This window comes from Prionailurus bengalensis, chromosome C1, assembly GCF_016509475.1.
Source record: "Prionailurus bengalensis isolate Pbe53 chromosome C1, Fcat_Pben_1.1_paternal_pri, whole genome shotgun sequence".
Classification (NCBI taxonomy): Eukaryota; Metazoa; Chordata; class Mammalia; order Carnivora; family Felidae; genus Prionailurus; species Prionailurus bengalensis.
In genome coordinates this window covers 190612114-190684202 of record NC_057345.1, presented here as the reverse complement: position 1 = coordinate 190684202, position 72089 = coordinate 190612114, and the positions used below count along the sequence as shown (strand labels likewise).

The 72089-nt window shown below is 39.4% G+C and overlaps 1 pseudogene; it reads left to right on the top strand.

The window, feature by feature from the left end:
• Positions 1-28004: 28004 nt before the first annotated feature.
• On the top strand, positions 28005-28597 carry LOC122479516 (annotated as a pseudogene).
• Positions 28598-72089: the final 43492 nt, after the last annotated feature.

Genomic DNA, 72089 nt, shown 5'->3' with positions numbered 1-72089 from the left:
TCATTGTAAAAGACATGTAGTTATATCTCATTGTTATTTAGGTTTTTATAACGTTTATAAATGAAGTAATTCTATTAAAGTTGGGCGGGGGGGGGGGGGCGGGTATTGAGCAGAATACGTGGTCCCATAGCTAGTTTTAATCTTATTTTCCAATATCCCAAGTGTATAATGTAGTAGCTACCTTACAAAATATTTCAAGATTGAGCTTAGAACTGTATTATCATTTTCTGAAAATATTTTTGAAGTTTAACTGACAGTGTATAGTAGTAAAGCAACTGGATGATCCAGCTGAACCTAAGCAGAAATCATGACTGGACATAACAGAAAATGCAATAACTCCAGCACAGGGTAAAGGCAAAGTGATACAGAGTGTAGAAGCGGGAAGTCACCTTTTTGCCATAATCTCTGGGTTGGGTTCTTCTTCCCAGGCCTCCCACTCCCTACACTGTATGCATGCTGAGCCATATTCATTCCCACATGAGGGTTTTAGCACATTCTGTCCCCTCTGCCTGAAGGACTCTTCCCCCATATCTTGGTAAGATTGGTTCCTTCTTATCATTCAGATTTCCTCTTAAGTATTGGTGTCATCAATGATATCAACGGCACCTATCTTAATGAAGGGCCACAAATCACTCTATTTTCAGCATGGTTCTCATCATTACCTGACATTATCTTATTTATTTATGATCTTCTCTCCTTATCAACTCAATAGTTTCTGTGCCCAAAACAATGCCTCATACATAGTAAACACTCAGTAAATGGGTGTTGAATGAGTGGATGACTGAATGGATAAATGTGCTTGTAAGAAACTTTCTTTCTGCAGAGACTGTGGGGGGATGTGTTACTCATGGTACTTTAAACCTAAGCCCTGACCGTAACTTAGTCTTCACATCTTTGAGGCATTGATGGGAAGGGTAAACAAACTGGAACCACCATTTCAAGGTTGTAAGCACTTTTCTGTCTTGCGAGGTGGAGACTCAAATCTTTGATACAGACCATAAAATTGTTCAAGTAGGCTTTTCATTTATAGAACAAAGACCCTAATCATAAATACACATATCTGAGATAATGTCATACCAGATAATGTCACACACTGCTCTTCTGAGAATGTGAAAGGTTGTCTGTAGGGTAAGCAGACCATGTTTCCTTTGAAGAAATGTTTCTTTTCTAAGAATGAACTTGGATGATGCTGGGTCTGCACACTTGCTCTTATTCTCATGGAGCAGTGTTTTTTATGAAGAGAGGCATGCAGAAAATCTGTTGCTGGGACCTTGAAAATGAAGGGTATACAGACCCAGTTTCATTTCATGTTAAAGTAAACTGCCCTGGGCCTGGTGGCATGCAATCAGAACTCTAAGATTACAATCCAACTTGTGTGTTACTAAAGCCTGAGTGACCTGAACTCTGAGAAAGATTTAAATTAACTAAATAAACAAGCAAGCAAGCAATCTGCCCTTTAATTTTGGGATTCAGAAAGGAATAATAAATACACAAACACACACTTACCCACATACATATACCACTGTATGTGCATTATCTATAACAATACTGGCCTATTATGTTATGTTGTCTGTAATCAATCCTGTGGATAAAGGTGACCTCATTTAGAAATAGGCCAATCTAGGAAATAAAAAAGCCCTGGGAAACTGGACCTTGGAATGAGCTGCAAAAGAAAAGTCTTCCACTATTTGGGACTCACTGCCTTGAACCTGGACCCTGAAAAACCAACATGTTTTCAGAGTGCTCCTTACCAACAGTTTTTCTTTATAATAAAATGACAGTAACTATGACAATGGCATCCTCAAGTGTGAACATAAATCCTTCATCTTCACAAAAGAATTTCATTCAGCCACTCAGTCATGCGATAAATATTTGTCGAATACCTACTATATGCCAGACACCTTGTAGACACTGAGAAAATAGTGGTCAGCAAAACAGACATTATCCCTAACTTGTGTTGCTCACAATATAGTAAGGAAACAAACATTAGTTAAATACAACAATGCCATTTAAAATCATGAAAAAGCAAGGAAGCCCTGGAAGCATTTAACAGAAAAGCATCATCTAGTTTAGGGAGCAAAGGAGTCTCTCCTAAAGAGAGTAATTATTCCTGAGCTGAGATCTCAACACTGAACAGGACTAAACTCCACAAAGAGGAAGGGAGGAACATTCCAGGTACAGGGAGTAGTATGGACAAAAGCCCAGGAGGGGGAAAGAACATGGCACATTCTAGGACTGGAAGGGAGACCAACAAGGCAACAAAGAGGTCTAGGAGTCAACTGATGCAGAGTTTATGGGTCATAGTAGAAATCTTTGCCTTTATTTTGGGATGGTAAGAAACTTTGAAGAGCTTTGGAAAGATCACACTCCAGTGCAGGACAGAGCTCCCATTGGAAAAAGCAAGAGGTGATTCAAGAGAAGCATTTAAGAGGCGTGCTGGCCATTAAGTTATGGTCTCTCATCTCACATCGACTCTTCTATACTACTCAATGTGATGCTGAGGCTGAGAGTCTGCAAACATTTCTACATTCAACAATGGGATCCATGCTAGGCTCTGTCAATAGAGGTGTTAAAGGAGACTGCAAGGCTGAAGCAGGAAGAAGGGACTTGGTTTTTCCTGTCTGCTCCATGTTTGTGTGAACATCACCCAAGATTCACTTTGCTTTTGCAGCTGCAGTTTCTTCCATTAGCATCAGCTGGATCCACTTTGAATTTTTTTCCAACACTTGCAGAGCCAGCTCCACTGCTCTCACCCCTACTCCTCAGAGACACCAGCACTAACCAACTGGAGACCCCTCCTCAGAGGTCTGGGTCCCAGACAAATAAGGGTCCTTCTGTAAGTACCTAAGCTTTAGTGATTCTAACCTCTTCATCTTGTTCACCCTGCCCTGGGTGGTAGTTGCAGTTGCTATCTCCTTGGCACATTGGAGTTCTCTTTTTGCTTCTCATTTACCTAGTTCACATCACTAGGCCTGGTAAACTCCTTATGTTAAATTCTCTCTGCTCAAATAGTGTGGTTTTTTCAGAGTGGCCAAAATGAACAAATCAGGAGACTATAGATGCTGGAGAGGATGTGGAGAAATGGGAACCCTCTTGCACTGTTGGTGGGAATGCAAACTGGTGCAGCCTCTCTGGAAAACAGTGTGGAGGTTCCTCAAAAAATTAAAAATAGACCTACCCTATGACCCAGCAATAGCACTGCTAGGAATTGACCCAAGGGATACGGGAGTACTGATGCACAGGGGCACTCGTACCCCAATGTTTATAGCAGCACTCTCAACAATAGCCAAATGATGACTGAGGGTTGATGGGGGGTGGGAGGGAGGGGAGGGGTAGGTGATGGGTATTGAGGAGGGCACCTTTTGGGATGAGCCCTGGGTGTTGTATGGAAACCAATTTGACAATAAATTTCATATATTGAAAAAAAAAACAATAGCCAAATGATGGAAAGAGCCTAAATGTCCATCCACTGATGAATGGATAAAGAAACTGTGGTTTATATACACAATGAAGTACTACATGGCAATGAGAAAGAATGAAATATGGCCCTTTGTAGCAACATGGATGGAACTGGAGAGTGTGATGCTAAGTGAAATAAGCCATACAGAGAAAGACAGATACCATATGTTTTCACTCTTATGTGGACCCTGAGAAACTTAACAGGAACCCATGGGGGAGGGGAAGGAAGAAAAAAAAAGAGGGAGAGAGAGAGAGGTTAGAGTGGGAGAGAGCCAAAGCATAATAGACTCTTAAAAACTGAAAACAAACTGAGGGCTGATGGGGAGTGGGAGTTAGGGGAGGGTGGGTGATGGGTAATGAAGAGGGCATATTTTGGGATGAGCGCTGGGTGTTGTATGGAAACCAATTTGACAATAAATTTCATATATTAAAAAAAAAAAATAGTGTGGTTTCTGTCCCCTAACTGGACCCTGGCAGGTACAGATGGCTACTGCAGCACCACAGCAGACAGGGGTAGGGGTAACAGAAAAAAGAGAAACAAGGCTTTTTTTCTGAAGCTTCTGTTCCAAGTTAGTTACTCCAGAATTTATTTGTTCTTTAAGACAAAGAGGATCTGTCTTCCTCATAATTGGTAGAAACTAAGTCCACAAAAGGTACCCAATAAATATTTATTGAAAAATGTCAGTGGACTTTACAAGAGTGTAAAGGGTCTCAAGGGACATCTTTATAATTTCTGATTTATTCTGCCATCTTGAAATAGGATATATGCCTATTTATGTTTAATAATTATATCTAGAAATTGAAGGCTTAAAATATATAATGGCCCAGTTTGCTGTGCTAAAATAACATGAGAATATTGTTTAATAGTTTTGATGTAGGATTTTGTAAAACACCCTTTAATCCTACTGGTGGATATGAGACACAAGTTATTTTGCCCAGCTTGATAACAGATTCATTTCAAAGGCTCAGCAGAAATGAAACACACAGCTGTTGTTTGATTTAGGGTACAACTTTAAATGCCTTGGGAGAATAAGATCCATGAGCTTTCATTTATCTGGGTTATGAAAAAGCAGACTTATATCCCCAATGCTATTAATAAAATATTTAAACTGTGTGACACATCTACGAAAATGTTAATTATTCTTCAAAGACTATATAACTTTTATTAAATTTTTAATTCAACTTAATTTAAAGTTGCAATAATGTCTTTTAATGTTTGTGTCACTGTACTAATCAAGGCTATCAATTTGCAGAATCACTATTCTATGTCCAGTTGGCCAATTTTCTTTCCTTAAAATATCTGAATACTCTATAAGAAAATTAGTCTTTTGGATCCTGGCTCATCTTACCACATTATAGTTTTGCAAGCCACATCAATCTTTCCTTTCCAGTTCTTTCACATCCATACCCTTCTATCAGCTTCTTTTTGCACTGCCCAAGTTAGCCTTTGTTACTTCTTACTTGGACTATTATAATAGCCTCCTAAATAGGGTTCCCAGATTTAGCAAACAAAAAATATAGGGTACCCAATTAAGTATGAATTTCAGGTAAAGTACATACACTTTTTTAGTATTTCCCAAACATTGCCTGGGACATACCTATGCTTAAAAAATATTCATTGCTCCTCTGAAATTTAAATTTAACTGGGCTTCCTGTACTTTTTCTGATCATCCCAGTTCTAAATCATGTTTTTATCCTCCCTTTGTCCCAATACCCCCTTTATATATTTCCATATATATCTACAAAATATACTTCTGATCATATCACACCATCATTACCTTTAATTTTTCAGGCAAAATAAATTCATTGATGATTTTAAAATACAAGCAGCCTACTCTAGCATTCAAGGCTATAACCATATCCTCATAAAATCACATTTTGGCATTTTAACTTAATTTTTCTCAGTTGAATTTATACTATTCATTGACCTCATAACTCCATGTTTTCCTGTTTCCAGATCTTGTCAGCACAGGCCAACATCTAGAATGCCTTGTTATCCTTAAAGTTTCATAACAGAAATAAAAAGTAATAATATCTATACAGAAAGCACTCAATAAATGTTTGCCCTCATGTTGTAATTGTATAATACTTCAAAAAAAGAAAGTGGGTGAAATATTTTTAAATAGAGCAAAATATTGATCCGGTTCTTACCACACATTTGCTATATTGAACCCAAACGCTGCAACCTGGAAGAAGATATTTTATTCTATAATAAATGTAAAAGTTCTTCTGGAAACTAACAATGCTAATTCCTCGACACATGAGTAATCAATTAGAGTCGTCTAGAATGGAAAAACTTAAAAATGAGCCACCTGGCACCTATGCGTTAGTGAAATGAAAGCACCCCCACCCATACCCGTGCTGCTCCAAAAATAAACTGTCGTTGTTTTTGTCCTTTGTACCATCTTTGAGTCTTACTTTGTTCTTTTTATTTATATTGTAGAGACATTCTGAAATTCTGACAGTTTGTCCTTTACTCTAAAACTTGGGTATTTAGCATGAATACATATTTCAATTTTCCAGGTCTGCTAAAAACAATGAATAAATAAAATCTCAAGTATCCCAAGTACACTTTGTGGTAAGTTGATACACACACCAAAGAAAACCATCATGATCTCAGCTTTTATATTACCTTTCAGTTGGTTGTAGTATTAAGCAGGGCAGATGTTAACCTTATTTTTAATGGCCCCCTTTAAAACACTAGTAACAACAGTGCTTGCATTGTGCTCCCCCCACCCCAATATCATCACCTTACATGGAAACTTAACCTGAGAAAAGAGATTGGCTTCTGAGAAATGGTATAATGCAACTTACAGTATATGAGTTCAGTGACTCAAGATGGTGAGGTAGAGACAACCTACTTCTCCTTGGTCTCTCGTTTTACCAGTTTACACATTTCCAAGTACTCCACATAGACATTTTTCAAACTGTTTCCTTCTACAACCTTCAGAAAATATCTTTCCCACTTTGAAACAGTTACATTGCTTTCCTATTAAGACTACCAGATGTTAATCATAATGGAATTCCTGGCATCCTTGAAGTGCCCCAGGAGAATGAAGCATGGGCATGGCTAGGGGGTATGACACCATACAACTGGGAAATGACTCCAGTTCTCACAGGGGCATTCAGTCCCCACAACAATGAATGGATGAGCCAGCACCTTCCCCTCCTAGTGTTGCTGAGTGGGCCTCCAGGAAATGAAACGTCTCCACCAAACCCCAAACCCCAAACCAATGAGAGGAGCAGCATTTCTGGCCTTAATCATACCCCACTCAGCTCTATGGAAACAAGACTGATGGCTTGCAAAGAAGCCAGAAATAACACTTCCTCTACTGGTTCAGCCAAGAACTGAGAGACACCTTGAGAGGTTACTGGGTTCATGCTTCTCTACCTAGAACTACTTATTTACAAAGTATTTTGGAGGACTGTACTTTTGGTTGGGAAAGGGGAAGAGAACAAAGAAGAAAACTATGAGCTCCATCATTTCCATCACTGACTGTCTCCAGCATGAACACTGTGCCTGACACACGATAAGAGCTCAACCGGTGGGTGCTAGAGCTGGCTCCCACGTTCCCAGGCGACTCAACTATTAGCATCACTTCACAACTCCCTGATGAGTGACACCATGTTGGTAGTGCAAAATTAGCCATCGTGGGAGTATGTGCACCATGGAAATTGACAAATGTTTCAAGTCCTCCTCCTCTCCTCCCCCAGAGAGCCAGTTGTTAAACATTTGTCAGCCTACCACTAGGCTCAGTTAATGTTTGTTGTTGAAAGTTATGGAATGCTTATTGTATTCCAAGTGTTTTTACAAATGCCATCTCCCTTGATCATCACAGTGTTAGTGGTGGAAATAAGCAGATAGGAGTGTAAAGCAGCTATGATATCTGTCATTCCTTTGTGTGCCAATGTTCACTATAATTGCCTTCATGTTACTATACAGGTGAAAAGACTGTGACTCATGGGATTAAGTATCTTGTCCAAGGTCATCCAGCCAATATGGAGTATATCTGGACTTTGAACCAAGGCTGGCTGAAATGAAACCTCTGTGCTGTCACATGCCACTGCCTAATCAGGGAAAACCCTAACAGGGCATTGAACTACACTCTACTGAGATATTATATAAAGGCTAAGAAAGCTAAGCTTTGGTCAGGTTAGTTGCTGGAAGCAGTGCTGCCTTGCCCTTCAAACCTGACCCATCTCAAGGGATCCCTATATTTTGGAATGCCTCCTTTGAGTTCCCTTCCAATGTCTGGGAACAACCAGAATCAAGTACCATCCAGGCAGGAGCCCAAACAGGGAACTTTGTTGGTCCTCGTTTCTGTTGCATCCCCTTTGGGAATGTTCACCAACATACTAACTCTCTACCCCAATCCCCCTACCCATGTGGGAAGTGGACCACGTGACACAAAGAGCTCTTGGCCCCATGGCCAGGCCTCATTCCAAGAGGGTAGCCTGACAAATGGATTGCTCCTGCTGGTGGAGTATTTCTTTCATGGGTTCATGCAACACTGGGCCCCCCAGAATGGTGCTAAGATGCTGATTTGGGGTGAAGCTCACTCATATCAGATACAGGATGAGCTCAGTGTTTTAGGACTACCAGCAATCCTTATGGTAAGGCAGAATGATGGCCTGCAGAGATATTCACACTCCAGTCCTTGGATCCTCTGAATTTGTTGTGTTACATGGCAGAAGGGACTTTGCAGATAGAATTAAAGTACAGACCTTAAATAGGGAGATTAGCCTGTATTATCTAGCCACATAAGCCCTTAAAGGCAGAGAACTTTCTCCATCTGAAAGTAGAAGAGAATGAGGCAGAAGGTGAAAATCAGAGAGATTAAAAGCATGAGAAGGACTCAACCTGATGCGATCAGCTTTGAAAATGGATGAAAGGAGCCCTTGAGCCAAGGAATGTGGGTAGCCTCTAGAGGCGAAGCATGATACCTGGCCAACAGCCAGCAAGCAAATAGAACTTCATTCCTATAGTCACATGGAATGAATTTTGTCAACAACCTAAATGAGCTTATAAGCAGATTCATCCCCAAAGCCTCCAGAAAGAAATACCAGCCTCCCCACACCTTGATTTTGGCCTCGTGAAATCTAGAACACAACCAGCTGAGCCATGTGTGCCTGGACCCCTGACCCATAGGATTGTAAAATAATAGATGAGTATTAATTTGCTAAATATGTGTTAATTTGTTATGGCAGCAATAGAAAAAGACTATAGACCACCAACAATTGACTCTAGGGTTTGAGCCACATATGCAGGCCTACACACAGGCTTTAACCTGTCGATGTTCTGACCAAAGGCCTGCCTCTAGTTACAGCACTGAAGGAAGTGGGAGTGGAGGCAGTTGTGTGCTTTGTTTGTACAACCCTCTCCCCCGCCACTGATGCTCCCACCACCAAGGGGTCCTTCCAAGCAATATCTTCCCCTGCCTCCAATTTTATTTATTTACTCATTTATTTTTTTCTTAGAGAGACTCTTAAGCAGACTCCATGCTCAGCACAGAGCCCAATGCAGGGCTCAACCCCCCAGCCCTGGGATCATGACCTGAGTCCAGAGTTGATGCTTAGCCCACTGAGCCACCAAGGTGCCCCTACCCTGCTTCCAATTTGTGTGGCGATGTCATTCTTTCCCAGGGCAGTGTTTAGCTGTGCCTGACATGGGACACAAATTCCTTACATGAATGAGACCACTTTTCTCAATCTGCCCATGAGAACTTTCCCTCGCCTCCCAGTTTGTGCAGTGTATGAGACAGAGATACACTCACCATGAAAGAAGATCTCATTCTAGGAATGCAGTGATGATGACCTAAAAAGTTCAAAAGTTCAAAAGAATGCATGACTGGAAGATGTGCTGTTCTGCCTTATTCTATAAAATTCTGACCAAATTCAAAAGCCTTTTAAGCTCTTTGAGCCTCAATTTTCTTATCTCTCAAATAGGGGAAGGAATTAGATCTACTTTATAAAACAGGGTTGTCACAGGGACTATTAAATGAAGTAATAAATGTAAATCAGTTAGTACAGCACTTAGTATGTAATAAGGTCTTAGTAAATGGTTACAGAGTGAATTAACTAATTGGCTAATTAAACAATGATGTAAGTTAAGTACATGCATAATTTTCTTCTACCTCATTGACCTACTCTCTATTTGCCCTTGATCAAGACTTGCTATTGCCAATGGGAAGGTGGAAATCATATTAGAACAATTCCCGATTCATTTGTTGTAGCAATGCTGACTATTTTGAACTGTCTGAAATAACTGGACCAAGGTCATCCGGGTCTGGGCGGAGAGGGTGCTCTCTGGAAAATAAAATGGCTTGTCCAACACGATTCAGGAAACTCCATTGCCTGGCTTCTCACTCTTCCCACCACATCACTCTCTCCTTTTCTCACCATTATGCCACATGCCCTGTACTCTGAGACTGTACCTCTATGTAAGAGTGACTGTAAATGAACTGGAAACCTTCAATGCCAAAGTGACACAGTACAAATTAAATGAGATATGACAGCTTGTGTTTTGTTTTGTTTTCTAAGTAGAAGTGGCCCATTTGGCTCTAATTCCGATTTCTTACAAAATCCGAGAAGATGTTGGCTAAATTGAGTTGCAGAAAACCCAATTATTCCCACAGGGGTTTTAAGGACTGAAGCTCTCTGGTTTGGAAGTTTCTAGAAACATAACTCCTACGTACAAATTAGAGGTCTCCATGAACGGAAAATATTTGTAACCCACTCCAATCCAATATCACAGCATACCAAAAATGTAGAGTTCTAAAAAGAGAAAAAGAAAAACAAAACTCCCTTAAAGAAAATATTTAGATGAAACTAAAAGTTCCCAGTGAACTTTAAACAATTACATTTGAAATAATTTTCACTGTAGTGAAGATTTTCAAAGGTAAGGACAAACCACTCTCTCCTTGCTATCATGGTCACTTTGGGCAGGTTTTGTCTTGGATTGTTTTTTAAGAATCTGTGTATAGCAAGGTTTTTATCTTCCCTGGGGCGGGGTGGGGGGGGGGGTGGGTAGTGTATTTTAATTTAGTTCATATCACGGACAGTTGTCACTTCTTCTGGCTGCCTACCATTTGAATGCCCCTCTGTATTTGAGGACTTTCTTACGAGTTTTTCAGGGGAGGCAGAGCCCGCTTGCTACTATAAAAACGGACACACCAGATACTGCCTTGCCAGGCATCTCTTCCAGCATCCCTTGCAGGTAGTTAGGGGCGCAGGATCAGCATCCACCAATCAGAAGCACCCACTCCAGAGTGTGAATCAGGTGCTAGTGATACAGAGAAGCAGCCACGCCCCCGAGACCCTCTCTGGAGGTGGCCCAGCAGCAGCAAGATGGTGTTTCCATGGCAGCAGTGGTCGCATGGGCCTGGAGCAGAAGTGCTATCGCGTCTGCGACAGAGTTCAGCACCTGGCAGGGGCAGGGGCAGGGGCGATGGCATTCCCTCCCCCCCCCCCCCCCACCCCTCCCCGCCCAGCGCACTGTGTGGCGTGATGGCAGGTATTGCGCTCTGCTACTACAGCTCCATGCCTGGCTAGTTCTCCAACTCCGCCAGGAACCCTCCCAGCCACCCAATGTCGTTTTAATAAATGGGGTAAAATCGGCTGGAGTCTGTGCTGCCTACAGCTGAGACAGAATCTCCGACAGATTCTGAGCACCGAAGGGGAAAATAAAAAGGTTCAGAAAGCTGGAGCGGGGCTGTTCCCACCTCTAGGGAGTCTTAGGCCAGTAATAATATCTCCTTCTCTTCAGACCCACCACCAGAGAGCTGGCCACCTGCGGGGGGCTTTTAATACCTCAGCTCACATAGCTGCGTGTTTAGTGGAGTGTGAAAGAAAACAGATCAAAGCAATGAACTGCACTGTACTGAATGCGGAACTGTCGAGAGAGAGGAAGCAATAGGCACCCAGGAACTGTGAATACTTAAAACCACAAATTAAAAATCTGTGCTCCCTTCGGTCGTCTTGGGTCTGTTTTAAATAAGCCTCCCAATTCTGTTAGGGTAATTCCAGGGATATTCAAATAAATGGTTCAGCCTACTTTCTTTTAAAGAAACATATCCAACAAAATTTTAGCAAGGATGTATCCTGTATAGAGTACCAATAATGTAGGATTCTAAAAAGGGAAAAAGAAAAACAAAACTCTCTTAAAGAAAACATTTAGATGGGGAACCTGGGTGGCTCAGTCAGTTAAGCATCCAGCTCGGGTCATGATCTCACAGTTCGTGGCTTCAAGCCTCGCATCGGGCTCTGTGCTGGCAGCTCAGAACCTGGAACCTGCTTCAGATTCTGTGTCTTCCTCTCTCTCTGCCCTTCCTCCGTTCCCACTCCCTCTCTCTCTCTCCCTCCCTCAAAAATAAGTGAACATTAAAAAATAAAGTAAATTATTTGGATGAAGTGAGATATGTCAAGGATTCAGAAATTAATTAGATTGCAGGTTTCAACATCTCTACGTTTATAGAAATATCATGTTAGATGATCATACAGTACTCCAATTAATTCCAAGTGTTACATTCTTTTAATACTTCCTATAATATGTTTCATTAGCAAAATAATCTTGTTTTTAAAAAATTCTTATAAAGTGCATAAAAAGAGCTTATTCTCTTACATGGATGAAATATATTTATGCACTCCTGTATGTACTCATATAATAAAATTTAGATGTTCTGAAAAATCACGTATTCTGGATATAGAAAAATCTCCATCTGGCCCATAGATTATGAACTTTCAAGAACAGAAAACGTTAAGATGTACCTACTCTTTTTTTTTTAATGTTTTATTTATTGCTGAGAGAGAGAGAGGGCATGAATGGGGGAGGGAGAGAGGGGAGAGAGAGAGGGAGACAGAACCTGAAGCAGGCTCCAGGCTCTAGGCTATCAGCATAGAGCCCGACGCAGGGCTCAAACTCAAGAATACGAGATCATGACCTGAGCAGAGTCGGACACTAAACCGACTGAGCCACACAGGTGCCCCAATATGTATCTACTCTTTAAAAATATTTATTTCTATAAGGGTTCAGAAAGATCCTTTACCTCCAAGATTCTCAGCAAATGCCTTTGGAATGACATTATGAACTCTAGTGTAGATATGTCAATGACGGACAAAAGAGAAGGAAATCATTTTGCTTCACCCGCTGCTTTGAGAGGACAATATGAAGTCAGATTTCAGTGTGGTCATTTTCCAAATTAAACATACTTCCAATACCAAGAATGAGAATAAATAACATTTCACCACAGGCCCTGGGAGTATGTCTGGCTGGGCATATCTGGGGCTATCCAAGCACACATGCATAATGCTCACAGCAGGACCAGGCACAGTGTGGTCACAGGAACCTACAGCTGTCCCTTGGCCCTGCATTCTCCATCCCACTGAGTAATGTCAACATCTTGTCACACCAAGAAAGCCTGAACAAGATCTGCTGCTGACCCACAGAAATCTCAGGGTCCAGATCAAGTCCACCATGGACACTGACATAGCTGTTACTCTGGGTCTTCAGATCCCTCAGACTCTTCACAAGGACTCCCCTTCTCTATATTTGCTGCCCTGTTTTGTTTTTGTTTGTTTTGTTTTTTTGTTTCTTTGGGTTTTTTTTGCTGCTTGCCTGCTCCTGTTTCTCCTCTGTGGGTCCTTGAAACAGGTGGTCCTGAGAGATGACTCACTGTCCACCTGCTGCCAAGCCCCAAATAGGGAACACCCAAGGAAGAGAAGACCTACCAGCCCAACTCTCCACACCTCCGTGTTCTTTGTCTTGTGATCTAGGTCTTTGGGATCACAGTATAGACCTTCCTTTCTGGAAATCCTGCAGTCCACTTGCCCCCACAGCTGCCCACTCTATCCACTGCTGTACAACCAAGATATTTTGGCAGAGGTTGCAGACAAAACCTTGAGTCAAGTTACATCTTTTTCAGATTTCCATGCTCAATTTTAGCTCAGAAAGTAGCTCCACAGGCTCAACAACAACTACAAGGGGATCTCCCAAGATTATATGAGTTTCATGCTGGATTTGTAGTATAATAAGAAATGTATTTGGTCTTTATCCCTGGTTCCTGGCATGGAGCTTCTAAAAACCTTGGAATTTCCTGATAGAAGTGTCATAATGAGCCCCTTTCAGTCACACCTGAGTTTATTCTAATAAGGTGACTTAAGGTAAGACCCTTAGATAGCCTCAGCTTGGAGCTCATCATCACAAAGAACAAAGGATCAGTGGACTGAAACATTCAGTCCCACCCACTGACCTTGGGGAAGAAGAGGGAGGGACTGGAAATTGGGTTATAAAAACTCTTGAACAATGAGGTTGGGAGAGCCTCAGTGTTGGTAAATACACTCAAATGCTGAGAAAATTGAGTGCCTGAAGAGGGCGTGGAATCTGTGCCACACCCCCTCAATACCTGCCCTGTATCACTTCCATTTTGCTGTTCCTTGGTTGTAGCCTTTATAATAATAAACCAGTAAACCTAAGTAAAGTTTTCCTAAGTTCTGTGAGCCATTCTTGCAAACTTCCATACCTCAGAAGGGGGTCCTAAGAACCCCAGATCTATAGCTAGTTGATCAGAAGTACAGGGGGCCTGGGACTTGCCACTGGCATCTGATGAGAGGCCAGTCCTTTAAGTTGGGGGATATGATGCTAACTCCAGGTAGATAATGTCATAATTGAGTTGAACTGCTGGATATCCAGGTCGGTGTCAGAGAAAATACCCCAGAGACATCCATGACTCTACCATGAGAAAGACTTGATCACTAGGGCCTTAATAGACATGGCCTATAAGTGTTCCAGCAGAGGAATGCCTTCTTTTCCAGCATCAAGTTTATTTTGCTCTTCCTTTGTCGATGGAAAAAGTTAAATGCAGCCTCACCCAGAAGCCACAGACCAATAAATCATAATCTAGCTCTTGAGGGGTAAGGAAATAGTTTAGTCTGCTTGAGCCACCATAACAGAATGCCATAGGCTGGGAAGCTTACAACAGAAAATAATTTTCTCACCGTCCCAGAGACTGGAAGATCAACGGCCCTGCAGGGTTGGTATCTGGGAAGAGCTATCTTCTTGGGTTGCAGATAGCCACCTTCTCACCATGTCTTCACATGGCCTTTCCTCTGGTGTCTTTCTCTTCTTATAAGAACAGTAGTCCTATTGGATTAGGACCCAACACTTTTGACCTCATTTAACCTTAAATAACTCCCTAAAGGCTGTGTCTCCAATAAAATCACACTGTGGTTTAATGCTTCAACATATGAATTTTGGGAGGATAGAGTCAGTGTGTTACAGGAAGGATGCCTCTATTTGTTTTCTAGAACCAAGCTGCATCACTCCATCCAGTTACTAGAACACAGAATTACAGAATGTTAGACATGAAAGGAACATTAGCTCCTTCATCATATGGTGAGGAAATTGGGCTCCAGAAGGGTGAAGTGGCTTGCTCATGGAGACAGCTCATGGTGAGGCTAAGAGTGGAACCCAGACTCTCCTGACAGGTCAGCATTCTTTTACTACTTCCTCAGGGATTCCCCCAAAGGATGGTTCTTCAGAAGAAAATTTGAAGGATCAGATCTTGATTTATTAGCAAAGGAGGGCTTTAGAACAATGAAAGGAGCCATGAAATGTTGTATTGACAGTAGAAACTCAATACATATTCCTAAATCCAACACTTGGGGTTTTCCCTTTTCAAAATCAGGATAATGGGGTTGGTCAGACTGGATTCAAAAGATCTTAGTCAACTCTGTGGGTATAGCACAAGCAACTCCTTCTGAGCCTATGTGGATTTTCTAAAACTTAAAGGGGTATCAGTGAGCCTCCTTATGCCTTGACCTCATTACTCAGGAAACACACTATTGCCAAGGTACAACCATCAAGATGTAGTTTCCTGCCCTCCCCCTCGGTATTCTATATCTCTTCGGCCAACCAGAAGTCAAATGACCAGGACTGCATGTAAACTCCAACTCCTATTTTTGTCCCACTTTTGCAAAACCAGGTATTTCCCACTGGCAATGCAAAGCCATTCCCTCATGAGCCTCAAATTATGCTGACAGGATAGTCACATGGCTTCAGGACAGGTGAGGCAACAGTTGCTTGCAAAACTGGAAACAGTTTTCAAGGACCATCTTGACACTAACTGCTGAGCCAGGTGCCCCTGACATCTGGGCAACCCCACTGGGGACCCTGAATACCCCACAGTCTATAAGCCCCAGGTCATCTAGACACTGCTTCATGTATTTGGTTCTAATCCTACCCGTCACCCCTTTTACCTGGACTGACCTCTCCAATTCACCATAAATACTGCAGCCAAAATCACCTCATAGGACACCATTTCTCTGTCTCACCTTCAAAGGCATGTATGTATGTATGCATGTATATATATATATATATATATATATATATATACATAGATATAGATACACACACATATATATATAATTTTGAATATAACAAGATTTTATTCATTTGCATTCATAACATATTTGTATTCATAACAAAACAAAAAAAGCATAGAGCTGGATCACTTGGCCCCTTCTCTTCTTATTTCTCTCCAGTTCAAGATGCTTGGCTCTACAGTTGGGCTCAATACATTCAAGCCCCAGCACAGTCCTCTTTGTAATTGATTTACAGTTTATTACATATTTTTAGTACATATTTCAAAGGATTGCATTATGGACATAATTTTTCCAATTCTTCTCTGAACTCTGGGAAATGGCTTTTCTCAATTCATTGAAGGAGAAAAGTTCTCTCCCTTCCTGAATCTGGTGGTCTTATCATGCTCCAATTAGAGGCCTCTCTGCATGATCATTATGCTACATCTATCCTCAAGGACAGGAATAAAAACAACTTCTACCCTAGAGTGTTTCCCCTTCTCCCCACAGGACCAGAGGGGAGTCAGAAAACAGGGGCGTGCCCCATTGCTGTGCTGAGAAAATGGCACGCACAACATGCTCACCCCCAACCCTACAATGAATTGGTGATTGGGCACTTTATTACCTTTTGCTTGTTTTCTAAAATAAACTTCCCGGTTCAGTCAGTTGAACACCCGACTCTTGATTTCAGCTCAGGTCACAATCCCAGGGTCATAGGATTGAGCCCCGCATCAGGCTCCATGCCAAGCATGGAGCCTGCTTGAGATTCTCTCTCTCCCTTTGTCCCTCTCCCCTGCTTGTATGTACTCTATTTCTCTAAAAATAATAAAAATTAAAAAATAAAATAAAAATAAAACAAAAACTTTTTAAAATAATAAATTAGACCGCCAAAGAAAACTTAATAATGGAACATGTACAATTTTGCTATTTCTCCCTCCTGATCCCTCCATGTGTCCTCTTATTGGCCAATGAGGATATAGACAGGATCTCCTGATTGCAATACAGAAGACAACTGTTGGACCTGTAGCCCTACAAGAGTGATGTTAGTTCCAAAGGAGAGGTCAGAATGCAGTCAGTATGTGGCATGCATGTCCAAGGGGATCAGGCAAGGCCTCCTTCAGGAAGTGACTGTGAAGCTAAAGTCTATAGGATGAAGAGGACTTACCAGGATACAGAGGGTTTCAAGTAGAGGCAACAGCAGATGCAAAAGCCCCTAGTGATGGAGAGCATGACGTTTTCCAGAAACTAAGAGAGAGCACCGGCGTGGTTGGACCAGGGAGAGGACAAGGGAACTCAGCACAGAAACAGGCAGGTGCCATAGAAATGGAGACTTAAGGGGGGGAAAAGCTTGATATGAGGCAACTTCATGAGAAACTAGTTTTTCTTTCTACGTGAGGCTCTCTTGAACTGCAGACACAGGGGACAGGTGGTCTCCTCCTTTCCTGTGGCTCTCGTTTCCTCTAAAATCCAGAACCTACTTCATCTCCAAAGAGTCCTCCCTGATTTCCCTTGCCTTCCTTCCTTTCACAACGCTTGAACTTTCCTTTGTTCCATCAGTGGCCTTCCCTATACCAACTGGCGCGAAGAAAAAAACGCTGGGACAATAGAAAGTAGAAATAACTCCAATGTCTGGCCCATCCCCTTTCCCAGAAAACTGTGGGAAAATGCAAGGCTCACAGGTTTTTGGTTTTTTGTTTTTTTTTTTTTAATGACGTCCTGGTCATTTAACGTAGAGGAGAGGATTTCCTGGCTATTCGAAACACATTACCAAATGAAATCCAGACGTTCAGGTCCTTCTTCATGCATGTCTACATCTCAAGGCCAAATTTCTCCCTTGTTCCAGAGAGAGGATTCCTGATAGTCACAGAAAGTGTTAAATCTATCCAAAACAAAAACAAGGAAACCAAAAAATGAAACAAGGCTTTCACAAAAATGAAATCACGTTGTATCTGAAGGTGCCACAAGGGCTTACAGTCAAAGTTGCAAGGAAACATCCCGACCCATAGATGGCGCAAGGTGACTGCTAAATAAACACCTAGTTGCAGATTACATCACAGAATCTTTCAGACCTGATAACCAAGCTGCCTCAAGGCTAGAGAGCCTCCGATCCGTCCCCCATCTTTGCTACAACCACACACTGGGTGTGCAGCTTCTTTCTCCAGTACATTGGATATTCATGGGCGGGGGCTCAGATTTCACCATTTTCTTCAAGAACTCCTTCTGGTATTTTCAAATCACCTGTGTATAAAAATGAGCCCCAATTCCTCAGACTCTGGTGCAGTTCATCCTCTCCACATCCTCAGTGGGCAGATACTAATCCGGTCCAGTGCACCACATAGAAGCTCCGCCTTTTACTCATGTCTGACCTTGGCCTCTGAACCTACTCCATATTTTCCACAACCTCCCTGGTCACAAAAGCATTTGGACAATGGGAGTTGTAGCTGAACGGCTACTTCACATTGTTAATTTAAGTGTTTATATTTGTTTACTGATAATAACTTATAAAGCCCTATCTTTGCCTCAGTAAATCTTCCCAATGATGCAATTATCTCCAATTTGGAAGTGAGAAACAAATTTAAGAGACCAAGTGGTTAGCATTTTCCAGGCTTGTAACATCAGACCAAACACGGTGAAGAGTGACTTTTTCAACCCATCTAGCTGTGACTCTCTATGCTTTGTTCATGTGTGTCCTCCTAATTTTGCTCTTTTTTTTTTCTTCATGACCAGTGATACAGTGGTGATCTATAGTTAGTTTGCTAATAACTATTATGGTTTATAGAACTTATACTTCCTGGGTATAATCATGTCAATACTGCTAAAGTTTCTGCCACTCACAGAGCCTTTCCAGAGTTCAGGCATCTTTCTAAAATACTTCTTAACTGTGTTAACTCAGGTGACCCTCACAACAACCATATGCAAAAGCAAAGCACTATTATTAATCCTCAGTTTACATATGAGGAAGCTGAGGCACAGAGAAGTTAAATAACTATAGTGAAGATCACACAACCAATGGATTGTAGAACTGGGATCTGAACATAAGCCATCTAGCCTTGAGGCCATATCCTTACCCACTATACTAGTGCATGTTTAGAACTATTACTGGATCATGCAATGAACTAAGTTCATCTTCCCTCTCCTTGATAAATTTGTGACAGGTTGGCTTGAGGTCAAGCATCGGGGTGGAAATAGTTCCCGCCTGGAACTCCACTGTGTGGTGTTCGCAAGTTCATCCTGGATCAAGGGAATCTAGTATAAACCCATTAAGGCTGCCCACAAGCACTTGGTGAAGCTTCCTAGGGGCAGAGCTAGGGAAAGTTAGTGGAGCTCTCATTACCAAGAGAAGAGTGACTTAGCCTTTCTTATTTGTTTCCCATTTCCAAAATGGAGATTATTCCATCCAGCTCACTTTAGCGTAAGTTACTCAGAAGTACCCTGCTCAGTGGGCAGCATTAACTGGCTGGATCCAGAGTATGAGGCTCCTCTCTATCAGAATTTCAATGTGTGGTTTCAACAACTGCAAGTTTATAAAAACTAAATAAAATACAAAATGCAAGATGCATTTGTGGGCTCCTCATTTTAAAAGTTAAACATAGGGGCGCCTGGGTGGCTCAGTCGGTTAAGCATCCAACTTCAGCTCAGGTCATGATCTCACGGTCCGTGAGTTCGAGCCCCGTGTTGGGCTCTGTGCTGACAGCTCAGAGCCTGGAGCCCGTTTCAGATTCTGTGTCTCCCTCTCTCTCTGCCCCTCCCCTGTTCATGCTCTGTCTCTGTCTCAAAAATAAGTAAACGTTAAAAAAATTTTTTTAAGTTAAACATAGAATTACCACATGATCCAGCAAGTCCTAGGTGCCTACCTAGAAGAATTGAAAGCAGGAACTCAAACAGATATCCATATACCAATGTTCATAACAGCATTATTTAAAACAGCCATATGCGGGGCACCTGGGTGGCGCAGTCGGTTAAGCGTCCGACTTCAGCCAGGTCACGATCTCGCGGTCCGTGAGTTCGAGCCCCGCGTCAGGCTCTGGGCTGATGGCTCGGAGCCTGGAGCCTGTTTCCGATTCTGTGTCTCCCTCTCTCTCTGCCCCTCCCCCTCATGCTCTGTCTCTCTCTGTCCCCCCCCCCCAAAAAAATAAATAAACGTTGAAAAAAAAATAAATAAAATAAAACAGTCACATGCTAGAAGCAGCCTCAATGATCTCAATGCCTGTGTCTCCCTAACCATATGTTGAAATCCCAATGCCCAATGTGATAGTATTAAGACATGGGACCTTTGGGAAGTGATTAGGTCATGAGGGTGGAGTCTTCATGAATAGGATTAGTGTCCCTCTAAAAAGAGGCCCCACAGAGATCCCTCACCCCTCCCATAATATGAGGGCAGAGCAAGAAGTTTCCTTCTACAGCCCAGAAGAAGGCTTCTAGCAGAACTAGACTATCCTGGCATTTCCAGTCACTAAAATTGGTGTTTTGTTATAGCAACCCTACCAGACTAAGACACAACCCACAATCAATAGACAAATAGATAAAGTGTGGTATACCCATTCTACAGAATATCATTCCGCCATAAAAAGGAATGAAATACTGACACATGCTATAATATGGATGAACCTTGAAAACATTATGCTAAGTTGAGTGAGCATGTCACAAAAGGACAAATATTGTATGATCACTTATATGAAGCACCTAAAATATGCAAATTCATACAGACAGAAAATAAAAAAGAAGTTAATGGTGGCTGAGGGGAGATGGGAATGGAGAGGTCATTGTTTAGTGGATTTATAGTTTCTATTTCAGATGATGATATTCTGGAAATGGATGATGGCGATGGTTACACAACCCTGGAAATGTACTTAAATGCCAATGGATTATGATGACCACAACTGAGATAAGGGCGACCATGTGACTACTCTGTGCAATGAGATTTAAGTTCCATCACTAAGTGGGGCTTGTGGGAAAGTTCATTAAAAGATAAGGGTGGAGAATGCTGATTCATCTGGCATGCTCCCTTGTACCTTTGACCCTTTCTTCCTTCTTCCAGCATGGGACATGGGCACGATGGCTAGAATTCCAGCAGGCATCTAGAAACTATGAGATAGAAGTCAGCACTGAAGAGGCAGAGAGGAAAGAAGTCTGACACAACACTGGCATTGTAGAATTGCCACTCCTTTTGTGGAATGCTTATCCCTGGATTCTGTTATCTGAGAGAAAGGAGGATTCTGTTATCTGAGAGAAAAAAGGTTTGGTTTAAACCAGTGTTTAAACTACAAATCCTAACTGATTCAGCACATTAATCTCTATTGTTGTTATTGTTGCTATTGGTTATATTACCAAGAAAGGGGTGCCAGGCCATGGTTGGTCTGGCAATTTCAGCAACACTTGGAAGACCGGTGATGTTGGAAAATGAGTTATCCACAGGCCTAACAGATATTCATGTGAAGTTGGAGGATTCAGGAAAACAACCCTGCCAGTCCCACTGCCTCAGATGCCATTATAAAAAATAGAGACATCACTGCCTGTCCCCTGGGGCAGCCATGTTGATTGATATACTTCTCCCTTAGCTCAAGTGGGAAGAGTTTTCTGCTCCACAGAGTAGAAAGGACTGTTAGGCATCTGGCATCTTTTCCTTGCTAGATTTAAAGGGAAGGGGAAGGTTTCTGTAACTGTATTTCACAATTTCATATCATGACAAACACCAGGATAGACTGACTGGCTTGTCATCTGGGTGAGTTGTTCCAACACCTCGTATTTCGTTGACTTCTGCTTCATTGACCCTCACCTGCACAGCACTCCACACCAACAACTTCCTGCTATGGCTACACCCTGGACCTTGGCAGGAGAGGGAACTACTACACCAGAATCTTGATATCTGACATTTCATTATCCAACTGCCCCTCCCTTTTCTCCTTCCTATTCCTGTGCTTCTGCTCTTTGGCCTGATTATGACAGTCAATCCCATGGGTGTGTACATTGGTTCTAGGAAATTCAGCCCTATCCGTCAATATTTTAGATGCACATGTCCTTTGACCAAGCAGTGCTGTTCCTAGATATTTATCCTATAGATTACTAGAGTGTGCTAAATAACACACATGTATAAGAATAATTATTTCAGAAAAAGACTCATTAAGTGTGATGCATCCATTAAATTGAATGCCATGCAGTTATTTAAAAAATTGAGGCAAATCTATATGCAACAATATGAAAAGTTCCCAGTTGGTTAAACATCCAATGCTTGATTATGACTCAGATCATGATCTCATGGTTCATGAATTTGATTCCTGCATTGGGCTCCATGCTAATGGCATAGAGCCTGCTTGGGATTCTCTGTCTTCTTCTCTATCTGCCCCTCACCCTCTCTCTCTCAATAAATAAATAAATACATATTAAATATATATAATATGAAAAATTGCCCAAGATATACTTGTGAAAGAGGCCAAGTGTATTATATGCTACCACTTGTGTGGGGTAGTTTACATAAAAATAAATGATACATATATTAACTGTACCCAGCTTATGTATAGTATAGCTATAATATAAATATATGTGTATAATATATATACCTGTAATGCATACACACACGTAGTACCCTACTATCTCTAAAAGGATATACAGAACACCAGCAATGGTAGGAGACAGAAATGGATGGCGAAAAGATTTACTTTTCACTGCATATTCTTTTCATACTTTTGGCCTGTGTGCCAATATTACCTATTTAAAATAATTTTCAAAAAGATGTTCGTCCCAGAACTGTTCTTCTAGGCTCCTTGTAGGTTTGCTACCTCCCTGACCAACTGCAAATCCATGGCCCATCTGTAGCAGACACTCTTGATGCCTGGTCATTATCCCCTCGGGCCTTATTTTCCCAGACTTTCAACAGCCAACATCTCTTTGACTGAAGCCTTTCTCTGGCCATCAGAGTCTTCTGTATCTCCACGTGTGGAAGCTCTCAGCTCATGCATGATTACCCCTGGAGCAGTCCTAACCAATGGCTAGTGGGAATCCCCTCAGGGGAGATAACTCTAAGATGTATTTCCACACTGGCTCCCAGAGTCCCCCAGCAGAATGAAGCTCCTGTTGATTGCAGAGCACACCCTTTATTGGTGTCTTTCCCTCCCCTGTCACGCTCCCTGCCCTCCCCTATTAGCATCTTTCCTACAATTGTCTCCCCGTAAACTCCCTGCTTCCGAATATCTGTCCCAAGGTCTGCCTTCAAGGAGCCAAAAGATCCAATTCTTTTAACCACACTCTCTTCGAGACCGTCAATTTCTCTTGGCCTTCTGTGGACCTCCCATGGAAAAATCTACCCCAACCACCAGTCCAATGCCCCTGAGGAAAATCTCTGAACCATGCTGATTTACCTTCCCCCAGTTTAGTATTTATAATCTCAAGCTGACTCTTTAGTGCTGTTCAAATTTCCTCATCAGTTCCTTTCTCCTTTTCCAGAAGAAACATCTTCAAACTGTTACTATTATTGAGTTCTACTTACTTCCACCTCCCTGCTTCAGAGTCCCCACCCACTTCCTTGAGAAAAGAGAAGCAAATGACAATAAACTCCTGGGGATTTCTATATCTAAGTTTCATACATTTTTATTTATTTTCTCTGATGGATAAGTTTTCCTTCTGGGCTTTTCTTTGCATTTGGTACAGGATGACTGTGGAACTAAACAAGGTAGGTTCACATCCTGGTCTGCTAGTTACCAGTCTTGTGACCTTGGGCAATTGATTCAATCTCTCTCCTCTATAATGTAGAGATAGAAACAGTACCTGCTTCATATGATAGATTGCTAACACTTGTAAAGCCCATAGACCATCGCCTGAAAATATTGTAAGTACTTAATATATGTTATTGTTCTAAATGTTCTGTGATGAACACCTGTCACTTTTGAAATCGGGGAGAAAAAAATATATTACTGTATATTTGTATGGATGTTGATATCTCTGTTTACCAGTTCTTACCTACTTTTCTTGGAAGACCAGAGGCCTCTGTGTGCGCATTCCCACTCCTCCACCTGTACACACTAACTCAGCCTCTAATTTATCACCTACAATTCTGACCCTTCAGTGTCCCCCTTCTCACTTCTGTCATCATTCTCTCCTTTTCCATTGAATCAGCCTCAAATATGCTCAAATTATTGTCACCCAAAAAAAATAAAAAACAAACTGTCTCCCACCCCGCTGTTGTATGAAGTTGACTGTTTCCTGTCAGCTGCCCCTACCTTTCTCACCTCATATTACCCACCAAAATCAGACTTGCTCCCTACTACTGTTCTAATAAGCTCTTCTAGCATGGCTCCAGGATCACAATTACCAAATGGACATTTTTTTTTTAAGTTCTCTTCTTCAGGACTTCTTTCAATAGCATTTTATGCTGTCTATTACCACCACCCTCTATTGATTAATTCATCATGACTTATTGAGCATTAACCATAAATGTTGTATTATATAGAGTTTAGGTGCCAGGGATACAGTGATAAAGTCTGCCTTAGGTTGTGTTTCCCCGGGAAGCAGACCCAGAGACAGAAGTTCAGTGTAAGTTGTTTATTTGGAAAGAGATTCTGGAAACACTGGTGGGGGAGTGAGGAAGTAAACAGAGGAGAAAAAGCCAATATAGGTACATTCATGAGCAGGAAGGATAATTTGGCTCAGTCCTGCTTTGGACCTCTCAGAGACAGCAGAATGGAAACTTCATCACTGTCCCTGACACGGGGCAGAGGAAAGGAAATATTCTGTCACCTCCCATCTGTCAGTAACTTCTCAGCTCCTCCAGCCTGCCTCACAAGAGGACCAGCATGCTTGAGGAAAAGCCTCAGACAGAACGTTGTGGAAGCTTGCAGTGAGAAGCTGTTGGTATCTATGGCAACAGGGGATATGTCAGGGGCACCAGCAGAGTCTGCTGCAAAGACAGGCAAGATTCATGTTCTGTGGAGCTTTCAGAGACAAATAACACAATGTGAGCAAAAAAAAATGAATAATGTAGGGGTGCCTGGGTGGCTTAGTCAGTTAAGCATCCAACTCTGGCTTAGGTAATGATCTCACAGCTCGTGAGTTCGAGCCCTGCGTCAGGCTGTGCTGACAGCTCAGAGACTGGAGCTTGCTTCAGATTCTGTCTCCCTCTCTCTCTGCCCCTCCCCCTGCTCATGCTCTGTCTCTCTCTCCTTCAAAAATAAACATTAAAAAAATTTTAATGAATAATGTAATTTCAGATACAGACAAATATCGTGAAGGAAATGAAACGGTGCGATGTGATGACCACTGGTGTTGGCAATGTGGGTTGAATTGTGTCCTTTCAGATGTTGGAGTCCTAACCCCCAGTACCTCAGAGTGTGACTATTTAGAAATTGTCCTTATGGAGGTAATCAAGTTGGATATCATTAGGGTGGTAATCCAATATGATGGGGTTCTTATGTAAAGGGGACGTTTGGACACAGAGATTCACAAACAGGGAGATGGTGCGATGAGACACAAGAAGACAGCCCCACAAAAGCCAAGGAAAGAAGGCTGGATCAGATTCTCCTTCACAGCCCTCAGGAGGAACCAACCATGACAGTACCTTCATTTTAGACTTCTAACCTCCAGAGGGTGAAACAATAAATGTCTGTCATGTAAGCCACCTGGTCTGTGACAACTTTGTTAATGCAGCCCTCACAAACTAATACAGTAGGTGTCTACTAATTAGATGGGGTGGTCAGGGAAGACCTCTCTTTGGAGGTAATATTTAAGCTGAGGCCTAACTAAAGGCAAGAGCCAGCCTTGCATAGGTCTGGGGCAGAGCACTTTAGACAAAGGGATAAGTAAATGCAATGGCCCAGAGGGAGAATGGAGTTGGTATGTTTTTTGTTTTTTGTTTTTTTTTTAATTTTTTTTTTCAACGTTTATTTATTTTTGGGACAGAGAGAGACAGAGCATGAATGGGGGAGGGGCAGAGAGAGAGGGAGACAAAGAATCGGAAACAGGCTCCAGGCTCCGAGCCATCAGCCCAGAGCCCGACGCGGGGCTCGAACTCACGGACCGCGAGATCGTGACCTGGCTGAAGTCGGACGCTCAACCGACTGCGCCACCCAGGCGCCCCATGGAGTTGGTATGTTTAAAGAACAGAGAAAAGACTTTGGTGTGGCTGGATTTAGTGAGCTGCAGTGGCAGAATGTGCAGATGGGGTCAGAGAACTGGACAGGGTTCAAATGTGGGTCCACTTAGGTCATGATAAAGTTTGGATCATAGTCAAAGTACAATGAGAAACCATTGGAGGGCTTTAATCAGAGGAATGACATGATCTTATTCATGCTTTTGTAAAAGCGTTCTGTCTGCTACATGGAGAATGGTCTAGGTAGAAGGAGAATAAGATCAGAACCAGAGAGGCCACTCAGAAATCTGTTGCAGTTGTCTAGGGGAGAGGTGTTAGCATCTAGGAGTCCGTGGGGTGCCTGTGGATGAAAAAGAAGTGCAGACATTCATATGTAATTAGGAGCTGAATTGATAAGACTTTCTGGTGGGAGGAGGTTGGGGGGGGGAGGTAATCAGAAAGGTATCTGTTTGCTTACTTGAGCAGCTGGGTGAATGGTGAGCTATTTACTGAGATGGGAAAGCCTGGGAGAAGAAAAGGTTGGGGTGAGAAGGGAGGAGAATCTCTCTTTCCTTGGCTTTCAGGATACTGCCCACTCCTGTTTTTCTCCAACTCTGACTCTTCTTCTTCTTTTTTTTAAGTTTATTTATTTTGAGAGAGAGAGCATGCATGTGCGCAGGGGTGCACATGCACAGGGTTGGCTCTTGCCTTTAGTTAGACCTCAGCTTAAATATTACCTCCAAAGAGAGGTCTTCCCTGACCACCCCATCTAATTAGTAGACACCTACTGTATTAGTTTGTGAGGGTTACCATAACAAAGTTGTCACAGACCAGGTGGCTTACATGACAGACATTTATTGTTTCACCCTCTGGAGGTTAGAAGTCTAAAATGAAGGTACTGTCATGGTTGGTTCCTCCTGAGGGCTGTGAAGGAGAATCTGACAGAAAGAGAGAATCCCAAGTAGGCTTCACGCTGTCAGTGCAGAGCCCGACGTGGGGCTCCATCCCACGAACCGCGAGATCATGACCTGAGCAGAAATCAAGGGTCAGACACAACTGACTGAGCCACCGAGGAGCCCCTGTGACCCTTCTTTCTGTTTTTCTTCTTGGTTCCTCTTTCTCTATTCACAGAAATGTTGGCCTTCCATTTTCCTTTCTCCTTTCTCCTCATACTCTCCTTGGGTGATTTCATCCTTTCCCAAAACTCTGGTACCACCTCTATGCCAATCACTACCAATTGTACATAACCAGCCCAACCTCTCTTCAGAGTTTTCAGAACTACATTTTCAACTGCCTTGTAGATTTCATACCTGGAAATTCAAACTAATGTGTCCAAGCCTCTCTAAACCCATCCATTCAGGCTTACCCTCAAATCTACTCATCTAGGTGGGTTCTCTAACTCAGCCAGTGGCTCAACCATACACCTTTCCTCTCTTGTTCTCATCTCCTCCCACATCTACCCCACATTCTTCCCTAAGCCCCATGATTGTTAAATGTAGTTATAAGAACTGTTACTGTGGAGCAGAAGAAAAAGCATTAAGAATTAGGATTTTAAACAGTGTGAATGATTTATCTAGAATTGAAAATCTTTCAAGATAGTATTCTAAGGTAATGTGAAATATTGTGAGGTTATCTGAAATACTTCATGATTGGGAAATCTGCTTGATGAAAATATAAATTTACTAGAGGAGAGTAATGGGGAAGAGTTCTTAGGCCATAAATTAGGCATCAAACATTTAAGTACAGATTTTGTCACTAATTTACCATTTGTTCTTGGCTAATGTCATTTACCACATTTGTGTCTGAGTTTTCTAATTTGTCAAATTGCTATGAAAATTAATCCCATTCCTATGCAACTCACAAGGATGTTTCACCATAAAGGAAAGAAGATTGTTATCATTAAAAGTGTCAGGGAGGAAATAGAATCAAATAGTATATTAAAATAATAACCCATCATGACCAAGTAGGGTTTAATCCCAGAAGTTAAAACAGTTTAGTATTTAGATATCTATTAATATTACTCACTACGTTAACAGTTAGAAGAAAATAAGTCATATAATTATTGAGAAAGATGCCCAAAACCATTGGAAAATATTCAACATTAATTCGTGATTTAAAATAAAAACCCTCTTATTAAGGTAAGAAACTTTTAATTTTTGGCTGGCTAGTTACATTTACTTTGTATTTCTCATAAATAGTAGGTTTAGGGTGAAGAGTATCAAAAGCCCTTGCTTTCAAAAATTGTTTTTTGCCCTTCCTTTTTGTTGCCATCGCTAAAGCGCCAGCAGCCAAAATGAAGTTCAATCCCTTTGTGACTTCTGACCAGAGCAAGAACCACAAAAGGCATTTCAATGCATCTTCCCACATTCGCAAGAAGAAGTCTTCCTCTCTCTCCAAAGAGCTGAGACAGAAGTACGAGGTTCATTCCATGCCCACCCGAAAGGATGATGAAGTACAGGTTGTGTGAGGCCACTACAAAGGTCAGCAAATTGGCAAAGTAGTCCAGGTTTACTGGAAGAAATACATCATCTACCTTGAATGAGTACAGTGAGCGAAGGCAAATGGCATGCCTGTCCATGTGGGCATCATCCTAGCAAGGTGGTTATCACTAGACTGAAACTGGACAAAGACCACAAAAAGATCCTTGAAGGTAAAGGCAAATCTCATCAAGCAGGAAAGGAAAAGGGCAACTAAAGGAAAGAAACAATTGAGAAGATGCAGTACTAAAGTAATCTTATATACGGCTTTAAATAAAAACCGTTAAAATGAAAAAAATCCTTTTCAATTAAAAAAAAACCTACCCAAAATACTTTTCAGTGGTAACAAGCATGAAAGAATAGAATTTGAAGTATAATTTAATTATTTGAAATCATGTTAAAGGCTTATACGTGTTCCATTGTTTTCTTTTTATGGATAGTATTGGTCACAGCCTTAATTTATTGATACACAGTCTTAGATCAGAAATGCAATCTCCCATAATAACTGTGTAAAAGAATACCTGTTCTGGGAATATGGATGAGCTCAACAGTAAAGAAGCAGGGACACATAATGAATTTTGATTTTTCTTTTCTTTTCTTTTCTTTTCTTTTCTTTTCTTTTCTTTTCTTTAAAGAAATTGTCTGTAGACATTCCTATCTCTTTCCAGCTGACTATATCTAATTGGAACACAAAGACCGGTCATTCAGCTATCCCACCCCTGGCCTTTCCCATTGCTTCCACACCATGGAATGAATACTGGCAGCCCTAAATCATTTCCACGTCGCTGGTAGTGCAAGAAAGCTACCAGAGTTTATATTTATGTCTACTTTCTTCAGCGTAAAAGCAGGTTGCCTATATTTCAAGCCATAGAATTACAGAGCATTATTATGGAAAGAAGTCTGAGAAACGCAGTCTAAACCAGTAGTTTTCAACCCTGGCTGCACGCTAGAATAACCAGAGGACTTTTAAACAATTAACAATGCTCTGACCTCACCCTCAGAGTCTAATTTAATTGGTCTAGTAAGAGACCCTGGCTTTGGTGGTGTTTTGTGTTTCTTCTTATTGAAGTATAATTAACATATTGTGTTATATTAGTTTAAGGTATAAAATATAATGATTCAACAATTCTATACATTATTTGGTGCTCTTCAAGATAAGTGTACTCTTAATCCCTTTTATCTATTTCACCCATCCCCCTGCTTACCTACTCTCTGGCGACCACCTATTTGTGATCTGTATTTAAGAGTTTATTTTTTTTTCTTTATTCATTTGGGTTTTTTTTTCTTAAATTCTACATATGAATGAAATCATATGATATTTTTTTTTGTCTGATTGACTTATTTAACTTAGCATTCATTATACCCTCTAGGTCCATCCATAGATGAATGGATAAAGAAAATGTAGTATACATATACACACATATGTAATATACATATATTGGAATATTACTGGTCTTGGTAATTTTTAAAAGCTCTCCCAAGTGATTCTAACATGTAACTGCAGTTTTAAAACACTACTGTAGTTTGTTTTTGTTTTTTTTTAATGAGCAAACATAGACCCCGAGTGACCAGCTAGGTAATGGCAGATCTCATTGACTTATAGGTGATATTTATGTTATGAAGATTTCCAAAACTTGGAAATGAGTCACAAAAGATGACTGTGTCAATTCAATGCCTCCCTAAAACATGGACTTAATCCCACCCAAGGATCACCTTTTAAGACATGAGACATTTTAAAGACATGTCTAAGTCTGTAAAGGTTAGATGTTAATTTGTGAAAATGAATGCTATATAAATGAGTTTTTGTATAATAGAAATAAAAATTATCTCTATTCATCTGAGAAGATAATCCCAAAGGTTATGATTTTATTTACCTATGGGACATGAACCAGTTTTGTATCTAATTTATCAATCCTATTCCAGCATAATTTTCCATTTATATTCTCTCTTGATTTCTCTTGCTCTCTCTCTCTTTCTCTTTCCCTTCTAATACATCACTTACTTTCTCTGTGTTTCAGTTTCCTAACTGGCTTTATCATCTTTCTGGTTACTTCATTAATGAGAAATCAAACTTTGATACTTGCTCACTAAGTATTTATATGGAAATTACAAATATAAAATCATGAGAATTATGTTTTGACACTTGAAAATGTTATAAATTTTATTAAGCTATCCTAAACCATTAAGAAGCTTTAATTCATCATTCAAGATGTAATTTATTCTGTTCTCCAAATATATTATTCATCAAACACATTCAGAAGCCATAAAATTGGAGAATTTTACTGCAGGCAAAGTAGAGTAACAAGAACCTAACTAATGCTCCCTTTTAGAAAAAAATAAAAAATAAATGGGCAAAATATATGAGTCTACAGTTTTCAGATATTGGACACCAGGCAGCACAGGATAGTGATCCCTGAGGAAGGGAAGGAAACAAGGAGAGCTCTGTGATCATCCCACCTTATTGCCTAGAAAGAGTTTCCAAGAGGCAGTGCAGGGAGGAGGGCTCCCCAAGTTGTGGAGTTGGAGCTAGAACTCAGGGTTGCCAAGGCAGCTAGAGTTTCACAGGTGAGAGCTCCACAGAGAGAGCTTTAGAGATCTGAGAGAGTCTCCCTGGAATGTTCAGGTAGAAAGTGATCAGTATAAACATGTAAGGAAACTACCTGAGGCTAAGGAATGAATTAGTGGGGAAAAAAAAATACTGGTTGCTTACCTAAGACTGGAAATAGTTCCTGCTTCCACCAACCTGGGTGGAAAGTTTCCTATTTCACAGCCCATTGGGTAGAAGAATCAGTAGTTAGGGAAAAATCAGCCCTTGACTAGAAGCTGCTCTGGTCCCATCTAACAAGGCTTAAAAGCAAGCCTCAAAGGAATGCAAGTAATTGAGCTCAGAGCAAGCATCAAGAATATTTATAGGAATATAAAAATAACCAGCACCCAACAAGGTGATATTCACAATGTCTGACATTCAATCCAAAATTACCAGGCAGATTATATTTCTAAAACTTTTGCCTCTGTGCGAGAAAGGATTATCAAGAAATTGCAATCTTCTAACAAAGTATTGTCAATCTGATGGATAGAAAGGAAACAAAACTGAATACAAAATTTTACTTGTCAGTAAAAAGTAAAAAGAGGAAGATTGTTTTTTACGTGACCATTAAGTGCAATTGACACTGAGTTTTTTTGTTTGTTTGTTTTAATAGGGCTATTGTGTTGCTATGGTTACAAGTTTGCATTAGCATTTTCACTAGGAAACGGTGTGGTCTGAACATTCCTCCCACTTTTTACATCTGCCCACTTGCTCCAGACAGTGATTTGGTAACCTGGCTTCCAGCCCTAGCCTCCTCCACCAACCCCAGTGAGTGCACATTTTTCATCCCGTTCTCAGAAAATTTTAGCTCCTCTGAGATGTGAAGTTAGGTTCTGGCTCCTACTCAGAATGCATATTGTCAAACCGCAAGACACCGATCAGCTTCCTTTGTGCAACTCAATAACCTTTTACCTCTTTGGCATGATCTATATGCATGAGATCACTATGAGATAATTCATTAATTTTAATAAGCTCTTTAAAAATGCATTTAGAAATAAATTTAATCACTACAGAAGATATCCATTTTGAAATTCTGGGTGTTTTTCTTAAAGCAATCCTTGTAAGATAATTTTGCAGCTTCGTGATGAATCTTCTTCTAAGTTTTACATGTTCATATATCTTTCCATTCTTCCTCTCCCCTTCTCCTTTTCTGATCTCCTCCTCCCCTCTCTTTAACCACTTTTTCTTGTTACAGTTATTCCCATCATTCAAGCTTGTATCTCTGAAATTTGGTCCTCGAATCAGATTATTGGAATGTCTCCTAAGAAATAAAAAGGTAGTGAAGCACCTGAATGGCTCAGTTGGTTAAGCATCTGACTCTTGATTTCAACTCAGGTCATGATCTCATGGTTTGTGAATTCGAGCCTCCCACCAGTCACTGACAGTGAAGAGACTGGGATTCTCTCTCTCTTTCCCTCCCTCTCTCACACTCGCTCTCTCTCAAAATAAATAAATAAATAAACATTAAAAAAAGAAAGAAAGATAAAGGCAATAGGCAAAAAATTCGCAGGATTGGGCCTCCTGAAGACTGACCCAGTAACCGAAACTGAAGTTGGTCATCTTCAAGCATGGGAAGAGCTGCTAACCACTAACCTAGCTCAGGTTCTTATCATTTCTAATCAGTCTTTATTCCTGAACCCCCTCTCGAGCTTCCCTCCATACACCAACCATACATCTTTCTAAACTGCAGTCTGTCACTTGAAATCCTCCTGTGGATCCCTGTTGTCAATAAGATGATGCCCAACCTCCTTAAAATATCATTTGAGGCCTTTAGTGATCTGGATCCTGCCTCTTACTCTGACCTCAATGATCAGTGTTCATGCCCCTCCCTATCCACCCACCAGTCTCTCTCTCTCTCTCTCTCTCTCTCTCTCTCTCTCTCTCCTCTCTCTCTCTCTCTTTCTCTTTCTCTTTCTCTCTCCTTCACCAAGCCACTCCAAATTCCCTATCACTCCCAGCTCCCCAGTGCACCATATTTTCCTAAGGTACCATGCTTTTGCATGGGAGGCTTTCCTTTGTTCCTTGTTCCCCAACTGACACCAGCCCAGTGATATCAAATTACAATAATATAGTTTCAAGACTGATCTTTTATCCTAGAAAAGTGTGCATAACACTCTGTCTCATAGCTTCTGTTGTCTCTGATCTTTGCAGCCAAGTTTATTTATAACTGTGAATTGGAATTCTCTACAGTTGTGGTTTCATGATGTCAGATGCCAGCAGGAAACGGAACACTTAAATCAGTGATCCACATGTCTGAGAATATGTGAATGCTTAGCACTGTGTAGCTCTAGTCTAAGAAGCAATTAGTATTAACGGGTCCTTGGGTCACCACACTCTGAATCTCTAAGTACTTTCAAATACATCATTGCATTCACTGGTCCTCTCATGGTGGCCATAGTGGCACTGCTCACATTCTGATGCTCTGCATAAGATGCTTTTAATGTGCAATAGTAGCACAAATTCAGGGACGCCTGGGTGGCTCACTCGGTTGAGCGTCAGACTTCGGCTCAGGTCACAATCTCGAAGTCTGTGAGTTCAAACCCCAAACTGGGCTTGCTGCTGTCGGCACAGAGCCCGATTCAGAGCCTCTGTCCCCCTCTCTCTCTGTCCCTCCCCCACTCACTCGCACTCACTCGCTCTCTCTCTCTCTCAAAATTAAATAAAACATTTTTTAAAAATTGTAGCACAAATTCAGATTGCCCAAGCCATGGGCTGGTATGTGGCAGGTTTAATACTCCCTCATATAGGGTCCACTGCCTCGCTGGGCACATCTGACCAGTGACCGCAGGGCTATCCTAACCCAAATATATAAGAACTGTAATATCTTGGAAAACACACAAAACCACAAGTAACGAGACTTGAAATTAGACTGTCACTCTACTCCTCTACCTCCATGGTGTGACCTGGAAGTCATTTCCCCTTTCTGTGTCTCATTTATCTCATATATAAAACTCATGAGTTAGACAAGACCATTGTTTCTTCAACTGGAATCCACAGACTGCCTGCATCAGAATCACCTGGGATGCTTTTTGGCAATGCAGACACTCAGGACCCTCCCCCCTACTGAGTCACACTCCTTAGTGGGGGACGAAGAGATCAGGGGGAGTTTAGAGAACGAGAGAAATCCAAAATCAACAGTTTAAATAGCTTAAGTAACTCCTATGCTACTAAAACTTGGGATCCACTGCAATAGATGATCACGTAGACGGTGGCTCTCTGGCCTGTTCCCACCATCTAGGTTGCTTCCTGTGGTAAGATGTGTTATAAAGAAAAAAATCGTTAATGAATTTTAAAAGCTAAGCTTAGCAGTGTATTTAGAATACAAAATTTAGAATCGTGTTTGAAAATTAACTGTAGGCAATTCAAGGTGATCATTATAAACTGCACCACTTCCATTCATTCATTTTCCCTTTTATTTGCTTGTGTGGGATAGCAACGCCTTCCAGGCCTTTCTTGAGTATATGCATGGTCCTGTATAAGCATGTGGCCTTCCAGATTTGTTGGAATATATCAGAGCTTTTCAAAACCTCCCAATTCACCAGTTTTTCCTCTTAAGTTTTGTGGTCAGCCTTGAAATGCTACAAGACTTACTGTTCTTACTGAGATTCAGCTATTTTTCCTGAGTAAATTACTCCTTGGATTACTGCAAACCTTTAACTAATTTCCAGAGTTCTAAAAAAGGTTGATTTTGACAGTTTTTATTGCTCATAAAGAAGAGCAGATTTTTGGAGGTCTTTACACCCCTGATTTGTTTGTTTCTGTTTTTGTTTTACCCCATAGCCATCTCTGAATCCCACCCCAGCTAGGTGCAGATATAACCCCAGAATTTCAGGGCAGTTAAGCTCCCAGGAAATTCTCCACTATGGGTGACTGGACACAGTCCTTCAGACGGATGCTTCTGAGAGGCTTCTGTATGCTTTTCCAAAGTTCTGAGAGAATCTAGACCCCATTGCTTAAAGCAACAACCTCAATAATACACACTTATGTTAGCTTTTCCTCCCTCCCTGCCTCACTCTTTCCATTCCTTCACTCTTGTTTCAAAGAACTCTCTCCCAAATAACTCACACCCTGATCCTTGTCTCGGCCTCTGCTTCAGAGAGGACCCAAACTAAAACAGCTGTCTGTTCTGGTGAACTATGTATAGTTCTGGCACTTATAAATTACTGTAGTGCTTTACTTCACCAGTCTTCTGGGTTTTAATCAAATCTGAATACATTCACCGGGGGTATGTAGCACTCATGTGTATCCCAGAGTAAGAGAGGGATGAGCATTAAGAAAAGCTGTTCTAAAGCGTTATGATTTAGGGGCACCTGGGTGGCTCAGTCGGCTAACCGACTTCAACTCAGGCCATGCTCTCGTGGTTCATGGGTTCAAGCCCCGCTTTGGGCTCTGTGCTGACAGCTTAGAGTCTGGAGCTTGCTTCTGTGTCTCTCTCTCTCTGTTTCTCCCCCACTCATGCTCTGCCTCTCAAAAATAATAAATAAACATAAAAATTTCTTAAACAAAGCATTATGATTTCTAGGACAGAAAAAGAGCTGCCAACATTTGAATTTTGGGGTAAAAAGTAGATGTCTCCATATATTACAATCCTTTACAACTAGACCAGATTTTATAACCAGAAAAGCAGCCTCCCTTACACTAAGTATATCATGAAGTTAAACAGAATGGGGTCTGGGCAAGTTCTTTCTTGGTAGAGCTCTCAGCTAATCACCACAGGGCTTGATAATGATGATTATTATGCTAGCAGCAACAGAAATGATAGTTCCTATGATTGACAGCTGACCATGCTGGGCACTCACTGTAACCACTACTCCAGCTATTAAGAGTTAGCACCTGATGGGAACATACATCTGAGTTGCCTTCTCTTATTAGGTGCCTGAAGGTCATAGTGTCCGTCTAAATTGGATTTGGAATTGCATAAAATACATGTGTATTCCCAGACTTCCAAATGTCCTTTTAACTATATACAATCTCATTTGCAGTATCCTTCCATCTGGAGGCTCTTGTTACTATTCCAAGTGGCCACGGGATGCATTAGCCACTGGGACACATGTTTACTATTACCAGGTGTTCATAGAACAACTGCCCCCTAGCAGTTCCTAGCAAGAAACCAACAACAGAATCTGGAGGGATTGGAGAGGTCCACAACATCACTTCTAGTGTGGGTAGGAGGTGATTCCTCTGCCAGCAAAAAGTTTTCATCTACCACTGGGCCTGTCTAGTGGCAGTCACGCGGCCCTGATACAGGGACTAAAGGCATCTTTCAATTAAGGATTTGACACAGACAATAAAAATTACTGCAAAAACTGTAGACAAATACTGAATCTACTTTGTGGGATATAATACACAGTTCTGTACACTGTTAATTACAAACAGTATCTAATACACTCTGATGCCTTCTTAGTAAAATGGTTGTGAAACCTTCTGTCAGGAGTAGTTAGCGCTAAGCTAGGCACCTAATAAGAATGATAATGACAACAACAGATTCTATTATTATAGTACCTGTTATATGCCAGGACCTTCACGTTCATTATCCCTAGCCTTCAGAGATGCGCTGTAGGCAGTAATCCATAAGATCCCTATTTTACACATGAGAAAACCGCCATTCCGAGAGGTTAACTTGTCTAATTTAGTATATGATATTTGAATGAATTAATATTTTTGTATGAATGAATAAATGACAATGAATAAGTGAAATTAACTAATTAAATGAAAGGGGAATTGGAATGCTCTAGAGCTGGTCCAGTAATGCTTCTATTTTTGTCATACTGGGTCACAAATAATATCTTTTTTTTTTTTTTTTTTTTTTTTTTTTTTTTTTTTTGCTTCTCTTTAATACTTCCTGCCAGGGGGCGCCTGGGTGGCGCAGTCGGTTAAGCGTCCGACTTCAGCCAGGTCACGATCTCGCGGTCCGTGAGTTCGAGCCCCGCATCGGGCTCTGGGCTGATGGCTCAGAGCCTGGAGCCTGTTTCCGATTCTGTGTCTCCCTCTCTCTCTGCCCCTCCCCCGTTCATGCTCTGTCTCTCTCTGTCCCAAAAATAAATAAACGTTGAAAAAAAAAAATACTTCCTGCCAGGCTGGTATTTTCCTGATAGTGGATCAAAATACTAATATCACAGTATTGTCATATTTTCCTGTCTGCAATTTCTTATAGTTGTTTTTTGACCCTTACTAAAAACATATGTATTTGTGCCTTTCTGTAATGTTTCGCCAACTGTGTAATGCCACAAAGGGTGAAAGAATGACTCTAACAACCTCCACAATATGCTTACAAATATTTTGTGTCAAAAAACTTTTGCACTTGAATTAGAAAAGGTGTTAAGTTTCTTGATTTCTTTTTTCATTATAAAAATAGAAGCTAATTACAGAAAGTCTGACAAAACAAAATAGAATAACTTTTTATGAATATATATGGTATCATTTTTGAAAGACAAGAATTGTTAGCAGTAGTGTGCTAGATTTCCTTCCTGCCTAGGCTTTTTTTGTTTCTCTTACTTAACTTTAAAAGGTTTTAGCTATTATATACTCTTCTTAAGCATCATTTTGAATAACAACATAAAAAAAGATAACTACTACAGTGTCATTTGGAAAATAGTCTATATGTCCATCAACTGGAGAATTTAAGCATTTAATGCAAAAAATTGAAAGCATTTAATGCAAAATTGAGGATTGAAAGTATTTAATGCAAAAAAATTTCAAAATTTAGATTTAGATTTATTTCCTTAGGTGTAGTCTTACTATATGTATATATCATACTCATGTATTACATGACTCATGATTACATGATTATTTCTATACATATAAATAAATATATGTAAACTATTCTTAGATATGATTCTTCATCCTAAAATTCATAAGCTCTTTCCCTGACAGCTTTGTGGTCTTTCTCTGACCATTGAATATTATCTTAACTTTAACAGGTTTGGTAAAAACCATTTGGTAAAAATCCATTGGTTTCCTCACTAATATTTTTCTACTCAACTATTTCATATTCACAACTGTTCAAGCTTCCTACCTTGAGTATGAGAGAAAAGATGGCAGATTTCACTAAAGTCTTTTTGATTCTAAAGCCAACTAAGAATCAAAGTTTTCCATGTTTTCCCATGTTTTTTCCATGTTTAATGCAACAAGTGAAACAACACAGTTCCAAAGCATATGAAAACAAAGCTAATTATATCCCTCCTGCCCCTATCTCTCCACTTCCACCCCCTGAAGTGCCAAGACTAGCAACCCAGTGTGCATCCTTCCACGTTTTCCTTTTTCCTGGTTCATGATATTGGCACAGCATACACAAAGATACATGTTGGAGATTCTTACTGAAATACTTCCAGATGAAATCATATGGCATTTGGGATTTGCTTAAAAACATTCATTTGCTTGAATATTTGTTTATAGATAAATACACACACATTTATTTTTACATAAATAGCATTACATTTTACACATTGGACCATTTTAGGAAAGTTTTTTTGTTTTCTTTTGCTTTTTTTTTTTTTAACTTGCTTCTGTCCCTCATCCCATCCCCTCTCCATTCACCCTGACTCAATTTCCAACTTTACAGCTCATGTTAACGTTAAGGCTCACCCCTCTGTATTTTTCACATACATACAGCCATATACAAGCAAATTTGTGCATATACATATATGTAAATATTCATAAATTATCAGATTTATAGTAGGATTTTAGCATTATTTGCTATTTATAATTATAGTTGCTATTAATTCTTAGAAAACAGAAATTGTTATATTTAAATAATCTCATTTTATTCCTATTTTGCTTGTAGTTTTTATTAGGAACCAATGTTATCAAATGTCTTTTCAGCACTTATTGATACCATATTTTTTTCTCTTTCAATTTATTATTGAAATAATCACCCTCATACTCATAAAATAAATTTTATATGGTGATAGTGTGTTATTATTGTGATACACTGCTGGGTTCTATGTGCTATTTTATTACATTGCTTGTACTATATCAAGTTTTGGTATTAACATTATGTTGACATCATAAGAATTTTTCCATCATTTTCTATGGTCTGGAATAGTTATATAATACTGAAAATGCCTGTTATTTATTTATTTTTTTAATTTTTAACATTTACTTATTTTTGGGAGACAGAGATAGAGCATGAGCAGGGGAGGGGCAGAGAGAGAGGGAGACACAGAATCTGAAGCAGGTTCCAGGCTCTGAGCTGTCAGCACAGAGCCTGATGCAGGGCTCAAACCCATGAACCGTGAGATCATGACCTGAGCTGAAGTCAGATGCTTAATGGACTAAGCTACTCAGGTGCCCTGAAAATACCTGTTATTTAAAGGCTAAATAGAACTCAGCTATAAAAACATCCCATCCTAAAGCCTTTTTGTAAATTGTAGGCCTACAATTACCTAGCCTAAATCTTCTATGGCAGCATTTCCTAAGTTCACTGATAATAGAAATCAGTTCAGGCTCTTGATAAATACAGAAATTATTGGGCCCTGACCTAATAATAGACTTGAGATTCTGGTTCATCAGATCTGGGATACAATCAGTTGTAGGAATTTATAGTTTTAGCAAGCACAGTTGATTTGTATCATAATTCTATAGTAATTAGTCTAATCAAGTTTCCCAATTAATTTTGAATTAATTTGGGTAATTCTATTTTTCTAGAAAATTATTTCTTCTAAGTTTCCAAATTTGTTGCACTTGAGTTATTTGGCATTATCTTGCAATTCTTTCAATCTCGTACATTTCTGTGGTTATGCTTCCTGTCTCATTTCCAATTTCACATATTTCTGCTCTCTTTTTTCCTTAATCAAATCTTCATGAACTTATCTATTTTACCAACTTTTACAAAGAACGAATTTTCAGAATTATTTAGTCTCTGTGTCATTTTAAAATTTCTGTTTCATTAATTTCAATCTTCCTCCATATTAGTTTCCTCTTAGGTTATACACATTCAGATAGTTTATGATTATCCACTTTTATTGAACTACATATATATGTGTATATGTGTATATATATGTATGTATGTATGTATATGTATATATATGTATGTATGTGTATATATATATATATATATATATAGCAAGATTCCTACATTACCACTGTTTTCTCCCCTGAACATCTTTTTTTTTTAGATTTTTTAGAGTTTATTTATTTATTTCAAGAGAAAGAGCATGCATGCAGGGGAGGGGCAGAGAGAGAGGGAGAGAGAGAATCCCAAGCAGGCTCCATGCTGTCAGCACAGAGCCCAGCGCGGGACTCCATCCCATGAGCCGAGAGATCATGACCTGAGCCAAAATCAAGAGTCCATTGCTTAACCTACTGAGCCACCCAGGAGTCTCTCCCCTGAATATATTTTCCTTTCTTGAAGTCTTTTGTTTATTTATTGTTTGCTTAAAGTCTTTCCTTTAGCAAATTCCTCAGATTTTGTTTAAGTCTGCTGTGATTCTTTTATTTACTCTTCTCTATGGCTGCTGGCCCTTGAGATATAGTGTTATTTTCCTTTGTCCTTGAGGATACTGTAGCACTAGAATCTTGAGAGTGATGAAAGCAGAGGGGTCTCTGACTGTGTGGTCCATTGCATTGATGAAAAGGTTTTCAATCCCTTTCTGAGAAATTGAGAGGATGCCTACCTTCTCTGTGGGAGAAAAACAGCCTTTGTCTTCCTGGGGAACAAAAAGACAGGCACACTCATGCTGGCTAATGTCAACCTTCTCCCTGAGTGCTTGGGGGTGTCCGTGGGCCAAGCCCTCCCCAGGAACTGTAGCTTTCAAACTGTCCCCAGCCTTTCTCTGGGCTTTCTCTGGCTTTAGAGTGGTAGGGGGAATGGAAGCTTGGCCTCCAAGCCCTAGCTCCCAGTTAACCCAGGAGAAGTTTTAGCTTGGAGTTATCAGCAGTAAGGTGGGCTTTCTCAGACATCATCTCCCCAGCATCCCCTATGCCATGTTTAAGATATATCTTGATTATGTAAGTTCTGAAAACATTTATAGTTGTCACAGATATGTATTCCTCCTTTGGGTGGCCCCATCCCAAACCCACCATGTCCAACTCCACCTCCTCCAAGAGCAGTCCTGTTCATTCAAGGAACCAGTAAATCCAACTCCAAGGTATATATGGTCCAGAAAGTATCATGGATATTTATCTTTTTTTTTTTATCTGAACAGATTTCCTCTGGGAGATAATCCCCTACTGTCTATATCTTGAAGTGAAACTAAAAGAACTGAATATACTCAACTCAGCCATGAAAGACAAATTAAAGGGTGCAGGTTATACCAATCAGATGCTTTAATCAGAGACTTTGACTCTTGCTGGCGACACAAAGATCTAGGGATGGCTGAGAAGTTGTACGTGGTGACAGTGCCAGCATCATGAGTCCAGTGAGGGTGGCATTAAGAGGTGGTGAGACTCTGGCCATGTTTACTGCAGCCAAGTCTCTCTTGATTCCTGTCTATTTTCCAAGCCTAAGCCCAATTTTTTAGACCTTCTATTGATTCTGTAGGTTGTCTGCCAATTTACTTTTCATTTAAGTTAGCTGGGGTTAATAATTTCTGATGCTTATAACCAAAAACCCTGCTGGATCCACAATGCCAGAAAACTCCCCTATATCTAGGAACAGGTTAAACAGCTATACCTCAAACCAGATCGCCTTCATTCAAATCCAGGATGGCATACTACACGAGTAGCTATGGTTTGAGCCAATTCTAAGTAACACCGGTTTCTCATCACTATCCCTTTAAATCCTACCCTACCCTACACTCACTCCTATCTTCCAGTGACTATAATCCCTCGAATGACCAACAGTCCTGAAATGTAGCCAGATTAGATCACAAAAATAAAAAATCCAAAATTTCAGATGACTTTTTTTTTTGCTCATATTTTTATTTTAGGATGAGAATCATATGATTTTGTAATAATGTCCTCTGGGATATCATTGGCTTTAGTGCAAGAATATACAAAATATTATGATAATAAAATATTAGGTTGAAACTGGATAAAGCAATCTGATAAAGGTTATCAGAGGTTATTTGATTGGTAAAATTTTTATTTGGTCCACATAATTTTCTTAGATTTGTGTACTTTTATTAAGATCATAATTCATTTACTCGTAACTCACTTCTGTTTTTTCCTCCGATATACCTAAGAAAATAGCAAATGACTAGTCAAATACTTCAGCACCAAAAATGTTAGAAGATGAGAATAGTCAATTCGTTCATTTCTAACATGAGCCTTCTCATCCTACATCACCACCTCAATACAAACCAAAAGGGATAGTTTCCCTAAATGTGGATTAGTGCATACAGGGTGTATTTGATTTTCTAATTAATTATGTGCCTGTAAGAGACGTGGACTAGAGAACATCCAATTTTCCATACGCATTGGTTTTGACCTTTAATATCTTCTGGTTTTCAGGGAAATAAATAAACAAATAAATAAAGTAAGCTTGATCCACCTTTATCTTTGCCAAAATCATGAGACTGCTTTTAATTTTCTGGCTCTATATGACAGAAATTTCTGGTTCTGATTCAACTTGCTGGAAAAGTAGATCTCATATTTATTTCCTAACACATCGCCTTTATTGAGTCACGTTTTGTCTATTTGAACATATGTTAATTATGTGATACTCTTCTAACTTTCATAAATTCTATTTCTGCCTCCACAGGGAAGTACCCCAAAGCATTTGCAAGATCTATGCATTTCCATTGGTGGCTAAGTCTGTCTCCTTTGGAGAATTTCTCCTTTGTTCATCCTTTTCATTTCCACCCTTTGGTTCTAGACCTAGATTGTGACCTATCCTTCTGTAAGGTTCAGCATGTTTCCTCTGATCCTGGTGCTGCACCAAGTTCTTAATGAGTATCATCTCATTTCAGCCTCACAGCTCCATAGCTTTCTTCATTGTACAGATGATGATCCAAAAATGATAATTGGGCAACTTGCCCAAGACCACACAGTGAGTTAGTTGAACTGAGATGAAATCTTGGTCTAATTTCATCTGTGCTTTAACTACTATGCATATTGCCACTTTTGGCTAAGCTGCATGCATGCCATTCCCACCAGAGAAGACAAAAAAGGAAGCATTTTCCTTCAGCTAATTACTTGGTTTTACTGTCATTATCCAGGAAAGACCTCAGTACATCATTGGCCCTGCTTCTAATTACTGTTCCAATGTAGCTCAATATCAACTATATCAAAAACATCATATTTGGTAGATGACCCCTTCTCTATTTAATGGTCTTATGGCTAACAATCTTATAAAGCAAGTCAAATCAGGACATCTAAGTGTATATTTTGTAATCCATTTATATTGGAGATTTCTCTAGAAAGTTGAAAGTCTCGAAGAGAGATATTCTCTGTACACTATTAAGCTTTAAAAGTTTTGAGAACTAAAATCATTATGGTCATGATCTAAGCCTCTGGCTATTTAAATCTAAATTAATTTAAATTATATACAATTAAAAGTCCAATCTATCAGTTATTCTAGTCATGTTTAAAGTGCTCAATAGCTACATGTAGCAAGTGGCTACAAAATCAAGCAGCACAGGCAGCACAGATATAGCATATTTCCATCATTGAACAAAGTTCTATTGGATAGCTCTGGGTCTAAAGCACATACCTTTGGGGGCTTGGCAGTTGTCTCAGAAAATTGAGACTCTATATTATGTTTCTATAATTTCTTATTCAACTTATAAAATAGCTTCTTTATACTAAACATACATTTTGGTACATTTCTAAGTTTTCTTAAATTTTTTTAATGTTTGTTTATTTTTGAAAGACAGAGCATGAGTGGGGGAAAGGCCGAGATAGAGGGAGACAACAGAATCCAAAGCAGGCTCCAGGCTTGAGGCTGTCAACACAGAGCCCGACATGGGGCTCGAACCCACAGACTGCCAGATCATGACCTGAGCCGAAGTCGGATGCTCAACCAACTAAGCCACCCAGGTGCTCCACGTTCCTAATTATAAGATGATCTGACAAGTCTTATTTTGTTTGAGTGAGTTAGAACTTGATCAATGAGGTCAGAGTCAGCAGATCTGTTAGCACAAAGCTGGTTTATCAGTTAGGATTTTCAGCATTCAAATGATCCCAAAATAATAGTAGCTGTAATAAAATAGCTATTTATTTATGTCTCATATAAATGAAGTGTGAATATAAAAGGTCTTAGGCAGGTATGACCCTCTATGGTGTCAGACTCCCAGGCCCTTCTATTTTTGCACTGCACTGCCCAAGACAATTTGCCATTCCATCCACATTCCAGACTCCACAAAAGAAGAAGAAAAGTAGGGCATATTCTTGCCCTTTGAGACTATTTCCACGAGTTTACAAATTACTTCTGCTTACATCCTATTGGCCATAATTTAGTCACATAGCTATATTCTAGGTATCCCTATACTCAGCTAAAAACTCTGTTGCTGTGAAAAAAGGGGTAAGTGACAATTGGTGCAATAGAAATCTCTTCACAGTTAATGAATAAAACTTCCTATGGAAAATAAAGTTTTTTACTTAACAGTTTTCTTCATTGAGGATTCTATGAATATAATTTTTTATTTCAAGTATTCAAACCCTCAAAATTATAAGCCAGCAATCCTTGAAACCATTAAAATCTCAATATTTTAGGAAAATTATTTACTTCTATTAAAGAGAAATAGAAACTCAACATAATGCTAAGAAACAAAATAGGAATTAAATTAACCCAAATTTTATGGTGCTCATAGGCACATATTTTCTAACATACTTTATCTTTCAAAACAAGATGTTAAGAAGCCAACTCAATATTTTGTATTCCCAAAGCACCTATATCAACAGTTCTTCATTATTTCAAGGGTCCTGTTACTTACTAAATATTTCCAATTTCTGATTTCAGCTGAATTTTAATCAAGCTGAATGAATGACTTTGGGGTTTGTGTTTTTCTTTTATTTCTGTAATTATCTATTCTTCTGTGTGCTGGAATTGAGCCCAAACTGTCTTAAAAGAAAATGTAGAAGCTCTTTATACAAACCAGTATTCTCCCCTCACACATGTTTAGAGAAGGGAATGACTATCTATTTAGATATAGACCCTCAGTGAGTTTCTCTGGTTCCTCACTGCCTTAAAGGAAACGGCTAACATAAAATATCTTTACTTACCCACATAACCTGGGATTCACAGCTGTTCAAGAAGTAATATTTGTGAAAGACCTCTTCACTGCACTGAATACACTAAAAATTTATCCTCAAATTAAATCAAACCGTCTGAAAGTTGCACACTGTGTTTTGCCCCTCGTAGAGTTAATTTTACTGATGCAAGTCTTAGCATTGTGCCATAGTCCGATATTAAAACATGTTATAAAGAACTGCCCTGTGAAACTTATTATAGTTATAGTAAAGATACCAAGAATGGTGTCAAAACATTATTCACTGACTTGCCCTGTGATTCATAAAAAATTATTTTTGTACCTCATAAAGAGCCATAGGTGGGATCCGGCAGTTTGAGCTCAGCTGCTCGTACACCTCGGCCACAGGGTCATTGTCAAGATGATGACTTTAAATGCTTTGTATAGAACATATGTTTAGAAATCAGAGCCTTTGTCCCTAGAATAAACCCCAGACATGACCACCTAAACATACTTTTGAAATTACCTCTGTGGAGGGACTCCTGGGTGACTCAGGTGGTGAAGCGTCCAATCAAGCGTCCTTGATTTCGGCTCAGTTCATGATCTCAGGGTTTCAGGAGTCCAAGCCCCATGTCAGGCTCTGCACCCACAGCATGGAACCAGCTTGGGATTTTGTCTCCTCTCTCTGCCCCTCCCCCACTCATGCTTTCAATGTCTTGAAAGGAAGGAAGGAGGGAAGGAAGATTTATTTACCTCTGTGCTGTGGAGGGAGTTCCAAGTTTGTTAAGAGAAGCATATCAAGACCAAAGTAAACAGGCACTCAATGACAATAAGAGGAGAAACAGAAAAGCAGCCCAGCCCAGGAGGGAAATGTACCCAAGAGCTCCATTTGCCCCAGAGCCCTCCTTGCTCTGGCAATCAAGGGAGCCCCAGCTGCCTCCCTGCTTCTGCCAGCCAGCGTAGGGGAAAAGCTGGTTTGGAATAATTGTCAGCCAGAAAAAGGTTTCCCAGGCCTTATTGTTAGTAGCTTGGGAACAAAATAGGAACTGGATTGATTTTTGCTTTTTAACAACTGCTAAATCTACAGGCTGAAGGTCAAACTGCATGATGAAGATAAGGAAATCTGGAACCAGACTAATATTTAAAAGGAAAAAGGAGGAAGAAGAAGGAAAAGAGGAAGAGGAGGAGCTACCTCCTCGAGATCTGAGGGCCAAATGAAATAATGCAGTAAAGCCTAACACATGGTAAACTTGTTTACTAATTACTTTAATGATTCTTATTGATTACAAGGTTCAAATCTGCCTTTAGTATAGGCCAAAATGAACTGGACTTGATACATCATTTAAAGGGTCAAGACATCTAGTTCAGCAAATAAGAAGGAAAGGGGAGAGGGAAGGAGGGAGAGGGAGAAAAGGAGAGAGGGAGGGAGAAAGAAAATGAAGAAAATAAGGAAACAAAATCTGGACCCTAAATTTCAAGTTAAAAGATTATTTATTTATAAGATATATATTTTTATATATATCTTTCTCTTATATATTTATAAGATAAATATTTTATTTATTTATAAGACATGGCATTTGTGTTGTTACAAGTTAGTCTAAACTTGCACTCTACAACTCCAAACTCAGTCAAACAATTAACATTTTAAACGTGCATTTCCCAATCAGAGGGCAGAAAACTCCTAAGGAGCTTAGGGAATTATGTCAATGGGCACACCCATTGATACGGGGATTGCCACTTTTATCTTTATGTAGCATCTGTAAAAGTTACTGCTGATCATTATATTCGTATATATGAGTAATATATGAATCTGTTTTTGTTAAAAACAAAAACAAATTTGCTTAAAAGTATTACCAAGTTTTCAGAGGCTTCTTGTCATTATCTCCTCAAGCAAAAGATACCATTATGTGGGAAAGGTGATCAGGAGATCAGGGTACATGATATTCTTAAGAGATTCATATTTCTATTTCCAATAATGACAGGCTAGGTTTTTGATCAGTCCTTTCACTGAAAATAAAGGTATATCATTATCATTTTCATGGGCTTTCTTAATGGGCTTATTTTTTATACTGGGGACACAAAAATGAATAGATTATGGTCTCCATGTTCAAAGAATTCATAAGGAGCACACAAAGTGGAAAGTGCCATACATAGTTGCAGAGGTGACACAGAAAACTCAAAGTGGGGTGAGTTTCACCTTTTTGAAAGAATTCAATTTTGAAATGTTCTTGAAGTATGTGAATTGCCAGAATTACATGGGGAAGGCATTCTAGGTGGATAGCACAGGCAACTTCCCAGAGGAAGGAATTTAAATCCTGTGGATGGACAAAAAATGAATTGACTTGGCTACAGCCTTGGTCCTTGGCTGGAAAGACCCTAATGACAAATGTAAAAATCTAAATTCCTTATTGAAAAGGATCATAGCTTGCACTTCCGTATGATCCCAACGCAGGACCTAGCACAGGACATTTCTAAGATAATAAATAATTGTTGGTTGATTAATTAAACCCAACTCCAATGCAACATATATTTTATTCAGCACTTACTCTAATAAGAAATGAAGCTAAAGACACATGAGAGGGTTGGTGAGATGAATCATCATATGGGGGGAATACCACTGGCCAGCAATTCTGAGAAATTGGAAAGTCAATACTAAACGAAAATATCTGAAAACTTCTTCTTGTTATTCCTGTTTATTTTGGTCTGTCAGGTAGAGACCAGGAGATACACAGAGAAATTCCCCCAAGATTCTGTATCAGAAAGACACAAGTGACTTCAGTCAAGTGAACCTTCTCCTTTTGCACATTTTCATTATGTTCTTGGCCTGCTAAAACAATTTGTGTGTCTCTCCTTTCCACAAGCTACTTTCCTACATTAGAGAGAAGGGTGACAGTGGCACATCCGTTATTTGAACTGACTCATAGAGAACCTCCTCTTTTCCCTTATTAAATGTGAAATTATTTCTTGAGCAAATGATTCATGGTCATAAAATAACCAGCAGTGTATTTACCACTAATCTTTACATTAAACATGAGAATATTTAGATTTTTGCCACCTGTCTCTGCTGCTCTGTGTAAAATAGGATTTTTGAGGGGCGCCTGGGTGGCTCAGTTGGTCAGGCATCTGACTTCAGCTCAGGTCATGATCTCACGGTTAGTGTGTTCAAGCTGCACTGACAGCTCAGAGCCTGGAGCCTGCTTTGGATTCTGTGTCTCCCTCTCTCTCTCTGCCCCTCCTCCCCCTCTCAAAAATAAATGGTAAACATTAAAAAAATTTTAAATAGGATTTTTGAAGGAAGCTTCAACCTAATAAGCTAAAAGCCTAATAAATGACAATTGCATTTAGAAGCCCATCTTGATCTTGGCTTTCCCGAACAAATTCACAGTTCTAAGAATATCAGTTTGAATACTCACACCATAGTGTTCAACACAGATTGAAAATTACACAGCATGACTAGTTTCATGGCTACAGAAAGCCTTTCCTAAAGCCTTCTCTTTTGAAATAAAGGCAGAACTTCCGTGTTGTAATATAAAATGGAAACATCCCAGAAAAATCAGCCTTCAAGGTTATCCAAATTGCTAGTTTAGCTTTAAGATTCAACTATTTTCCCTCAAATATACTCCAGGGTACAATGAATTGTTACGGGGTTTTCCATAATAAGGGAAATTTCAGAGTTGCAGATTGAAAACCTCCATTGAAACAAATGCATTATGGCACTCGAAATAAGAGCATCTGTAAATACTTTACAGAATAATTTTCTTTGTTCAGCAGAGGAAGGCCAGATGATGCAATAGCTAGCTTCCAGCTGTGCTTTCCTCCTCTAGTAACTCAGCCTGTTTTAGTGCCATTTGAAGACTCCTGACCACTTACTGTGCAATTTTGATGATGTGCTTAAACTCAGTTCTTCATCTCCTCCCTTATGAGGAAGAAGGAATAGAAATTGTATGGGACTGCATGTGTGTCTACAAAGCAACAGAAAGATGGTTATTTTTCTCCTGGCCATTATTTTTTAAACACACACAGTGCCAGAGGAAGAGGGAAATCAGTCAGAGAGACCTTGGGGGATTCAGAATGAGGAAATCCTTCCACAGGAGGACCTATACATCCCATAGAAAGTACATAAATAGCATTATAAACTGGATATTGTTGTGATTTCTCTGAAGTCTTACATTTTCCAAGTTTTTAAAACTATTCATTGTTTTATTGTGCCAAAATAGATGAGCTAATAAGTTGGCTGTCTGCTTTTTAGAAGACTAAAAGACAAGCAGAGAAAAATCCCTTAAATAAAACATAATGGATTTATTTTAGTTGGTTTAAACATATTCTTAGCACTTGAAAGTGATAGTATTATCAGGGCTAAATGTTAAACAATAAATAATGAAAATCAGAGTGTTGAGATGAAACAGATGTTTAATCAGCCATTTAATGGAGGGGAAGAAAAAGTGGTTCAATTAATTGTTTCGTATTATAAAGACAAATGTCTGATAACACTTTAACTTTTCAACTTGGTTTGAAGGTAGTATTGAATATACATTGCCATTGTCTAATCTTTGATTGGTCTGAATCCAGAAGACTGGACTTTTCCTTATTTTCCATAACTTTGTCCCAAGGTCAATGTCCTGTTCTCTGGTATAATGAAAGCTTTACAAATAAGATTCGTGATGGGGAAATCTCTTGAGGGGACCATCAAAGGTTTCCTGTTGGACCACCATTGCTGGGGCATGCATTAGACTGAGCAGTAGTCATGGATCTTTCCCTCTCCTACACATGCTCTCTAACCTGCACTCCATCACAAATAGGGGTGTGTATCAACACAACCCCCCAAAAGCTAACCATTCTTAGACCCAAGGAGCAAGGTGGAGTTTTGTCTCTCTTTTGTTTCTGCTTTCAAAACCTGGATACTGCCTGCGGTGGCAGCAATGGGAAATGTTGAAGGAACTCTCTGATCTTGACCCCGATTCCCTTGCCATCACCATCACCCACATACCCCTCCAGTTCATGATGACCGCTGTTGTGTTTAGATTGCTCGGATGTAGAAAAAACTTCAAAGTGTGAATTATTTTCATGGGGACACAGCCTATAAACTTCTGTGTTTCATAACTGTGAGCAACAAAAAAAAAAAATGAAACCATTTGAGGATATAAATATTCTTGGGACTCTTGGACATAACACCAAGCTCACATAATTCTGTAACTATTATGATATGGTAGACTTTTTGCTCTAAGCAATTTGTGGCCGAGACTTTAAATAGATATCTAATGTGTTGTAAAGAGAAATACTGCCTGTGGCTCCTCACTTCTTTAAATGAGTCAGTGTATGCAAAGCATCTCAGATTGTGCCTGGTCTTCATTAGACCTTGACACTTTCCCTTTCCAAATGAGCCTCAGCTCCACGGAGGCTGTGAAGTGCCTCCAGTTAATTTCCCACAAATTGTAAATAGCTCTTGATCCAGCACCTGCCCCAAGCCCACTTACACCATCTGTGTGTCTCAAAATCAGATCCAAGGACAACCTCCACCTCAAACACTTGGTGGAGTGAGGTTAAAAATGTAGATTTCTGGGTCTTGCCCCTGACCTACTGAATCCAAAGCTCCTTAGTGAAAAGGACCTATGAATCCACTTTTTTATCAAGATCCCAAGGTGATTCACTAACGCTTGAGAATCTCTGGTATAGAGCCTCACATTCTATCTCTTTATAAACTTAAACCCTGGAAAAACAATGTTTTCTCCGTATCAACAGTCTGTTACAAAATTGACTTCATTGTTGCTTCTTAAAATTATTCCTCCTGTCTTTATAGATTCAAAAATCATTTGAGGGTTTGTTTCAGTATCCTTTATGCTACTGAAGTTAAGATTCTGTTCACTCCATAAATCTTTATGTTTCATACAAGACCCCATGATATTTATTTGTGATTTCATGCAGTTTCAAAGGGGAAAAAAAACTATATGCTGATGGATTTATTTGCTTCCTGTTGTCAGAAAATTAAAAGTATATAGTACTGTGTTTCTCTTATAACTTTAGCAATTGGAAATCTTACAGCCATTTTCTTGCCCAAATGTGATAATCTGTTTGACTGTGTGGTCTAAATATATTTATTCTTTCTCCTCCTTGTAGGTGAACTCTATTTTGTTTACATTTAAATGACATATTGTACTGTTGTGCTCTGTGGTGACCTCCGAACCACTTTAGACAGGGTATAAACTTTTGCAAGCTAGTGAGTGTACATTTTCTTGTATACGGTTCTTGGCACGCAGCAGTTCCTGAAAGGGCACTTGAGTCAAAATTAAAATCTTGCTTGTTATAAGATGAAGAACTAGTAGTACTCTATTCTGTCCAGTTGAGTCTCTTACTTGGATTGGATGCTTGGGTCCAGTTGTATTCGTTTTGCACATCTATTTTTACTAATACAAGCCAGAGACAGGAAGTTATGATGCATTTCCAGCGCCTTCAGAACCCATTCTCCCTTTGTGGGCTATGAATTTCTGGAGCAGCACAGTGTCTCTATGGCTACTTGACAAAATTACTAAGGCTGTCAGAGCCAACTCCTATGTAGGGCTGAGTGTGAACTAAAATTACTACAGCCTACACAAGAGAAGGGATCTGTATCTCCAAGCCCTCCAGAGGGAGATGTTGAGCGACCAGTGAAAGCACAACTTTTCTGGCAGTGGCTATATCAAGATTTACTTTGACGCTGGCTGGACCTTCAGGCATAGGAAATAACACCATGGGGTCATTTTTATCCCCCATACCTCCCGATGCTATTCATTACTTAGGGCAACCATACTTACGGCAAAGTTCAAGTTGCACTAGCAATGGGTTTTGTTTAAATCTGCCTCCCTGTATGTTTCTTCTGCTGCTTCCACTCCCTTCCACACAAAAGCATTAGTTACTCAACAGAGACGGTCAATGTTCCCAAAAGTTTTTTTTATACATTTGTCATGAAATACCTTCCGTGTCTGTCTAATTCAGACACAATGACAAAATCTTCTTTGAAATATTCCTGTTGAACTGCTATCCACACTACCTGATACAAATTCCCTGAGGGCAGTGTGGCATAGGGTTTAAGTGCACAGGCTTTGGGTTCAGAAAGACCAGAATTCAAATCCTAGCTCTCTCTGCCCCTTACCATCTGTGTGTCGTTGGGCAAGTTGCTTAATCTCTCTGAGACTTGGTTTCCTTATCTTTAAGTTTTTTTAATGTTTATTTATTTTTGAGAGACAGAGAGAGACAGAGCATGAGCAGGGGAGGGGCAGCAAGAGAAGGAGACACAAATCTGAAGCAGGCTTCAGGTTCTGAGCTGTCGGCACAGAGCCCAACATGGGAAACCTAGGAGACATGGAAGCCAGAGATGGAAGAAGCTGGAAACCCTGGGGTAGAAAGCTACCTGTCAGACACCTGCCAGACTGTGACACAAGTAGGAGATAAACCTTTATTGTAGTAAACAGTTAAGACGAAGGTTTATTCATCACTGCAGTATATCCTAGTCTAAAAGGCTAATGCATTTTTGTAGTTACCCATCTCTGGACATGTACTTGCTGGTCAGTGGCCCTCTTAAAAGATGACACAATTTTTGTACCATCGGAATACAATTTTTCGAATGTGACCTGGCTCTGATGGAAGAAAACTACCTCCTTATTTTCCTAAGTAGATTTGTACCAATGCTTTCCAAAGTTGCTTTATGCTTAGCAAACACATCATACATACATATGAGGTATAAGTTAAACTTGTAGTTAACAAAAAACACCAAAGTATTTGCAAGGCAATTTCTGTTAGCCAATGATGGCACACTTAGTATTCACCAATTATCCCACTTACTTTCCTATACTTCCCAGCATCCCTTGCAGTTCAGCTGAAGCCAGTTTATATTTCTGAGAATGGAAATGGCATGTGTCACTCCTGGGCTGAGGCAGTTAAAAGACAGTGTCCCCCTCCATTGCTCTCTTCTCTACCGCAGTGAACTTGGAAGATGAAGGTAGGTTCCAGGTGAAGGCAGACTTCACAACTTGCATCAGACTTTGCATAAGTGAGAAGTAAATGTTTACTGTGTTAAAATGCTAAAATTTCAGAGTTTGTCTGATACCACATCTACCATTAATTAACTTGCCTCCCCAACTTGGTACTAGTGCAATTCATTTGTTTATACTTTAATTCAAAACTTTGTATGTATCTTTATCAGTGTTAAATTGTTTCTTTATTAATTATGTACCTATAGGAAAGTGACACATCATAAGTGAATTAATAATTCAATGAATTGTCACTTAATGAATGCACATGTGTAACTAACACCTAGATCAAAAAAGAGAACATTGCCAGCATCTCAGAAGCCCTTTTAGCAACCACTGGTATCTTCCCAGGTGTTTTATTCTTTTTGGTGTAACTGTAAATGGGATTATTTTCCTAATTTCTCTTTCTGATAGTTAATTGTAAGTCTATAGACATGCAACAGATTTCTGTATGATGATGTTGTATCCTGCAACTTTAGTGAATTCATCCAACAGCTTTTTGGTAGAACCTTTAGGGTTTTCTATATATAGTATCATGTCATCTACAAATAGTGACAGTTTTACTTCGTTCTAACCTATTTGGACACCTTTTATTTCTTTTCCTCTCCATGGCTAGCACTCCCAACACTATGCTAAATAAAGGTGGCAAGAGTGGGCATCCTTATCTTGTTCCTGGTCTTAGAGGCAAAGCTTTCAGCTTTCTACCATTGAGTATGATGTCAGCTGTGAGTTAGTCATATATGACCTTTATTATGTTGAGCAACGTTCTCTCTATACCCACTTTGATGAGAGTATTTTTCATAAATGGATGTTGGACTTTGTCAAATGCTGTTTTTGTGTCTATCGAGGTGATAATATTCATACAATTTTTATCCTTCATCATACAGATTGATTTGCAGATGTTGGACCATCTCTGCACCCGTAGAATAAACATGGTCTATGATCCTTTTAGTAATAAGATTATTGTTCATTATTACTGAATTATTTTAGCAAATTGTCAAATTCAGTTTGCTAATATTTTGTGGAAGATTTTTGCATCTATGTTCATCAGGGATATTGGACTATAACTTTTCTTGTGGTGTCTTCGATGGTTATGGTATCAAAGCAATTCTGGCCCTTGTAACCTGAGTTTGGAAGCCTTGCCTCCTTTTCAATTCTTTGGAAGATCTTAAGAAGGATAGATATTAAATCATCTTTGAATGTTGGGTAGAATTTACCAGTGAAGTTGTCTGGTCCTAAACTTTTGTTGTTAGGAGGCTTTTGATTACTCATTCAATCTCCTTGTTAGTAATTGTATGTTTCCAGGAATTGTATGTATGTATGTATGTATGTTATGTATGTATGTATTTAGTGTAAGAAAGTGGTCCGGTTTCATTCATTTTGCCTGTAGCTCTCCAGTTTTCCCAGTACCATTTGTTGGAGAGACTTTTTCCCAATGGATGGCTCTTTCCTGCTTTGTCAAAAATTAGTTGACCATGTATGTGTGGGTCCATTTCTGGGTTTTCTGTTCTGTTCCATTGATCTATGTGTCTGTTTGGGGGCCAGTACCATACTGTCTTGATCACTACAGCTTTCTAATTGCTTGAAGTCCAGAATTGTGATGCCTCCAGTTTTGTTTTTCTTTTTCAGGTTTGCTTTGGATATTCATGGTCTTTTGTGGTTCCATACAAATTTTAGGATTGTTTGTTCTAGCTCTGTGAAAAATACTGGTGGTATTTTGATGTGGATTGCATTAAATTTGTTGATTGCTTTGGATAGTATAGACATTTTAACACTACTGGTTCATCCAATCCATGAGCATGGAATGCTTTTCCATTTCTTTTTGTCCTCTTTCTTTCTTAAGTGTTCTATAGTTTTCAGAGTACAGATCCTTTACCTCTTTAGTTAGGTTTATTCCAAGGTATTTAATTGTTTTTGGTGCAATTGCAAATGAGATCAATTCCTTGATTTCTTTTTCTGCTGCTTCATTATCGGTGCATAGAAATGCAACCAATTTCCGTATGTTGATTTAATACCCTGCAACTTTGCTGAATTCATGTATTAATTCTAGCAATTTTTTTGTATAGTCTTTCAGGTTTTCTGTATACAGTTATCATATCATCTGCAAATAGTGAAAGCTTGACTTCTTCATTGCCAATTTGGATGCCTGTTATTTCTTTTTGTTGTCTGATTTCTGAGGCTAAGACTTCCAGTACTATGTTAAATAGTAATGGTGAGAGTAGATATCCTTGTCTTGTTCCTGACCATAGGAGAAAGGCTCTCAGTTTTTCTCCATTGAGGATGACATTAGCTGTGAGTCTTTTTTATATGGCCTCTATGATGCTGAGGTATATTCCTTCTATCCCTACTTTGGAATTTTATTAAGAAAGGATGTTATACTTGTCAAATGCTTTTTCTACATCTATTGAAAGGAGCATGTGGTTCTTATCCTTTCTTCTATTAATGGGATGTATCACATTGATTGATTTGCTGAATTAAATCCTAGGAAAGAGTATTAATGAAACCCTCAGGATTCTAGTCCCAACTATAGTCTTCTGTCTTGATCCTCTGATCACATTCGTATCAATGGGCTATGTTAATCCATATCCCATTCTTGTACCAAATCTAATAGCAACACGTTTACAACATATTACCAATTCATTTGCCTTCTACAACTTCTATTTTAACATATACTTCCTAATTCAACCACTTGCTTCATTAACTATGACTCTATTGGTGTAGCTCATTATGCTCCTATACATTTTTACATACATCCATGCAAATGTTGAAAATACAGTAAAGCTCTGACAGGGAAATATACTCTGGAATATTATCTGCAAATGGTCGCCTACAAAAGATCTCTATAAAAATGTTTTCTGTATCTATAAATATTATATTTTTAGAGATCTCCTTACTTGAGAAAAGAGAAAAGTATGGCTTCTGGGAACATTGTTCCCCTGGACACATTTCTCCCCTCCATTCTTTATAAGTCTTTTTTTTTCCTTTTCAAGATTATTTCTTGATTCATACTGTGAAAAGATATCCTACACTTGAATTCAATAACTGACCTTAAAATGAGGTTTCCCATGAAGATCTTGTAATCTAACTGTATTGTGCTTCATATGGCTGTACAAACACATTCACACATGCACACACATGGAGGCACATGCATATGTATTAGAGATGAAACCCTTGATTTTGAGAACAGTATTGTGAAATTTTGAATTTCACATACCATTAAGAATTCTTGTTAAAAACTTTTGGATGTGACTATTTAGAAATCCTTCTGGGAGTTAAAATTTTATTGCCCTTGTTTGATCCGCGATCCAGTTACCAAATACGGGGATAAAATATTCTGCACTTCAGTAGTGGTGCTTTTTGTGTCCTTTCCTCCCAATGATTAAAGTGTTTAGTTAAAAAAAATTTTAACTGAAAAATCCAAATCATGACAAACATGGAGTCATTGTGGAATCCATGTCAATAAACAAAATAAACTATTTTTTCCAGCGTCCATTGGAGATATTGAAGATGGGTGGATTCTGTACCCTTTGGTCTGAACTTAAAGAGTAGCCTAGGCTACTTGTCTCTCCTTAAACGACTTTGGTCTTCTTTTATATCAACCTCCTGGAGCAAAATATTGGTCTAAAGAGAACAGGAAAGCTCTCCACATCCACACATCTGCTCCAGCAGGGAGTGCTGGTTGTCCAGAGAAAGACTAGGACCTTCACTGATGTTTATACAGTTACACACTTCTCTTTCCTTTCGTCCCATCCAGTTACATATACTCAATCAAGTATATAGATTCATTTTCAAAATTTGTAATTGTGTGGTCAGTATGGGTTTGTCATTTAGAGGCAGAAGGCTAAGGTTCAACTCCTTTCCCTTGTACATGTGCTACCATAACAACTACTTAAACCCTCCATGCCTTACTTTCTTCATCTAGAAAAATGGAACAATATGTCTACCTCAGAGTGTTGCCATGAAGATCAATGGAGAAAGTATATGTGACAGCACTTTATAAGCTGAATTGTGCTATAGATCTTTAGTATTAGTATTGGTGTTTTAATTCTCAACTCCAAACCAGATAAGACAAATATTAGCAAACTTCTGTAGAGGCCAAAAGCAGAAACAAAGAGAATCCTAAACTAGCATCCCAAGATGTGATGCAGAACACTAGTTCCATGAGTTATTAATAGATATTGTATATTTAAAAATAACCAAAAGGATCACAATTAGTTGGGAAACATTTGTCGAAAAGGTAAACCAGTTTTTGGTGATCATTAGCATGACATACAGAGTTGTCAAATCACTATGTTATACACTTGAAACTAATGTAACATAGTGTGTCAACTATACTTCAATTTTTCAAAAAGGTAAATCCATTTTTTAATTACAAGGCTTCTCAAAACCTTTAATATGCTAACATATATGGTGACTTTCTGAAGGGAATATTATCTGTCGTGTTTCCCCAAATTTTTTGACCACCTTTCTGTTTCCTTTTTGCAAAATCCTATCTTTAACAAGCACAACTTTACCTTTTGCCCATTCTTTTCCATTTCCATACTCATATTTTTGTTACCTTATTCTTAGAACACACTCTCTAATTTTTTGCTATGTTGAATATCTGTTAATATGTGGAGAATAACAGATTTTCCAAAACAATGTTTTGTCGGAGCAAAGACTACATGAGTAAGCCCATTCTATGTAATATAGAATAGCAGATAGGAATGCAAGGGAATAAAGTATTAACAGGAATCCAAAACAACAAAGACATGAATTATACTGTAGTGATACTTACCCCTTCCTGACCTACATAGCAAGTTTTCATAAAGGTAAATAATCATCATAATTTATATTTAATTATTCTGTCTTGTGAAATAATACTATGATATGAAGTCTTAATTGTAGGTCCTTTTACTATAAATTTTCAAGACCCAACATGAAACTACATGGTAGTTTCAAGTTGTATAGTAGTTTAGATGCCTATACCCTATGATATGGGGGTTAAAGGCATGGTTTGCATGCTAATATAAAGACAGAATGCATAGTAAGTTTTTTCATCCAGCACATATTAGGCCTTAGCATAGCTCAAGTGGCACTCAATTCCTTACTGGGGACATGATAAAGTTCCAGTATGCTCTCAAAGCACACATTTGCTATCCTATATGTGTGCATTCATATCTGACTGAAGCACACATCTTCCCCTTCTCTCAAATGTTTTCATGCCTGTATGAGTCAGATCATAAGTTCTTGGGCCAGACCCTACCCCTCTTTTTTCCTTTTGTATTATATGTAGTACTTATAATCCTTCCCAAACACCCAGAGGCCACCCAGGTATAACATATCTCTGACTGTGGTATTGTCTTTCAAAAGATTGCCCACACCTCCCCCAGTATGACCCCCACACTCCTACAGACCATCATGGCTCATTCTCTCCATTCCAGTGAGGGCAGCCAGGCACAAGCTCCACCTAATTTATAAATGACTACATTCTGCAAAGACCCATCTACAGTCAGAAAACAATCTTGGGTTTGATTTGAGTGTGAAAACCACTGTATTCACTTGTTTGTTAAAAGAGTTATGGAGATGTATTAATCACTTCAATTTCTGGACTATCCCCTTCCCCTCACCAAATTATGAAGAAGAGAAAAACAAGTGGGAAGGAAGCCTCACACAGTATTATTTCATACCCCTTTACTACCATGCTTTGACACAAAAGTTCACAGACTTGTAGAATCTCTGAATTAGAAGAGATCTTAAGGTCAGGATGGTTTAAGCACATAACCCATAGTGAAATTAACATGAGCACTAGTGAAAAGAGAGGAAGCTTTGAAGCTGGATGAAATAGTTGGCCTTGCCATTTCTTGTCACATGGCCTTAGACAAGTTACTTAATTGTCTTGGGTCTCCATTCCCTCAGCTGAAAAATGCTGAAAATAGACAGTGTTCGGGGCTATCATCAAGATGGGAAGTTACATATTTAAGATGCTTAACATTGTGCCTAGCACTAAACAAATGATATCTATGGTCTTATTCATTTACTTACTTATTTAATTCCTACATACTCGACAAATGATCATCCAGCTGTCTTAACTTCAGAGATGAGAAACTCCTTGCCCGCCACATCAGCCCATTCCATCTTTGGAAAGTCTTCCAAGAATTAAAAAGTGTGTCCTTGTTGTTGCCAACTGCCCAAGGAGGAAGAGACTGAGGCTGGATGGTAGCAAGAGCTATATTAATGACTGATAGAGGAGGCTGTGGATTCAGATAAATAGGAAAAGAAAATAAAAATTCAGCCTCAGGTCAGAATGCACTCATTCGCCCTCCTACATACACATGCATACCCTATCCCCAAGCCCCATAGTCTTGTTCAGAGAAGGGTGAAAGAATTTGACTATCTAGTTGCTAGCAAAAATGTGAAGAGGCTGGCAGTGCTAAGCACTTGGGAACCTGCAATATCCAAGCAATTCTTAGCATAGTTCGTTCTCTAGGTAAGTGACTTGCCTCCACAGATGAACCTCATAGAGGAAAGTTTCAGGTTCACATCTAAGAACAATTGCAGTTTACCACAAGTCACGGACACCAATGAGTTGCAATAAGTTGAAAGAAACATGTAAAGCAAAGTGATTAAGAATGTGGCTCTGGAAATAAATTCTCTGAGTTTGAATCTTTGACAACACACTTAAATTCTCAAAGCCTTAGTTTCATTGCATCTAAAATGAACAAAATAATAATAAAGGCCATCACATAGAAAAGTTGTGAAGATTGGATAAAACCGTGTATACAATGCATGTGCTACAGTGCTTGGTGCTTTTAAGCATTCTCTAGACATTGGCCATACATTATTATAGAAAATTCAACTATTAGCTTTTTTTTTTTAATTTTTGTTTTTTAGAGAGAGGGAGAGAACGTGTTCAAGCAAGGGAAAAGGGAAGAGGCTCCACACTCAGTGCAGAATCCCAAAGTGGGGTGAGATCCCAGGACCCTGGGATCATGATATGAACCAAAATCAAGAATCAAGAGTTAGTATCTCAAATGAATGAGCCACCCAGGCACCCCAACTATTAGCTCCTTGAATGCCAACATATGAAAGCTACACACATATGTATAAGATATTTAGAAGGAATTTAGAAGTAATATAGACTACAGATATTCTGAATGCAGATGAAGGATTCCCAACAAATACTGACATTATCTTCTGACATCTTCATTTCCAAGCGTAAGAGAATATAGAATGTTAGGGCACCTGGGTGGCTCAATCAGTTGAGCCCCCGACTCTTGATTTTGGCTCAGGTCATGATGTCATGGTCATGGGATTGAGCCCTGAGTGGGGCTCCATGCTGAGCATGGAGCCTGCTTAAGATTCTCTCTCTCCCTCTTCCTCTGCCCCTCCCCTGCTCACTCTCTCTCTCTCTCTCTCTCTCTGTCTGTCTCTCATAAAAAACCACTACATTTAAAAAAAAAGAGAATATACATTTTTAAAAAAGAGAATATAGAATATTAAAGTGATCGTATATAGCAAATTATTCACCAAGTCAAGTCTCCTAATTCCAAATATTATACCCTTTCCACTTTGCCATGCTTTGTTTCACTACATTGTTGTTGATTTGGGATTTGGGATATGGCTATTTTAAAATTCTTTGCCCCTCCTCCCATCTTGAGTTAGAGTTTAATTCTCCTCCCTTTGAAAATGGGTTGCTCTAACTTCTAAGGCAAACTGTTTCTGCTGAATCTCTCAAGGGATCCTTGCCCTTGGCCCCCAGCTGCCATACTATTAGGGATATTAGCCATATAGAAAATTCCATGTAGGCCAACAGCCTCTGGCTAATAGCACCCCTGGAATTCCTAGCCAGACACCATCAGCTGACAGACTACATGAGAAGCTTTCAAGATGGAAAGCCTTGGGAAGTTTTGGAAAGCCTGGAGGTTTTCAGGTTTTCAAGAAGCTCCAAAGACCAAAGTGAGGATCAGCAAGCTGAGTCAGTCGACTTTCAAACCATAAGATTTATTTTTATTATTATTATTTTTTATTGTATTGTTGTTGTTGTTTTGTGCCATTAAGTTTGGGAGGGTTTGTTACATATCATTAGATAACAGAATAAAAACAGGAGTACCTTTGGGTGCTATTTGTAGGTATAGGCAACAATCTTCAGAGAACCAATTGATCCCATGTAGGGAATTGCTCTGTCCACAGATAAAAGGAATATAGTGCAAGCTCTGATGATTTGTATTTGCCTTTCTGAAATCAAGTCATCCTGTGCATTTTGCACTAAGAGAAGAATTGAAGAGCTTGCTTTGCAGAAAACAAATCCCACTCAGTCCATTTCTTTCTATTTAGTGCATAGTGCAGCAAAAAGATCAGGAATAGATGGTTGAAATGGCTTTCCCCACACTCTAAAAATAATGGATGCTCAGGGAACGCTGTACAGATATGTATGTGTAAAAGGCAACCAGAATCACTCTCCAGGCCAAGATTCGGGGCTCTAGCCAACCCTAGGTCCCCATCCCCAGCACTACCACCCCATTTCGGTAAGGATCTTTCATCATCCATGACTTTCTCTCTTATCCTTTCAGCTCTCATTTCTCTCTTTCTACTAGCTGCCCTCTTTCCTTAAGCAGCTTAAATTTTTGCCTTCTTACAACAACAAAACTTTCCTTTCCTCTTGCTCTCTAATCAACAAACATTTGAGAGACTGTCATGGACCAGTTACTACATAGTGTGCTGAACTTTGGAGATACCATCAAGGAGTTCCCAGACCAATAAAGGAGCTCAGATGTCAAGAAGCTTCTCTTCAGAAGGAAACTTCTTGCCAGAAATTCACTCTCTTGACCTCCCATTTTTCACTATCTGATAACAATTTTTCCTGCTAGAACTTCACTTCCAGCCCCACTTTTTAACTGCAACTAGTCTTACCAAGGCCCCAGTTGCTAAATCCGAAGAGCTGATTTCATCACTTATCTTACCTAATGAACACTGCTGACCGTGCTGTCAGACTTCAAATTTTCTTCTCTTTTAGAGTAAATGTAATCATTTCTCTTCTTTACATTGAAATGTATGAAGTAACTATCTTTAGCTCAAAAATAGGCAAATAATCAAGACCTTGAGGAAGAAAAGGATGATGGTAGAACTCAGGGAATTTTTGTTAGCAGTCTGAAACTATTCTGCATATTATAATGATGAACACACATCGCTATATATTTGTCAAAACCCATGAAATGTACAACACCAAAAGTGAACCCTCATGTGGACTATGGATTGGGCACAGGAAGAAATTGAACTGTGATGCAGTTACAGTTAAAACAAAAGCCTCAGTCAATTCTACTAGAAGTTCTGGAAAAGGGATGGTTGGCCCTGCTGAGTTGTCCCAATGGTGGCACCTCCAAATTGACCCACCATTGAACAAAGTCTGTTCTAAGGGAGAAGGCATAACTCTGAGTAAAGCAGAGAGCAATTCCTAGAGAAGGTGTCATCTGAAGCAAGCACTCTAGCAGCTCAGAAATGAAGCGTTGATTCTGCAGGGGATCTGGACCGCACATCTTCGTATCCACCACATTTACAAGGGCAACTAAATGGGCATTACATGGTAGAATTGCAAAGTGTGTAACCTTTATAAAAATATTAATACCATTTACTCAAATCTTCAAAAGAAATTAATAAAACTATTTTATTTTATTTTATTTTATTTTATTTTATTTTATTTTATTTTTTGGAGGGAGGGAGTGCACAGGCACGTGTGCATGTGTGTTTGTGCACACAGGCTAAAAAGAGAGAGGCAGAGGAAGAGCGAGAGAATCCATGCTGACAGCGTGGAGTCTGATGGGGGGCTTGATCCCATGACCCTGGGATCATGACCCGAGCTGAAATCAAGAGATGGTTGGGGCGCCTGGGTGGCGCAGTCGGTTAAGGGTCCAACTTCAGCCAGGTCACGATCTCGTGGTCCGTGAGTTTGAGCCCCGAGTCAGGCTCTGGGCTGATGGCTCAGAGCCTGGAGCCTGTTTCTGATTCTGTGTCTCCCTCTCTCTCTGCCCCTCCCCCGTTCATGCTCTGTCTCTCTCTGTCCCAAAAATAAATAAACGTTGAAAAAAAAAATTAAAAAAAAAAAAAGATGGATGCCCAACTGACTGCACCACCCAGGAGACCCTAAAACAATTTTATTTTAATAAATTTTCCCAATTGTCAAAAGAAAGCCTATGAGAATGACACTAACATGGTTGGAAAGAAAAATGTAGATAAGCCAGAATTTTTGGCCCAAAATACAGAGGTCACATATGATTCATTGTTTGTATTTGGCACTATAGGAGATATGGCTTCAAATATGCTGAGAGTGAACTTTCTTTGAAAAAATTCAAAGATTATACACAATATTTTATGGACCTGTCAAAAGACAGAAATCCTCATGGAACAGATAGCAAATTTGACCTTACAACTGCTTTTGAGTACATGATGGGAATGTCAACTAAATACTGTTAAAGCAATTAGCTTAGACAAGACAGAGAATCCATTAGAAGAATGAAGTGAAATAACAGAAGATCCTCAAATAAAAAACAAATTGTGGTTTTGTTAGAAAATGAAGTTACTTCTGTACTTGTTCTGGCTACATTTATTTGTTATGGACTATTCCTTGTTATTTATTATAAAAAATAAATAGATATAAACATGGATATTTTCTTTTTAAAATAAATTGAAAGCACTTTTTATTTTAGAGTAAATTATTTTTCCAAATGAAGAGAAACTACATGTGCAAAATACAACAAAAGTGGCATTTTAATAAAATATAAAGAAATAGATATGAAGAAGATTCACCTATAAGTAATCCTATAACAAATTTCTCTACAGACTATATTCTGACCATCTGAGATCAAGGCATCATCTCAATTGAGACAAAGAATTACAGTGAACACAGATAAGTTGTCCCATTCAACATTACAGTCAGTGATACACAAATTGTGTTTAAAGTCTTGATTATAACACATATGATTTGTGCCGAAATAAAAACAAGAAAAATAGAATTATGACATAAGTATATGACAAATTCTTAAAACTCTTTGCTATGGTGTAACAATACAGAAAGTACACAAATCATACATGTACAGCTCAGTGAGTTTTCAGAGCAAATAACCAGCACCTAGTTCAAAAAACAGAGCATGATATGTGTCTTAATTTTATTGCTCATTCAGACACCTGAACCCACTAATGGAAGACCAGCCATATGTGATAATAGCAGAATTCAGCTGTAGTCCATAGTTTGCTCTGTCTTCACACTTACTTTTATATTTTGTCATCATGAAATTCATCTCAGTCGGGGAATAGACATATTTATTGACACTTTGTTGCCTTAATTTATGATGTTTAGGTATTTAGTACTTTATCTTGAGCTCCACCAAGATTAGGGCTTGGCCTGCCCATGACTTCAACTTTAAAAGGCCCTCTGTTCAAGACCTCCTTAATGCTTGGCACTCTCCAGGTCTAGGTATAGAGATGACTTACCTATGTATAATTTCTCCTCTTGTCCCCCCAGTCTAAATTTGTTTTATGCTGTTATTCTAGCTCATAAGCCTTATTCTTTTCTTCATAGCACCTACCTCAGACTGTATGCATATTTTTGTAAGTTTATGTGTTATTGTTTATCCTCCACCTTTTTGAAAGTTCCAGGAGGAGGAAATTTGTCTGCTGTCATTATTTTATACCCAGCATGTAGCTCATAGAAGACACTCGACAAATATGTGTTGAAGGAACAAATGAGAAAATGAATAAACTGTGGATTGATGCCTGACTCAAAAATCTATCTACTAGCCCAGGTCTGACTCTTGAGTGCCACAATTCTATGACCAGCTGCCTCAGAAGGCATCTCTTCCTGGATTCCCAGAAACATGTCCAACTCAACATATCCAAAGTGAAATTCATCATCTGCCTTCCCTGCTAAAAATCACTGTCTCCTCCTACATCCGTGTCTTAGATTGCAAGTACCACCTGCTGTAGAACCAGTCAGCACCCAGAGAGCAACTCTCTCCCTCCCTCCCAAAACTCCTAGTCAGCCACCATTTTAACCTTCCCAAGCACCTTCCACTAACCCCTCCCTCCATCCCACATTCTTGTTCCACTTACTATAGCAGCTACCAAACCACCCTTCACACACTAGCAAAATTACCATTCTAAAATGCAAATCTAATTGGGTCCCCTGTGCTTAAAACTCTTCCAGAAAGTTGGGAGGGTAGGAGTTAGTGTAAATGAGCTAGATCTTCATCTTTCACTGTGGAAAGTATTTAAGTACCGTTAAGTTTAATAAATCAAGAAATATGAATATACACATATTTAGGGTTATGAAAATAAATAGAAACTGTAAAAAAATGAAGACTAGTACTGTAGCAGAGGGAACAAAGATGAGGAAGACTTTTAGTGTTTATTGTGTGGCTTTCCATAAGGTAAGGTTATTAATCATAAATTATAATAATTTAAAATGAAGATTTAAAAAATATATATATTTTATTAGCTTTCCAATGCCCTTGGGATAAACTCCAAATTTCTTGGCATGGGTCTGTCATAATATGAAGTCAGCCACACTGCTAGTCTCATCTCTTACATTCTCCCATACCAACCTGCTCTCTAGCCACTCTGAAATCATATGCTAAACTCCTCAAAGGCACCATGCTTGTGTTTTTGCACAAGCTGGTCTCTCTACCTGAAATGTAAATCTCTTCTCTGTGATCTGGTTAAGTCTCCCTTGTCCTTTAAGATTCAGCTGGTGTCACGTGTTCCACGAATACTTCCCTGAGTCTCCCCAACTCCTCCCATGCGTAGGTGGTGCCACACCCTTGAGCTCCAATAACTCCCTATGCCTTATTTATAATAGACCAAAAAAACATGGGACTGGTACTGTGTCTCCCACAACCCGGAAGCTTCCTGAGGACAGGGGCTATATCTAACTTCGGTGCCAAGTTCAGTGCAGGCGCAGAATGAGTATTTCGCAGATATATATGAGGAGCTTGCATCTGCTCATCACTAAAATGAAGGAGTTACAAGCAAAAAGCTACTTTCCTTAAAGAGGTCCTACATTAAAAGGCAATAGTACAGCTGAAAACAAAATGGACAAAAAATGTGAGTAGATAGTTCACAAAAAATGGGATATGAATGACTCTTAACCATATGAAAAGATACCGAATCTGATTCACAAAAAAGGAAATGCAAATTAACTCAGTGATGAGATACCATTTTAAGCCACCAAATTGGCAAAGATCAAACTGTGATAAAACTGTGTTATTGGTAATAAATAGGATAACAGGCTCTCTCGTACAAGGCTGATGGGAATATATATCAGTATGATCTCTATGCAAAGCAAATTGATAATATTTCTAAAAATTGAAAGTGCAAATACTCCCCCTCAAAGCAATTCTACTTCACACAAGTTTGAAAAGATATATATACAGTAACATTCATTCCAGTCCAGAGCCAGATCTGAAATTCCAGTCCACCATGATCTTTCACCTCTGAATTTGAATTGTATAACATTTAGTTGGAGCTTAGCATATACTGTTTATGTAAATCTCTTCTATTTACCCAACCAGATAGTAAATTTCTGAGATCAGGACTATGTGTTAAACCTCTCTGTCCTTCTCAGTGTCTATCACTGTACTGAACATATGTATGCTGTTTGCATTCTCTTCACATGACACAAGGCTTCCTCCAGGAAATCCCAAAGCTACTCTAGAAGTTAATGTGTCATCCCAAGGAAGATTGGCGTTACCTGAGTAGCCACTGCAGAAACTAAGAGATACTGAAGTAATCGGGGCTAAGCCTACTAAGCAAACCTACTTTGACCTTTTGGTAGGATTTCAGTAGAAGAAAAATGGGAGAGGTTTTTGTTTTGTTTTGTTTTTTAATTTTAAGCTGCTGGTCTAAATCAACAATGTAATTTTTTAATTATATTTTTAATAAAGTACATTTTGAATTTTTCAATTTAAGATATTTTTAAATATTTATTGTTTTACACCTACTATGACCTCTCTCTCTTATTGGTCCCCGGAGTTTAAGGAGCATTAAAAATAGTTTCAAACAGAGAGGGAGACAAAACATAAGAGACTCTTAGATAAAGAGAACAAACTGAGGGTTGATGGGGGGTGGGGAGGAAGAGAAAATGGGTGATGGGCATTGAGGAGGGCATTTGTTGGGATGAGCACTGGGTATTGTATAAAGTGATGAATCATAGGAATCTATTCGCGAAGCCAAGAGCACACTGTATACACTGTATGTTAGCTAACTTGACAATAAATTATATAGAAAGAAAGAAAGAAAGAGAAAGAAAGAGAAAGAAAAGAAGAAAGAAAGAAAGAAAGAAAGAAAGAAGAAAGAAAGAAAGTGTAGGGGGACCTGGGTGGCTCAGTCGGTTAAGCATCTGACTTCAGCTCAGGTCATGATCTTCCGGTCTGTGAGCTTGAGTCCCGTACTGGGCTCTGTGCTTACAGCTCGGAGCCTGGAGCCTGCTTTGGATTCTGTGTCTCCCTCTCTCTCTGCCCCTCCCTCGCTCATGCTCTGTCTCTCAAAAATGAATAAATATTAAAAAAATTAAAAAAGAGAACGTGTCAGAAACTTCAGTTTTTGGCATGTTTATGTAACAGAAAACAATTATTGACAATAAAGGCATAAACAGGTAAAAAAGAGAAACAAACAAACACAGGGACAAAAAGAGACTAGTCAGCTAGATTTTACTGGTGTGTAGTGTCCTACACTATAAGGAAGCAAACCAGTGTTCTTGTATTTCACATATATATTTAATTCAAGCAAAAATAATATAAAAACAGGGAGGGGGACAAAATATAAGAGACTTTTAAATATGGAGAACATACAGGGTTACTGGAGGGGTTGTGGGAGGGGCGATGGGCTAAATGGGTAGGGGGCATTAAGGAATCTACTCCTGAAATCATTGTTGCACTATATGCTAACTAATTTGGGAGTGGGAATAGATTTAAAAAGTAAAATAAAATAAAATAAAATAAAAATAAAAATATATGACTATAAGTTCCCCAGACTCCTTGTAGGAGGTGCTCCTTCTTATCAGTTAAGTCTTACTGATCTCTTGTGAGTTTCTTGTATCTTCAGCTATTCTGCAATCTACAACACCCCAATAGGCAGTGTGTTCAAGGCAGCAAGTTTCCCAAGTTTCCCATGTCAGCAGGTATGAATACTGTCGTAAGTATACATCTAGCATAACATTTAGTTATTCACAGTTACTAGAGACTAATTACTGAGCATGTCAACGAGACAAGATACTAGTGAGTCAAGTTCTGTGTATACCAAGTAATATAATCTGAGTGTTTATGAACATCAATAAGCATAAAGGAGTTACTAGTTAAATGCTTTAAGCTTCATGCAACAGAAAAGCCAACTCAAATGCCTTAAATGATAAAGTTATTTATTGTTTCACATGACAAGAAGTTGAAGGAAGAACAGCTTCAGTGTTGGTTCATTCTACAGCTCAACGATGTCATCAGAACACAGGTTCCTCCTCTCTTCCCGCTCTGTGTATCTCTGCGTGTTCTTTTTGGGTTAACTCTCCTCTCCTCACAGTCCTAAAATGACTGTTCCAGATGCCACTTACAGACACAACACTCTGTAGCAGGAAAGAGACTGGTTATTTCCACCGACCTCTTTTAAAGAGCCAGGAAAAAATTTCCCAGAGACCTCTTAGAACACACTGCCTTGGCTCTAGTTCAGAATGTTGTCACATGTCCATGCTTAAAGCAGTCACTAATGAGAAGATAGGACCACTATTCTGGCTTAAACCAATTATTACCCACTCCCTGGAACGCCCCAGAAGCACAATGGGGGTAGATACATGAACACAATTAGAGTTCTGTTTGTTGCCAAGGAAGGGGAAATGGGTTTTGCTTCTGAATGTCTAAACAATGTCTGAAAATGTATATATTAATAGAATACATTTCGACAATTTATGAAATTCTAAATCTTTATCAGTAGTCCTCAATTTTCCCAAGTCTTTTCACAGTAGCTAGTTCATCTAATCTGTCAAAGGCCAAAACAGCTTGCAGATATTTATCAAATGACAGATGTTCATTCATCCATCCATTTATTCATCCAATTAAGATGTGCTGAGTGGGGTACCTATGTGGTTCAGTCAGTTAAGCATCTGACTCTTGCTTTTGGCTCAGGTCATGATTTCATGGTTTGTGAGTTTAAGCCCCACATTGGGCTCTGTGCTGATAGCGCTGAGCCTACTTGGGATTCTCTCTCTCTCTCTCTCTCTCTCTCCCCCCACCCCGCCCTACCTGCCATCTGCTGCACAGGCATGCTCTCACTCGCTCTCGCTCACTCTCTCTCTCTCTCTCTTTTAAATTAAATTAAATTAAATTAAAACAAAATGTTAACAACAACAAAAAAAGATGTGCTGAGCACGTATCATATTCAAGATAATAGTTCACCATGGAAGACTAAATAATGTAAACTTTATGTCATCAAGAAGTTTATTATTTGGGGGCGCCTGGGTGGCGCAGTCGGTTAAGCGTCCGACTTCAGCCAGGTCACGATCTCACGGTCCGTGAGTTCGAGCCCCGCGTCGGGCTCTGGGCTGATGGCTCAGAGCCTGGAGCCTGTTTCCGATCTTGTCTCCCTCTCTCTCTGCCCCTCCCCTGTTCATGCTCTGTCTCTCTCTGTCCCAAAAATAAATAAACGTTGAAAAAAAAAAAAAGAAGTTTATTATTTGGAAAATGATAAACTCTAAAAATGATGTAATAGTTTCTTGTGCTATAACATGAAGGTGCTTTTAAGATTAAATTCACACAAGAAATCCATAAGTTCCAAAAAGTTTTCAAGATTTCTGACCTAAAATGTATGAATAAAATTCATGATTTTCTTAAGAGAAAGTAATGGAAACCTTTATGATCAATTATTGAATTTAAGGGTTATAGGAAATTATAGATTTATTCAAATAATCCTTACTGAAAAATATCAAACATAAAATATTTATAGCTATAAAATAGGAATGCGGTGATGGGCAAAAACCCAAAGCAATGAATTTATTTGGGGACGATTATTTTGGCAGAGTTATAATCGGGAATATGATTATACCATACCTATTATAGATATCAGACTTGAAGTTATTTAGTCCAAGCCCCTCATGTACTGAGAACTACAAAATAAGAATACATTCTGCCATTAACAGAAAAGTTCCAAGGACAGCCCAGGAAAGAACTCCAAACCTGGTGTTCTCCAGGGCACAGGTTTTTTTCCTCTGAGATCTGAGCCAGGAAGTTTCTTCTCACATTACTCCTAAACCACCCTCCCCCCACCAAGAAGTATTTCAGAGAAAACCACCCAACTGAATTAAATTGTGCAGAAAAATAAATAAATAAATAAATAGTGCAGAAAAGAATAAAGAAGGGACCCAAGAGAGAAATTTTTATGGTATTAAGAACAATTCCACTTTTTTGGTTGATTGTTAACTCTTGCTCATCCTAGATAATTCCTGTTTTGAGAATGAGGACCTAATTTATTCTATAAGGAATGCAGTCACCAAGTAGCAGAAAGGCAAGCATTCTGTCAGGACCTCAGCAGTCCATATGTGTGGGCAGTAGAGAAAGGCACTCTCTGCAGGTGGACATAGCTCTTGCAGGTGAGTAGCTTAAGGGGATCCAAAGGGATTTCAGCCCCCTCCAACCCCTTTGGCTAGGGGCCCTGTGCAAGGCACACAACACATAAATATACACAGTGGGCCTACATGACGGAAAAGAAAAATCTTGGAATTCCTGATGCTGTTCATGTAGACCCAGAACTTGAATGCCATATACAAAGTCAGGATAAATTCATTCTGCCAGAATCTTTATTCATTACTGACATCCTAGACTATTGGCACAATGATCTTAATCATCTGACCTTTTAGAGGCAATTTCCTCATCTTGGCTGGACAGATCAGACTAAATGCTACATTTGGCTCTATTTTTAAATTGCCCAGATGGGTGTATGACTTGGGGTGCCCACATATGCTGGACTGCTTCCAGAAACTCTTCGTACCTTGGGTGTAACCAGCAGCTGTAGACAAGAGACATGAATGGAGATGAGAGAATGGTAAGGGCCAGGTCAGTGTCCTTCTTATGTAAGTAAAACTGATTTTACCACTTCCCTGTGAAAGTTTGGATTCCAGAGGTGGTCACTCTTGGTCACCTATAAAATGGCAGCCAAGTGCAGATTGAAATCATGGATGATGGGAAGAAAGTAGGGGGCCAATTCTGAGACAGCTGCTTCTGATCTCTGTTGCACCTACCCCATGTTGGATTGGATTGCGCTACGTGTGGAAGAGTTCACCGTGAAAGTGGTCCTGTTCATTACACTAAACAAGGCCATATTTTTGGGCCCTACCTCCTGTGACTCAAAATTTGCTTTGTTTCTTTGGAGATTAAAAGGATTTGATCCTTAGAAAAGAGGAGAAAAGGCAAACTGGACTTGAGAGAAGAGTAACCACAATTCCCAAGATTTTTAGGCTTTTAGCAATAATGTACAGGGGACTGCATCATCATTCAAACAGCTTCTCCTCATCTTTACTTTTAATTTCCCATTTCTTCTACCTAAAATGACTTTCCCTCAGACGAAGTTTCTTCTTCCTTCTTGCATGATCCATGTCCTTCTTTCAAAACAGATGCTTAACATTCACCACTTCCAAGAAGCCTTTTTACACATCCAAACTGATTGCTTCCAGCCCTAAAAATGCAGATGGTGACTGGAACTCAAAGACATAATTGTAACTAAAATTGTGGCGTGGGTCTAAGTCAGCAAACTGCAGCCTGCAGGCCAAATGCAGCCCACAGCCTGCTTTTGAACAGCCCATGAGCTAAGAATGGATTTTACATGTATAAGTGGTTGGGAAAAAAAATCAAAAGAATACTCATATTGTGTAACATATGAAAGTTACATGATATTCAAGTATCAATGTCTACAAATAAAGGTTTATTGGAATGCAGACATGCTCATTTGTTTACATATTGTCTATGGCTGCTTTTGTACTACAGTGGCAGAGTTGAATAGCTGCAAGAGACCATGTGGTTGCAAAGCCTAAAATATTTACTATCTGGCCCTTTCCAGAAAAAAGTTTATCAATACCTC